This window comes from Ixodes scapularis, unplaced genomic scaffold (genome assembly GCF_016920785.2).
Source record: "Ixodes scapularis isolate PalLabHiFi unplaced genomic scaffold, ASM1692078v2 PGA_scaffold13__105_contigs__length_92229423, whole genome shotgun sequence".
Classification (NCBI taxonomy): Eukaryota; Metazoa; Arthropoda; class Arachnida; order Ixodida; family Ixodidae; genus Ixodes; species Ixodes scapularis.
The window spans coordinates 2,591,231-2,662,132 of NW_024609839.1; the positions used below are offsets into that span (position 1 = coordinate 2,591,231).

Consider the following 70,902-nt stretch of genomic DNA (forward strand, 5'->3'; position numbering starts at 1 on the left):
ATGAAAATCTTGGACAAAGAATGGAAATCTAAACAACAGTATTTGAGTTTATGTGGCCTTTTTGTCATGAAAGATGGTATAATATAGAAATATGGCTCGACTGTCCTAAAGGAATATAACACATGAAAACGACAAATTTATAAGTATTTTTGAAACAATAGTTTTCCTACGCTGACACGCCCACTTTCTTCTTTAAACATTTGCAATTTTTTTGTACTTCACCCAGGTTAAAAAGATTTGGCAGAAATATTCTCAACGTCAACAAAAATAAGCCCTGTAAATGTCATTTAAATCAGACAAGTGGTTCAAAAATACACTTTTTTGGGTAGTGTCCCGCCTTAGTTCGTTTTAAAATTCCTTTTCGTGCTTTTTTCAACAAGAGATTGATGTTGTCAGCAAAGCAACTCTCGTCGCGCAAAAACGTGGTTTTGTTTCACAGCATGACGGCATGTCTGGCACCCGGCACACTAGCGTCGGGGCGTTCGCACACGCCCGCGCCTGTCGTTGAAGAAGTTTAAAAAAGACGCGAGACGAGATTCCCGAGACGACGAGGCACGAAACGCGAGACGGCGGCAAAAACCATGCAAGACCGGATGGATGCAGGGCACTTTGTGTCGGGCGGCCGCTTGCGCCACATAGCTCACGCATGCTCAATTACGTTCTTAGTTTAGTTTCGGTTTTGAAAGGCGACCAAAATTAATCCTTTGGAGCAGGCTTGGCGCAGAACACCCGTATTTTGGCGAAATGTTGCAGGGTTAGCCCCTTGGCGCAGTTTGGCAGAGCAATCACATCACTGCGAATGTACACTTTCTATTAACTCAATTTAAAACTCTTGTCACCAGCATTTTACAACCAGTTCTAATTGAAAGCTGCAAGGTTTCCATATGTTATAAAAGATTATCCGGCGTAATTTTCTATAATCATGCCACGAAAAAAAAGTCAACCATTCTGTGGAATGCAATGGTTGTAAGTACAAGTTTTCCTTTTAATGTCACACACTTCAGAGGTACACGACGTTACGCTGCCATTAATTCCGTGCACTTATTTTTTTTTACCTTTTGTGATATGCATAGGTCAAAATGCGAGAGTTCGTAGCAAAAATAAATATGCCAATAATTCAGAACAAAATAAAAAAAAAACGTTTTAACATTTTGTACAGGTGCCTCGGGTTACAAGAATAATGTATATGCGCCTCCAAGTACTGTCATCACAAAGGCTACCTGCCCAACCGAACAAAAAAAATGTATGCACTTTTCAACCGTATTTATACGTATAATGCATGGCTCCCTCAAAAAAAAAAAGAAACAAAACAAAACTATATTTACTGGCCGACGAAATAAGTTTGAAGGGAGAGCACGTTTCTATTTTGCTTTTTCTTACTAAGGGCACCTGAAGGCAATGTAGTAATTCAAGCACAGTTTGCATTCGTCGGCTGGTAGCGGCTACAGGCTTCCTAAGCTCTTGCACGGTGCTTTGCCAATTCCATATGTGGCGCACTTCAAACAACTACCAAGTGCCTACTGTCACTTGACACGATACTGTACTCGCTGTGCAACATTGGTTCGCAAGGTTGCTTTCGTCAGCAGTAATAGTAGAGTAATAAAACGTGTGAACCTAGTTTGCTATTTATAATTCCGAGAATACTTGTCCGCCGTTGTGGGCACTAGCCTCCCGCCATCTTGAAGTTTTCTTTCGAGCGTCGGTGCAGAAGAAATAGAAACCTCGACGAAGGTGTGCAGCGAAATTCTGTGGCCACCGCAGTATATTTTTGTAATCATGGTGGTCGTGCATTGAGTTTCCTTATGTCGTGGCACGTGTATGATACACAAAAAGAAGGTTTGTACAACAAACAATAGTCGAGATGAGGCGGAAACTCTGAAAGAAAATACTCTTTGAAACAAGTGCACAACCACAACAAAACATTAGGATGTCGAGACATCTCAGAAAACAGACAATAAGAATCGCTCGGAATATTGCCATGTGCAGCTACATGCTCTCGGTATCGCAAAACTGAAGTCACCATTTTCCCGATGGTAAGGAAATACATGCCCACCCTCTATCACGAAACGACTCTCATCCTTGGCCTGTCAAAGTTCACCATTCATATTGCATTGCCTTTCTCTCTGCAAGAAAAAAACAACAAAAAAAGGAGAAGAAAAAATTTCCTGGCTAGGGACTTCTGATGCGTCGCAAGAACAAGGAGAATGTACAATACTCGAGGTCTTCAAACACGCTCTTCGTGGCATCCTTCTCTTACAGTTGGCTCGTATTCGTGAAAAGCGAACAATTGGCGCCGATTTGCAAAGCTCCGAGACACACAATGTCAAGTTTTGATGTGTGTACCCTTTCCTAACGTTTCTGAAACTGATTGCCCGGTTAAAAGGGTTTAGCTAAAACAATCCAAGCCGACGATCATGATCAATGGCACGCCATAAAGTTCTAAACTTTGTCGGCAGTCAACGAGGAAGCAGTCTCAAATGCCAGGTGCAGTCGTTACGGAGTTGATGACGCTAATTGTACGAGCACCCTTGTCAACAACATTTGCGTATTTTAGATCGGAGCGCCCGCTAACAACTTTATTCCTACTGCTTCCGAGTTTACGCTCAGACAGCTTGCAACTGCTGAGATCTGAAAAGGATTGATAGCATCGAACAAGCAACAGGTCTTTGACGCTGCTTCCAGCAAACTCCAGTTTGTTAAGTCTAAGCGCGTCCTACGTACGTTTAAACACGGTAAATTAAAGGTACCTGTGCAATTCTCTGCTGTTTTTTGTTTGCGACCTATCTCTGGTCGCACGTTTCTTTTAAACGACATATCAGATCTCTTGCGTCTGCACTTGGTACAGCAGTCTTGTGGTGTCGGCTAAGAACTCTTGCCTTGCGCCGTTTTCTTGTCTGTAAGACGGTCTCCAAAGAGACGCAGCAAATGCTCAGGGCGGGGCTGTCTTCGTTCCGCCGTGACAGAGATTCGCTGCGCTCTGGTCGTCCTCGAGAGCCCTCTTGCCGTCTCATTGGTCCGAGCGCTGCGGCAACACTTGAGAAAGGGGGACTGGCTCGTCGGCCTTTAGTCGGGCCGATGGATGGCCAACTTGGGGATGAATTCGATGAGCAGCAGCTGGTTTCAGAACCAGTGGTAAGGGACCCTCATAATTAGCAAACTTAACTATTTTTGTTTGTAAAAAAAAAGGGTAAGACAACAAGTCAAACAGTGAGCATAAGCAAAATTACATTGTTAATTTTGTCTTGCAAGAAAAGCCACTCTTTGAAAGTTGTGTACATTGATTGCAGAAACATTTCATCACGAAAACTGCAGCAATGGCTGTCGGCTACAGTTTGGCTTACTAAGAAAGCCAATAGCCGACACTGACCAATGGCTAACACAGTAAGAATGTGTAATGGCTAACACAGTAAGAATGTGTAAGCTTCAGACCATTTCATTCGTAATAAAAAGATTGATGCAATTGCCGTTAGACGAGAAGTATAAAAGGATGATTGAAGGCAAAATTTGCTTGCTTTGTGTCGGATCAAAAGCCACTCTTGGAAGTAGATGCAACCTAATTAAGGAAACATTTGGTCTAGAAGACGGCAACAACAGCTGCCGTTTTCTCGACCATCGCCACATTTGCCACCGGCCAATAGCGACATTCAGTGATCTCGTCAACTTTGCTGCCAACCTGCGCAACAAAAGTCTGAGAGAACGGAAGAAGTGTCTCTATGTCTTCACTTTCTCATTTATAAGCTTTTTCTTTGAGCACTGCAGAAGTTGTGCTAGCCTCGCAGCCGTAGCACGAACAAGCTGACGCAGAGTAGTTTCAATAACTGGAGCCCATTTTCGATCGGAGGGTACTTACGCATTCCATCATGCTGTTGGAACCGCACCGCTGCTTTCCAAGCTTCCAATGTAGACCGAGTTGAAACGAAGCAACACGCTCGTTAACCTTTGAATAATCTGCAAGAGTTGGAGCAACAGTCCTGTGCTCCCATGGGGGGTTTACGCCTAGGCTAAATAAATATGGCAGAAGCTCTTTTGGTGGAACTTTCACGGGCGGTTTTTTATAGATATGCAACTGAAACTTCACCGTTCCTTCGAAGTGGTCTTCTAGTCATACGATGGGTGGAATTCCCGGCAAGAGGGAGAGGCTTGTGTGATGACTCGGATTTCAGTATAAAGAGATTGTACTCTAGCATGAATCGCCTTGATATGATGATGACATGACATACTGATAATACATCATATCATCATATGATATGACGACTCAACAACCTGCTATTAGGTTGTGCAATTGCCGAAGGTGTATAGTGTGGATGCAAGACTGTCTGCAGCACTTACTTGCTGCAACGGAGCAAGCGTTTGCACAAAATTTCTCTACGTTTCTGAAAATCGGAGCAGTCAGCAGATGATGTTCCTGCTGTCATGACGAAACGAATGCAGTGTAGTGGACACCCCCCCCCCCCCCTTTTGAATATTAAAAGGTGGAAGAAACCAAAATGACAGAAAAATGTTCACACTGTGGTGTCTCTGGTTATAGGTCGGCATTTTTATGAACAAAACCCGCACACTTACTTCCTCACCAAGAACTTGGAGGCTAATTGTTTGCACAAAATTAACGAGGCAAAGATCTGATTTAGAAAAAGGAGCGAAACCGCCGGAATGTTGAGCGTCATGTTTACATGGTCAGAACCTTGGCACATATCACATTTTCTGCACTCCCTCTCTAAATCAGAGTGGCTAACTGTATGTGCTTGATGTGCAAAGCAGGCACGTCGAAGATGCGCGAGCCTTTCTATTAGAAGTCTACCCATTATCGAGTAAAGCCAGCACGAAGAAAGTGTGGCTCGGTTGACTACAGTGCAATCCACTTATAACAATAATGAAAAACCCCAAAATTCATTTGTCATAACTGATTATCGTTGTATCTGGACTAAAAGCTGGGCGTTTCTGGTCTTGAAACTCTAGAAACTGACCGTTATAAGCAGTACATCGTTATATCTGGTATCGTTAGAAGTGGATTGCACTGTACTACACAGATTCTCCTACCTATTGCCTTTGTTTGCTGAACAGGAATTTGATGTTCGTTTGATTACAGAACGCATTTTTGCAGCCGAACTCTTAGGAGAAAACCGTCGTGAAGAGCAGTCATGAAGAAGTGTCACGAAGGACTGTGACGTCACCTGACGCCATGGCAGGGTGATATCAAGACGGCGTCATTTTGTCACAGCTCGTAGCCTTTTGTGCCTCCCCAGTCCTTGTCGGCATAATCAAGCTATTCATTGTTTCACCTCAAGTGCAGACAGATCCGACACTTTGGGCTGACGTGACCGATAAGGCAGTGTCAGACGCGCACCGTCATGGTGCTTCTCTTGTTTATGTGTGCGTTCTATCATCGCTGAACCAATTGCAGACAGACTAGTTCATTTTGGGGTTTTAAAGCTGCTTGATTGGTCCCAACTACCTTGTAGCAGCTTTCAAGTATCCTCATGGGTGCTGCCAGAAAGTTTCACTCCCTTAACTGAAGTATTTTTTCTGCAATAAATTACTTCCGACATGCAGGTGCCACCTGAAGTGCGGGTTTCTGAACTTTCAAACACATTTATCTCAATTTCACTTTTCAGCATCAAACCTTGTTTCAGGAAAGCTACCATTTGATAATGAAATGATGAGTGGATCCAATTTTTGAAGTTTCTGTACTGAAACTTTTGTAAAGAACGTACTTTTCTATGAGCTTACTTTCTGCATTTTCATGGTCCTTTGTTATAAAAAACTGCAATAACTTAAACCGAATGCTGGTAAAGAATTTTTTTTTGATTTTCACATTTTTATTTTTGAATAGAAATGGTGTTTTGTCATTTCTTTACATAGCCGTGTGACAGAGATGTTATACTGCATGCTTGTTCAAAAGACCTGGCCATTATCATTCCCTCTTCGAAACGAGTTTTTCTGGGGGGGGGGGGGGGGGGGGGGGGGGAGTGCATGTTCATTTTATGTACATTTATGTAACTTTAAAAAAAAATACTTATACTTTCAAAATTTAACTTGTCATCCTCTTTACCAACTATCAATATGCTCTGCAAATTTTATACGAAAAAGACTAGCGATTAAAAGTTTGCTTTCCTGAGTAGTATCCACTCTTAAAAAAACACTAAACCTATGAAAAAAACTTTTTTTATTTGGAAGGACAGGACGTCTCAAAATAAATACATCTCTCAAAATAAATGCGTATAAAAAATTGTTTTTGTTTTGTTTTGTATAGGGTGATTTAAGGAGACGCTCTTTAAATGAGCCACAAAATTCGGTTTCTTAACCTATCACGCTACGACTTTGTGCAGCGTTTCCCACAGATGGTGCATTTTTTTTATAATATTTGCAAAGACCGAAATTACCTGAGAAAAAAGTAAAGAAAGAAAAAGTCTTAGCTCCTATGGAAGTGCAGCGAAGCCACCGGTCTTCAAACAACACGGCGCCGTTTCGCACTGGACACAAGAGGTGTCGCAACGGACGAGCATACGGCGCCCAGAGCCGGCGTTTTTAGCAGCCAATCTTTTCGACTTAAAAGCGGCGCGCATTCCGCTGTCGGCGACAGTCGCAAAAACAAAAACAGGCGCGGTAACAACAAAAAACTGCAGTTTCTCGTCTGCTAAAGCGCCGGCTCTCAGCGTCGTATGCTCGTTTGTTGGCGGCAGTTGGCGTCGCGACCGCTTGCGCCATCTCTTGTCTCCCGTGCGAAACGGCGCCATGTTGTTTGAAGACCGGTGGCTTCGCTGCATTTCCATAGGAGCTAAGCCTTTTTCTTTCTTTACTTTTTCCTCAAGTAAGTTCGCTCTTTGCAAGTTTTACAAAAAAATGCACCATCTGTGGGCAACGCTGCACAAAGTCGTAGCGTGATAGGTTAAGAAACCGAATTTTGTGGCTGATCAAGAGAGCCTGGCGTCTCCTTGAATCACCTTGTTGTATTGATGATGCAGTACAAATTTTTTGATATCCGGGCAATACCAAAACTGTAGTCTAGGACAGGTTTGTACGAAACTATTTATTGTTCATTCCAACTAAAGAAAGGTTTTGCTAATCTGGGGATAATGAAAATACATGAATATTACAAATATAGACTTACCATAAAATATGAACAAGAATATACCAAGAGTAAGGGATTTTTATTTGACTTGGCTTCCGTCAGAAAAAAACCGCAAACGCATACCCTTCGTCACCCTGACCATTGGATAATAAATAGACACATAGCGTATACTGACTACGGCCTTCAGACGATTAGAAGAAGCCTGCCTCAGAGTCTCAACACTTTCTCGCATTCCAATGTTGATATAGTATCTTTAACCCCACGTGAGATCCGTGAATATTTTCTTTGAAATAATGTCGTGTTAACTTTTTGTATTTTGGAATTCCATTTCCTTCATTGTTGTGTGTGGCTGATATCTAGTTGGCATTTTCGGCCCAGTGTTCGCTTTTCTTCCCTTTGTTTTCTTATTCCTGTTTTGCATTGGTGGACTTCTTTGCTTTGTACAATTTTCGACACCGCTGTGTTCCTCTGAGGGGGCTGGGGACCAGTCAAGCTTTTTGTAAGCTTTCTTCCCCAGCTTTCACCATATAGCTTACATGTCTATGGTAAATAAACTATTATTATTATAAAAAAAGTAGAGCGAGGGAAACGAGGGCTGGGGAGGAGGAGGCAGACGAACCGCAAAAGAAAGGAGGAAGTTTCCCCCTCCCCTCTCCAGCATACCGTCTGCTTGCTCCTCTCCCGCCTTCCTTTCCCTCGCCCCAACTTCTTGAGTTGAAATGGGCTACAGTGTTCGCTCTGAGGCAACTCGGAGGTCCAGCAAACTCGGAGCGGACACTAGTTGGTTACAAACGCTATCATCATCATCCCACACGGGTACAGTTTCGGTTTCGTCTGCAAACCAAAACGTTTGTATTGTAGCATAAATATTAGTAAAAAAAATGTTCTTTGTGACAGACAAATTTTGAGACATTCCTGTTCTCACCAGATAGGGTACTAGGTGCAACGTTTTTTAAAGTTGAAATGAAGTAGAATAGTGTAATTTCGTGTTTGACTTCAGCCCAATTTTAGAATGAGACAGCCCTCTAACGGTTGCCTGCAGAAATGCGATGGGCACAAAAACAGGACCGCATGGCGTTGAAGGCACACTTACCTTGTGGTAAAGGTGACTACTCTCCCAGTCCAGGACTTTCTCTATCGAATGCCGCGTCTGCAAATAAGATAGATTCCAGTTTTCTATCCCGTTCCGACACAGTCTTCGAAGGTCTGTAGCCGTCTATACACGTTCAAAAGTGTACATTGGCGCTTTAGTATTTGCAAGATGCAATCATAAATGTGACGTTGCAGCATCCAATTGTGTACAAGTTGTGGTCATACACCGAGCGTCTGTCAGCACCTGTTCTAGTGTGCTAACAAAAACAACAAAACAAATGTACAGCACGGGGCTTCAGAGTCTTCCCAAAATGATAAGCATGTAGTTCTTTCAGATTTGTTTTAAAAAATGTGGAAAAGACGACCGAAGGATACTTGATTTTTCTTGCCACGGGCACTAGTCGAAACTTGAAAGCTACAGAGGCCAGATTCACGAAGACTTTCTCAGGCTACGCAACTTAGCTATGTTCGCAAGTTACACACATCGTAAGAAGTGCGAAAGTTAATATTTACGCACTGAAGTTCTAGTCTTTTGGTGCCCTGCAAGCTCCCGATGCCAGCGAGAGCGTGGCTGTTGCTATGGCGATAGTCCTTTCGGCAACACAAACAACTAATCAGGGCTCAACCAATTATTGGTATTGGCTCAACCCGCTTCGGAGCACGTGGATTCTGAATTACAACAAGCGCAGGTGGACTTTCCGCCAATGCTTGTCTGGAGATTGTTTCCGCGCAGTGAAATGACGACGCTATGATTTACATGGGCCCCAATGTCGAGAGAGAATGCCGAAATAACTGCCTCGCTCGACTGCTGTAAACTCAATCACTACGAAGTCAACACAACTACCATCGTTGCTAAAAGAAAACGGCTTGCACTGTTCGTCTGCAAAAGCGGCGCACAGGAAAAAAAAAATTGCTGCAGCGTTTTTTCGCGGCTTCGGGGCTGTAGGAGCGAGCAGTCGTCCAAGAACATACATGTGAACTACAAAAGTGTCGGCAAGAGCCATGTCAATACCTATTTAATACACTGGGAGGGCACATGCGCCTGTTTGATCGAATCGCTGGAACAGCGCTGTTGGACTGCATCTCGGTCAGCGCTTCGGGACCAATCTTTTATTTATTTATTTATTTACTGAAATACCTTAAAGATCCACTGAAAATAAATGTTTTTAAACAGTCTAGTTGAAACACGCGTGTCAAAAAACTAACTTTGCGCAAAACCAAAATAAGTTTTCAGAGCAATATTGACGGTGTGAGACGCGATTTAGTAGGTAGTAACCTCCTTTCCACTTGTTTTCTCTCTCGGAATTTCGGGTGCATGGAGGAGAGGTGGATCGGCTTGGCCCTCACGTTGAGGTGGCGAGAGTGTATGACCGTTCCGTGACGTCATGGACATTCCACGCAGAATTTTAAATAAATCTCGAGCCTTCAATACTGCTCCAAAAATGTATTTTTTCACGTAAAATTTATTTTTTGAGACGCGTGTCCCAACCAAACTGTTCAAAAAAATTCTTTTTTTTTTTTGGTGGCCCTTTAAAGGTTTTCTCAACTGGATTACATAAAAGAAAAGGCACACACCTTACGAGGAAAAACTAACTAAAAACAACCAAAAGAATTGAAGCAAAAAGAAAAAGAATAAATAACTAAAGCAAGTCACACAGCCACCACTATTTTAAACAAGAAATGATAGAAGAGAAATCAGAACATTTCTAAATAAAAGAAATAAGAGTCTAAAAATATTTGAGGTTAGTTTTGGTGACAAAGGAATCGGGAAGGGCATTCCACCAAACAACATATTTTTGAAAAGAAAAAAAGGAAAGAAAAAGGAAGAGGTTTTTCAGGTGTAGTGATCAAGTTTGCACAAGTGGTGAACATGAGGCGATACATTGAGAAAGTGATTTTTGTGGGCCTTTGCGGCCCTTGGCCAAGACTCTCGGACGGACGGCGGCAAGGCGACGCCTGGAAGTAGTCGTTCTACCGCACACAAGTCTTCGTCGAAACCTGCCGTGACTGTGGTTTCCTCCGCACCGCCAGTCCAGGTGACGGACGAGGTAGCACCGAAAGACGCTGATGGATTTACGCCCGTCCAACGGAAGAAACACGTCAAGCCTCCTTCTGGAACCTGTGCAAGCAGTGAGCTGTCGTCAGTCCCTAGACGACCAAGGCTTAAGGCGCTTTTTGTTTCCCGCCTTAGTCCAGACACTTCGTGCGATGATGTAGGAGCAGCTCTTACTGCCCTTCTGGAAGGGAAACCTTTTACCGGCATCCAGTCGAAAACAAAACATGATAGTTACTCTTCGTTCCACATACCTGTGAATGAGGAAGACTTCAACAAAATCAATGTGGCGGACGTCTGGCCAATGGGCTCTCTTTTCAGACCATTTTTTGGAGCGGTACGGGGTAATGATGATTGTGACACGATTACGACGAATTAGATCACAGCCTAAATTGTCCACTCTTTTACCAAAATGTACGCGGGTTGCGCGCAAAAGCTAATATATTTTTTAACAACGTCGTTCTAAGTGATTTCGATATTATTTCGCTAACTGAAACTTGGTTGAACAGCTCCTTCGCAACAAATGATTACTTTCCCCCCGAATACACAGTCTTCTGCCGGGACAGAGATTATGAACATTTGAGTGTAAACTTCCGTGGCAGAGTCCTCATTGCAGTTAAAAATCACTTGCATGCGGTTCGCAGGTTCGATTTTGAGTCAGACTGCGAATCCGTTTGGATTGAAATAACTCTCCGTGATAACACTAGCCTTCTAATCGGCACACTTTATTTTCCTCCTAAATTTAATGCATCTATGCTTTCTGATCAGTTAGATAGTGTCACGGGTGGTGATTCGTGACCAATAAACGAGAAATAAACAGAAATAAATAAACGTTTAATGTGGCGAACTTGTGCCAAAAATGAAGAAGGAAACAGAAGAAAGCAGAGCGTCGCGGGCGTCGAAGTCGGCGTGTCAGCAGAATCGAGCGCTGGGGCGAGACTGACTCGACAAGGTCGCGGGCGGCCTCTTATCTAGAGTGCGTCGCTATCTCGAAGATTCGGCGAAAACGGTTCGAGCGTCGCGTGATCGGGGCGAGAATGAACACGCACTTTCTAGAAAACAAAAGCAGGATAAATGATAGAAGTTACGGGCGGTACATGAATAAACGGGAGCTTTCTGGAGGACCGCGACCGAGCGTTGCTCTCTCAGCCTTGCGCGCGGCAATATAGTGGCAGATAAGTTAGATGTAGACCGACACAGTATACTCATACTTGGTGATTTCAACATTCCTGATATAAATTGGAGTCCAGAACACTCAGCTCTGCCCACTCGTAATGCCTCGCCAAAGGCAAATATTATTTTGTCGTTTATAACTTTCAGGGACTGAACCAATGGAATAGTCTTAAAAACCATGCAGGAAAAATCCTAGATCTTGCTCTATCTAACTTTGCCATCGACAGCCTAGTGCGTGTCCTTAACCCATTGGTATCACCCGAAGTTTTGCACGTCCCATTTCTTGTCTCCCTTAAGCTTTTCGTGGGGAACGTGAAGCAAAAAACAAATCCTGACTCGTTCTCCTTTTCAAGAGGCGATTACTTTGGTCTATTTCAATATTTAGATAACGTAAACTGGGCACAGATATGCAACATGACTGATGTAAACTGCGCGGTAGCAGCGTTTACTAAACATATCGTATCTGCACTTGAGCGCTTCGTTCCTAAGAAACGTCCCCAAACAACTCGGTATCCTCACTGCTATTCTTTCGAGCTGCGATCAGCCTTAAGATCCAAATTTCATTATCATATGAAATATAAGGCTTCTGACTCAGCGTTTTGGTACGCCACGTTTTCCGAATCACGTGCGCAGGCAAAGTCGTTGTTGCAGCGCGATAAGAGAGTGCACCATGAGTCTGCAGAGCGCCGTTTATATCCTCACCCATTGCACTTCTGGAGGTCCGTCAAGAACCGTACAGCCACAACTGCATCGACAACAAACATCGCTGACTCATCTGGAATTCCGATTAGTGAACCCGAAGATGTAGCGAACGTTGTTGCGAGCTCTTTTGCCTCTGTATATTCTTGCAGCCGGAATGGTTTATCTGCGCCTGACGTTGGTGACAGTGGTAGCGACTGCCTATCAGTCCCATTATTTGAAATTGCTGACATTAAACTTGCAATCCAAAACTAAAACCTAAGTTATCGGTCGCATTTGACGGTATCCCGAGTTTTATTGTCAAAGGATGTTCTTCCATTTTCACACCCATTCTAACGCATATTTTTAACCTTTCTTTATCGACTTGCACTTTTTCTTCGATTTGGAAAAACGCGATAACCGTGCCGATGCATAAGAAAGGAAGAACAGATGACCTAAAAAGGTATAGACACATTTCATTATTATGTCCATTTGCAAAGGTTTACAAAATAGTACTTTCGGGAAATATTTCGAGCTTTTTTAAACATAAAATCCTGCCCTCACAACACGGTTTTGTGCGCGGAAGATCAGTATAATCAAACTTGGTGTCTTTTCTTAATTTCGTTTCGCCTATCGTGTGTCAGCAGGGTCAGGTTGACAGTGTATATTTTGACATGTCCAAGGCATTTGATTTGGTTGACCACTCGTTACTTTTACAAAAGCTGATATCGTACGGTATGAGTACTACACTATGCACATTGCTTCACAATTATTTGTCCGATAGATAGAACTTTGTACGTGTTCTCGGTCATCTTTCCCGGCCTTTTGTCACCCTGTCTGGTGTTCCCCAGGGGTCCATTCTTAAACCAATTCTTTTTAATGTTTTCATAAACGACCTTCGTTCATGTGTTCTACATTCAGAAATCCTGCAATACGCCGATGACATCAAGTTATTTAGGCAGATAGTATCTGTAGAGGACTGTGTGAAACTAATGGATGATGTAAAATCAGTGAGCGATTGGTGTAGTCTCAACAGGGTGACACTTAATCCCACTAAGACTGTTGTTATGTCATTTGCTAAGAAGCTAAGGCCTTTCATTTTTCTTACCAACTCGGCAATGCCCCCTTGCAAAGGGTGGATTGCACTCGTGATATTGGAGTTTATATAGACTCTTCTCTGTCATTTAATACATATGTCAATAACATTGTCAACGCGTCTTTTCGTACGTTAGGTGTCATATCCAGAATTACACGCGAGTTTTTCATGTGGGCCTGTATTACGCAGTTATACTTTTCATTATTAGGTCTAAGCTAGAGTTTTCGTCAGTTCTGTGGAATTCTATTGGTGGGTACGCACCAAGAGTCGATTGAAAATGTCCAGAAACGTTTTTTTTCGAATTGTTTACGACCGCTATGTTGGTTGCATTGTTTACTTTGAATATAGAAGACTTTTAGAGCGATAGAATTATTCTACTTTGAGTGCCAGACGACGCAACAGAGATCTCATATGTTTGTTCAAATGCCTTCACGGAGTCAATGATTGCCCTGACCTAACTTTATCGATAAATATTCATGTCCCGAGAAGATTTTTGCGAATTTCTCTTCCATTTTATGTTAATGAATTTTTCCGAACCTGCCCCATGACACGTATTCAGACCTTGTATAATACTTTCAATGATTCTTGCATTGACATTTTAATTCATCTTTTGCAGCGTTCAAGTTTTCTCTTACGAATCTATAACCATCTTTGTAGCGTTCAAGTTTTCTATTGTCAATTTGTAGAATTATTCTTTTTTTTTTGCTATATGTTAATTGTGCATCATTATAAAGGCTTCAAGCGTTTCATGAGCACGAAAAATAAACAAATGAATGAATGAATGAATAAATGAATCTCTCTACATTCTGTAGAATCAACGAAAGTTTCCCTTTTCAACAAGAGCGTTTGCCGTCGCTGCCTCTGAAAACAAGGCAATGACAAGGGGAAGAGACTGACTTCTGAGCTGAAAATCGAGGTCAGAAATTAAACTATTTATACGGGAAGGGTCGACAAGGGTCGCGCGAGCACATTCTATTCAGCAGACGGTCTTGGCCAGGGACAGTCGGAGCAACACAGCGTAGGAGTGCCTTGCTAGGCTTAGTGTGCCGAACTAGCCCTTGGCAGCTGCTTGAATGGCGAAATTGCTGCCGTTGTAGCTTTTTTCGGATATCTTCGGATCCAGCGTTCGTAAGATTGTTTCCTAAATCTGACCTCCGGTCTATAGCAGCTTCTACGATGCTTGCACTCATGGAGAAACAAAGCGTACAGTGAAATACCACTTGAAGAAACTTGAATTGAAAAAAACTATTCAGATGAACAAACTCAAATTCCCCAGCAAAGCCACACTGTGCATAAAGCATTTAATGAAGTGAACTTTCACCGATGTAAACTATTCTTTGAGGTGCCTTGAAATTTGTTTGAGTTGTATTTCACTGTATCTCCCGAGATTCGACATGGCGGGGATCGAAGCGGCATAGACCTTAGTTTTCATGGTGAAGTCGTGCAGGACTTTGAGGACTGTGTTGCGAGACTCAAAGATGGTGACACGTCTGTGCTGTTTTAGTGTTCCTACGTTGTTCCAAATTGACTGAACAAAGGAAAAGAGATGAAAAACAAAGAACTGCAGCCTGCACTAGAGCCTTGTTTCTCAGACCTGTAGAGAACATTTGATATGAGAAGCGATAGAAGCATCGCTATCTTCAAGCACTATTACTTCTCATTTTGGATAAGTGGCACCAAAAATAGAGAGGATCTGCACTCTGTAGGTGGCACAACCTGTTGCCCAATGAAAAAGGGTTCAGCCACATTTATCTACCTATGTTTTGGGCTCCTGTGAAACTGCGCCGAACAAATCTTTCCAGTATGCCTCTGCCCCTACAGGGTGCAGCCATAGGGATCAGCACATCGGCTTGCATTGCAAAAGTTCAAATTCTTGCATACCCGCAATTGGGACGCGAACATAGTCTCTCAAGATGTATGTCTGCTTTTTCCAAAGCTTAAGTCAGAGATGGTAATATATTAAAATTAAAGCACAAACGACGGCTGTGCATTTCCTATGGCATATACCGGATGTTTGTTGTCTGCACACTGGTTTTTGAGCTTTTCCACAGGTGGTCATTATTCATCATATATTGTTAAAAGTATTAATTAACGCGATTATCTCGCACATCGCCAGCCTCTACTATTGGCGCTTAGTGTTTTTGCGTATTGCGATCCATGCGCAATTTCTCGCATGCATGCTTGGAATTCGAATTTTGCAAGGCGTGCCAAATGTGTCGGTCCTTACTGCCCCACCCTGTGCATACACCCTCTCCCTTGCCTTGCTTTCCGCTGTCGTTCTTTTCGAAGGGCAACGTCTCGCACGACCAACGTGGTCAGAACCCGTCTTCGCGCATATTTAGCCTTTTTCGGCGATTCTCTTTTGAGCAATGGTAGTATGCAGCATAAATGCCAGCGCGTTTTGACGGGCGGATGCTATGTTGGGCTGCACTTCGTTTGAAGTTCACAGGCAACCTTCTAGACTGTGCTTGTTACTTGAAAAGGGTTCATTACTACAGTGGAATCTCGTTAATTCAAAGCCTCTATATTCAAACTCGTGGATAATTCAATCTAACATGCAGGTCCCGTCCCATGAGTTATAAGGGAGGAAACTCCCAGTAGTTCAAACTTTGCATTATTCAAAGAAAGTTTTGGTCCCCTTCGGGTTCAAATTATTGAGATTCCACCGTACTTCCTCCTAGCGCTTGGGCCAGATGCTCCCAAAGAGAACTTGGGGAAAAGATAAACGTTGGGGAGGGAGCTCAGTGTTCGAGAAGACGAACGACTCTCCCGTTTGCTCAAGCAGACGACGGGCCAGAGCGAGCATCCGAGGGTACAGCAACAACACAGGCAGCCGCAGAAAAGCCACTTGACGTTCACGGGTAGAGTCTTGCGCAGGACGCTGTTGATGCGCACCATGGTAGCTTTGAATTCTTCTGGAGCCACCTGCGGTAATTTTGCAGCTGGTTAAATTACAGCTACCAGAGCACGCCATCTCGCACGAGAAACAACTTTCGGCCCTACGTGTAAACGAGGAGGGCGCCATTTCCCATCGACTACTGTGGATGAAAAGTATGGGTCCGGCAACGGCATCTGCTCATAGCGCCCGTTTGTTTCGCCTGCTCAGTTAGAGCCACTTGGTTGCCTCGTATACTGCCCAACATATTTTTAATGCACATTCCTAAAACTCGTTACACACTTCACGAATGCAAACCTCTATACACGTGGACTACTTCCTGTGGCATATCAGAAGTGAAGAGCGCTCGTGCACGGCTCTGATGTTCGAGCGCCCATGGGCCGACAATTTTGACCGCATAGCCACAGCAAGGTGCCCTTGAGTACATACTCTGTTGCAGGTTAAGAAAAGCAAGACAAGCTTTGCCCAAAAAGCTCTCCAATCTTTCTACTTTAGCAGAGTGAATGCCAAAGAGGAGGTGAGTTCACCTGCCTACTCTCCAGTCTTTGATCTGCTAAAATCGAAAAAATGTAGGGCTTTGCAGGCAGAGCTTGTCTCGCTTTTCTTAACCTGCCATAGAGTGTACACCTGGTGGTCGGTTTGCCTTGCTGCATGCCCGACCCGGAGAAATAACACGGAGCAAAACGGTTTACACAACAAGAAACTACATTTAATTGGATGTGGACGGGACGATGAAGAATACTAACAGAAAACCAACGAGTACTGGTTGTGCTTCAGTCCAGCCAGCGACTCGCTGACGGTCATCACAGTCCCTGGGAGCAGTTAAGCCGCGGCACAAATTACATCGGTACGTCGAATCTAGCCGGAGCCCAACATCATGTAACCGCGCATGACGATTTCACTGCTTTATGTTCCCATTGCCGTGCTTTAGGATTCTGGGGCCGCCATATCGCTTATAGGTGATTTCTCTGCAAAGCATAGGAGACAAGCCTCCAGGAATGCAAAAACCCGTTTGCAGCTAGCTTCTGACACAGCGATAACAGTTGCAGGAGCCGTGAGGCTGCGGACTTTGTTTAATGGAAAGAAGCGGCGTCAGCGATTTCTTTATCTCCCAGGACTCGTGGCACCCGCGATCGTGAGCCAAGATTTCATTACAGGCGAAAGCATGACACTCGACTTTTCTGGAGGCGGATATCGGTCGGGACAGCAACCGGAACAGACTATGTGTTATTCCTCCGGGTCGGGCAGGCAGTAGGGCAAACCCAAACACAGCCTTTCCAAAACAAACGCTCCTGGGCTGCCGCCTTGCTGCTGATGATGAAAGCGTCTGGTGCGACTCTCGCATGCCCTAACAGTTTTTCTGCCACTCTCCTGGATTGTTGAAACCTGCTCAGTGCGATCCCCCACCTATGTTTTGCGGTTTCGCATAGAAAGATATCATGCCTGTCTTGGAAGTTTCTGCTTTATTTTCCTGGAGCATGCTGCATGCCCTTTCTCTGTTGTCTTCCCCCGTGAGAAATGAGGCTGGTAAGTGCACATCATTTCAGCGGTTCTGCTCGACTTTCACAAGAAACAAAGGAAGGAAAGAACATCGAACGGCCCACGACGCAATTCTGCAAACAAGGACAACTGTTCTTTCAAGTCCCAGAGATAATCTGCGTAGAGGTTTATCTTGGGGACTGGAGAGAACAGTTGTCTCTGTGCTTGGTGCTGGTATTGTGAAAAAAAAAAAGAAGAAGCTCTCCCCAAAACCAGGTCCTCTTGGATTACGGCCGCCTGTAGAGGTGCGACTGTCGTCGACACTGCTGTGCCGCGTTATTTCATACCGTGTGGTATGCGCCATATATTGTTTGAATGTTGACGCTTGCCAAGTTTGATGTCAGAGTCGTGCCGTGTAGATTGGTATCACATCATTCGTGCACGTCAAATAGGCGTGCCTTTCGGCCACCTTCTGTTAATGATTTTCGACAGCTTTGTCGACTGACACTGCCGAGCAGGCGGCGCCAGCAAAGCCCGTCGTAAAACAAAACAAACATACCAGTCACATTTGTTTAGTCGTGCAGGTACCCAACAAAAATAGCAACCAGCTTCCTTTTTTGTTTTAAGTGCGGCAGAATGCTTCTTCAATGTCTTAGGGAAAGTAAATACAGCATTAAACGCAAAACAAAACAGCGGGAAAAGGCGAGAGTTGAGCTGCCAGCTGTGTCTGAAGTTGCAGCTACGCAGCCTGCACCTATCGAGATCAACGGTCCACTCAGATAGGGTTAGCGGGGAGGCCGGTAAAAGACTAGCGCCAAACGCACTGAACAGGTTCACTGTGCTTGTTAAAGATTGTTTTCCTAGACAGGAACAATTATCTTTCAGTGATAGCAGGCAGTTACTATTAATTAAAACTAAAGTTATGAAAAACCTGGTGCAAGCCTCTATCAAGGTTGCATTCATAGACAATACAGAATGATTGTTTGCACACAGGAGCTTCTGGAAGCCAGCAACATGTATCACAGCCTATAATCAAGTTTGTCTGGCCATAAATGGGACCAAAGTATGTTAGCGAGAAAAAGCAATTTTACGACAATTGAGCCGGCGAAATTTCGTGACCCCTAATTGTGCGTCACCATATCACAGCCAGATTTGTGCTTAAATCTCAACCTTTGTTTCTTAAGACTCGCATATCTCTACAAGAGCGTCTCTCAAGATAACCACCACGGTTAAGGGTTGTCAGTGATTGGGAGCGGATTTCGAAGAAGGTATTTACCTTAGCAGATAGCGTTGGCGGGAATTCCGTGTCGAATTTATTTCTCAGGCCAAACCTGCAAGCACAAGAAAGCCACATTTCTAAACAAACTGCCTCCTCTTCAAAGATGTCTACTTTATAATGGGAACGGTCCCACGCGTGGACCGCATAACATGTTGAAGATAATGAAGATGTGATTGTTGTAACATGACAGCAGACCAGTCAAATGATGTGTGTACACCCCTCCACGCTTGGGTATACAAATATATTGTAAATCATAAAATAATTGAGCGAGGCACGGCGTCGCATTTAAAAGATACCGTAGTTTGCATCAAGGGTTTGAAAAGCACAGAGATACGGGGAAACGATCAACACTGGAAAACATACATAGGGACACTTGGAAATTGTCAGCTCAATGGTTTCTTTTTTTTTTTTTTTTTTTTTTTTTTAAACAGAAGGTACAACTGGTCACTGCTGCAGTGTGTTTCGCTTTGTCCCGTACCACGGCATCCTCTTACTCCGGGAGTAGTGCCAATGAAGAAGCTTATTTTGTGGATCAGGGTGTCTAGCAAATTATTATTTTGAAATTCCCTGACCATTTCAGGTTAAATTTCCTAACCACTGTAGAGGCGGTTAAATATATAAGAACATTACAACACAAGGCATTGAGCACTGAGCGCTGTGAGAGTCATTTTGCACGGGCTTAATCCAACTTGCATATTCCGAAATATTCCGGTTCGTCTAGTTCGGATTAAATGAGCACTTTCTTGCTGCCAGCACCGTCAGTAAAGAGGCCATTTTCGGAGACGCGATGAAAACACAACGCTCAACTACACACGTTAATAACCGAATGGCAGCATGGCCACCAGATGCACACTTTCGGATACTTTCGTTGTAAAGCTTGGGTTGGGGTGTGCGGCTTTTCCCATTTGTTAGTAACTCCAGTAGCCCTAGCTGGGTCTAGTCTAGTGTCGCACCCTCAATCCAGTCCAATGCTTGGACTGGATTTGTCGGCTGTTCTCTTTGCATCGGGTAGCACACGCTACATCGAGTGAGCAGCGCCTGCGCTCTGCTCTAAGCAGAATTTATGCCAATTTTTCTTCCACCAAGTCTGCAAGTCTTGGCTCAGGGCACTTGATGGCGTTTCCGGCTTATTTTTTCTGACTGGGCTCGTTTCTTGACAATGTCCCTGACACTTCCGGGTTGTGCCTCCACGTCACACCACTCCGGAACAGTCGACTAAAGGAACTTAGTGGAAATGAACGAATGCATAGCATCTAAAAGAGAAGTAATATTAAAAATCTTTATTGTCTCATGAGAGCCACACAAAGGCAACAGTCCAAACTATGGGGACAAGAACCACAGGGCGTCTGTTTCAAATGACCCTGCTCCAGCGTGCACAGTGCTGGGGCTGCGCACTGCAGGCTTTCAAGACGCCGAAGCGGTATCAAAAGTAGGAAGCCATCATTCTCATCTTGTCAGACTGCAACAACTGTGTTCATATGTGGTGATACAATATGCTAGGTGAGGACAACACTGTCATACAAATACAAATCGCACGCACACTCGCAGGCAGGAGATATTTTGCCAGTATGGAGAAGTGAACGGTAAAGGGGGAAATCATGGTCGAATCGAGAAAAGCAAAGACGGCTTTTACAAATAAACTATGCATCGCGGAAAGCTGAACCGTAGTCAGAATCCGATGCTAGCGGTGGCGATAAAATGTGAAAGTGTGAGCGCATGAAGTTATCTGGATCAAAAGACACAAAAAAAAGACTTCTCAATGAGCCGATATCTACTTGAGCCTAATATTCATCGAGCAGTAATTTGAGATTGTGGGTGCCTGTAGCCTTTATTTCAGTGAAAGAAACTGGGGGGCTATGTGCGACAAATATTTCGTTTCTCCTAAAAAGAAACGGAAGTGACGGAGCTGACAACATGGTGTCTGATTGGTTAGAAGCTCAAATGACTAAAGTTCCCTCTTTCGTCATTTGAGCCTCTAACCAATCAGACGCCATGATGCCAGTTCAGCCACTTCTGTTTTTTTTTATAGAAACGAAACATTTGTCGAACATAGCCCCCCTGGCCACTTTCATGCTGACAATTAGTTTCTTCACTGACATATTGCTGCAAGCACTGACAGTCTCAAATTTTAATTTGGTGAAAGTTTGGCTCAGGTAAACGTCGACCCATAGAATTTTTTTTTTCTGTAGTATGGCAACATTATGCGCTCAAACTTTCGCATTTTATCTTTACCGCAAGCGTCAGAATCTCACGGAGTTTCAGCCTTCTGCGAAGCGTACTTTACTTATGAGAGCTAAAAAGCCGGGTTTACCTTTCAGGATCGGACTTCGTAGATCAGCCGATCGATAATGAAAATAAAATTCCGGATCGACGAGCTGTTTAATGGTCGTGACGTGTGCGAGACGTGAAGAGGGACGGCGCGACACCACAAGAGACACGTGGGTGAGGCTGAATCGATGCTGGAAAAAGACCTCCCCTCCATTTCCCCACACACGCACGCCCTTACTATCTGGAAAAAGTTGCGGCACGCCAACCAAACACACTGGGCGATATCGTTCCTTTTGTTTGCCGTAACTACCACGAAAAATGCACAAACAAACGAAAAGCGCGTCGCTGGCAGCTCTCGCCGCCTGCCTCTGGGCAATTGGAGGGGATAAAAACCCAACGTGGTTTGTGTCGCTATTTATTTTCAAAGCGACCTGACGTTCAGAGACGCTGTCGGTCATACCGCGGAGGTATTTTCCTTCTTTCGTAAGCAAGCACCGAAGCATGGTTTAAAAATGGACCATGGAAGTGCTCGCTCGAGCACATGCATGCACGATGAGGGGTGAAGAACTCTTGCAGCGCGTGACGTTGAGGCACATGGAGTATGCGCTAGCTCGTCCGGAGGAGATAGACCGGTACTCACACTGTCATGTTTCCCGCGCCTCGTATGACCATCGGTTCGGGTACGAGGCTCACCAACGAATCTTCGTTGGCCCTCAGGTCTTCGTCGTCCTCTTCGTAGATCGCGTCGAGATCTGCCATGTTTGACTATGGCGACGCCGCCATCCGGCTTCAGGGTCACGGGCACGCACTCGTCGCTCTCCTGCTTCCGTCTGTGCGCGAGAAGTAACCGTGGTACGCCCTAATGTGACTTCAAGCGAGTCATGGCACCGCACGAGCCATAACAAAAGCGCTTAGGGTTCGTTCAGCTGTTGTGAGGATTTCTGCCAGTCTCTGTTACGCTCTCCCCTGTTCCTCTATGATAGCTTCTTGCTTCTCTCACAGGTGACGGCACTAAAAAACATGTTTAAATATAATAATAATATTGGCAGATGGCGCAAGAAGCCGTCTAATTAAAAATAAGATTGTTTTGTACATATATAAATGTTTCTGTCACGTGATTTGTTTGAGTGCGTTCTTTTACTTCATTCACGATTAAACAAATGCCAGAACGCTCGGCATGGCTGAAAACGATAAAAGTAGTAATAATGCATTAACGGTATAAAACAGAAAATTATTGTTCTCATCAGCTTATCATTGCAATGTTTTCTTCTTTCGGTCGGTTTATACCCTTTATATTAGAAATAAATTAACCAGCGCAACCCGTAACATTCGATACTAAATGACGTCACTGTTAAAATGAGACGGAAGGACTTGTGTACTCGAGCGCGTCCATATCACTGCTCTTGTCGCTGGTTTCTGCGATCTTTTAAGGCGGGGTGTGTTTCGTGTTATGTTTGTGCCTTGGAGCCGTTTTTCGCCCATCTTCACGTCCGTAAACGCCACCGGCTTTCCGCTGGACTTCTCAGCGATGCATCACGGCATGTCGTCCGAGAAGTTCGAATACCTCGAAGAGGACCTCAGGGCCCTCCTCGACGACATCAAGCGCAAGTTGGACGGGACCCGCAATCGCCTTCAAAGCGGCGAAAGCAAGAGAACCCATCTACGCGAAGTACAGCGTAAACTGGACCAGGCCAACGACGTCCTCCAAGAACTCCAGGACGAAGCCCACTCGGCGCCCAACCCGTACCGTATCCAGATGAACGCCAAGACCCGCAAGTACCGGGCTGAACTCGACGACGTCAACAAGGCGGTTGTCACACTGGCGACTAGCATCAACGCCAGCGGCACGAGGCAGGAACTCCTGAGCCCTTCAACCGTCATCGGTGACTTTGGGAACGATCCTCAGCGCAGTCGGCTGCTTCAGATGAACGAAACCTTGGGCAGGACCACCGATGCCCTCGTCCGAACGTTTCAAGTCGCTGCCGAGACCGATCAAGTCGGGGTTGCCGTAGCCGAAGAGCTGCGCATGCAGCGCGAGTCTCTGGTCCGGACCAAAGAGCGGCTCGAAGAGACCGATCAGAAATTGACGACGAGTCGCAAGATACAGCGCACCATGTACAGGCGCGTGATCACCAACAAACTCATTTTGATCTTGATCATCATCATGGAAATTATCATCTTCAGTGGCATCGTGTACTGGAAGTTCTTTATGAAAAAGTGATTTGGCGATGGTGAATCTGAAAGTCGTGTGTTGTTGCTTTGTTGTGTAGTGTTGTTTTGCCCAATAATTGTCAACGTTGAGAACCCGACGCTGCGCAGATTTTCCTAGTGTGATTTTGCGTCGCGGACGACGGGCAATGAAAGCATGTGCCCATATTTAGGGATCAATAATATATTCGATAAGGGCGTCAAACAAATAGCTACACATTTTGTGAACTTGTACGAGTTCCGTACTCCTATTCTTAAGAGGTATTTTTCGGCAATAATAAACGAGTAAAGCTATACGCACTCCGGAGTGCATTTTGGACGAAATGGGTATACGCACTCCGCGCAGAGCTCATGCCGCTCGGGCCACCCTTTTCGAACGGCGCGTGTATCGTTGGGGGCTCGTTAACACAGCCCCCCGCCTGCGTTCACGCCGCTTCGCGGCGACAGTATCGGCTGCTAATTAAAAAACTTAACCAGTACACGCCGCTTCGCGGAGTCCAGCCGGCAACCCAAGCCCCGCTGTCCCCGATCGCACCTCCGAAAAGGGAGACCCATACCATTTAGTTCTGCGAAGTTTCGTCGACAACATCATCGCAAAAAAGAAATGTTAATATCGTCAATGCCTCGACAAAACAAAATGTTTTGAGAAAGAAGAATAGGCAGATTGTGGATCGAACCCGCGTCCGCTTGCGTACAAAGCGGTCTCCTTCACCTCTATGCTACGCCATCGCCTAGAAAAAACGTTGCGGCCCTTCGTTTTATACGAGTTTAGCGGAGTGGGTATAGCCACTTCGACCGAAATGCACTCCAGAGTGCGTATAGCTTTATTCATAATAAACTAGACATTAAATCGTTATTTATGACTTGCTTGAAGCTCATTGGGACGCCGCAGAGAAACAGCGATTAATAATTAGAAAAAAAAAATGATTCATTTTTAAATCTTGCAGCACAGCGCACACAAATATCTATTATTTTTGGACCAGATTTTGTGTTTCCAAATAAAGGTTCGAAGTGGCGCTGGTGGCGCCGTGATCGCGAAGGCGCGCGCGGTCGCGCGAACTTGCGCGATCAAAAAACATAAAAATAAGCGACGTATGGGCTTCACGCGTGGCCTCACGTGACCCGAACCGGCGCATTTCATTGGTCCGTTTGTGCGGAACCAACCCGTTGCGGTGAATTTAGCGCTTTTTGACTCAGCAGCATCGCTGCATTTCTGTCAGTTGGGTTCTGACAGCGCGGTTGGCTCGGGCGTGGGAAACCAATCCACATTCGGACATCAATACGAAGACCGCACACCGGCTCTGGTCAGCCACGAATGTCACCGAAAGGAGCCCCCATGCAGCCGTGAGTCGGACCCACACCGAGAGACGCGAGATTTTCAAACTGACCCGTCTTTCTTTCTGCCCGTAAGCGCAAGCAGCGAGCCGACCGTTTTTTTTTAAACATGGCGAGGCGTCAAGCTCACGTTGCGTCCGTTGTCGACGCCGGCGACGAAAACTCCAGACCCTTCGGGGCTGCCCCTTCCAAGAGGTCCGAGAACCCCGACAGCAAGATGCAGACCCAGGCTTTGACCAAGAGGCCGGCGCTGACCAATTTGCAGCCCGATTTGGTGGTGGGCGGTGGCAAGCAGGCCGGGCCCACGAAGCGGGATTTGGTTCGACAGGTGCGTTTTTTCATGCCTTGTCGCTTTGTTCCAGTCGTTGACTCCCCCTTTTTTTATTGGTTTCCGGAGAACCTTGCTCATTTTTTATCTTTTATGTTGTCCTTGTTCATAGATCTTCCCGTTCATGAATATGCCTGTTCATTACGTTATCTCTGAACCATTTGTAAACCTAACGTGTTGTTCGTCGCTTCTCTGTTGTTCGCGAGATTTTGGGGGCGCCTTGGACCTGGGATCTTTGTCGTGAAAGCTTCGTTTGCTGTAATTCTGCTAGTGTTTTTCGCGGTAACTCCGGATTATCTTCGCAACATTTATTAAGCGTCCTCGTTTCGCTAGTTTGGTTGTGTGCCTTACGTGCGTTTTCAAAAAGATTTCGTAGATTTTTGTTTTTCTTACCGAGTAAATTTGTTAACAATCATGATACTCTGTATACTGGATAAAAATATCTCGGGTACTCCCGATTGCTGCAGGGGTGAACGTGCTAGGTCGACGCAGCAAGCGTGCTTACATATGCAGCTTGGATCGGCTTTTCCGAACGTTAGTGCTCAACGCCAGAATCTCAGTATTTTATTGTGAGAATATATATTTTAAAAGCTATGGGGATTGGCAAGTACAGTGCTAATCAGACTTGTCTATAACGCGCGAGCGTGCAGGTTTCTCCGGTGAGCGCTAGACTGCTGGCGTTCGCGGAAGCTAAGCTAGTCACGTTGCGCAACGTGGAACGGCCCGCCCGAGCGGTATCCTGCCCACTCTATCGCTTGATAAGCGATAAAAGTAAAGTGCTTTATAATCTGCGTTTTTTTTAATGACGACATTGTTGATATGCCTTCATGGTTCAGTTTGTTTAGTGTTCGAGCAATGGTACTTGCAAAAAGCGTGCGAGCATCCTTCCGCGTTCGCCGCCAGCTGATAGAGTGGGCAGGACACCCCTCGAGCGGGCCGTTCCATGTTGCGCCACGTGACTAGCTTAGTTTCCGCGAATGCCACCAGTCTAGCGCTCCCCGGAGAATCCGCACGCTCGCGCTTTATAGACAAGTGTGATTAGCACTGTACATGCATCATTTACAAGCCGGTAGTGTTTGGTGGGAACTGCCTTTCCATTGTGCTAACACTTCCATGCTCGTTTGCGTAAAATCATACCTGTTCCCTTTTTTTTAGATGGTTTTTTGGCAATGCAAAATTTGAGCAATCGTCAGCTTTCCGGTCATAGTGCTTTTCGCCGATATCTGTGACAGTAACTTTGGAATGGGTGGTTTTCTATGTCGACCATTTCTTAAACTTTTCGTCTTTTTTTTGATTTAAGACATACATACAACCACTCATGCAGCTTCTCAAGCAGAGTGTTTATCTATCGACATTGCCCAGTTTGTGAGGTTAAGACCCTTGCGGTTCACCTGGCCTCTTTTTGAATTCTGGTACATATGCGACGTTGTGCTCTCACTTAAAGGGAGAAACTGACTTTCTCCCTTGGCAAGAAACTGAGAGCCTGAAGACTTAAGTTTCCTGTTCCTAGTAACCCCCCCCCCCCTTTCTTTATAATGCTACGTGACCTTGTTAACCTAATGCTACAGAAGACTGCATGTGAGTAGTATGTTTACATCAACTAGAAATAAAGTAGTTTCCTCAATGTCAAAATGATGACATTTCTGGCTTGGTCAGAGTTCTCATGTGCCAAACACAAACAGTAAAAAGACTATAGTTAGCAAATGTAGATGGTGCAGTTTAGAGCCACTGCATTTTGCAAAAGTACTGTATACCATGGCGTCGAATTCAGCTGGAGAAATTTAGCTTTAGATTTCTTTAGGTAAGAAATCTTGTAGGCTGTCATTGGCCACCATCCTCAAGAAGCACTAAATGGCGTTTCTGAGATTGTCTGTTCTTGGTGAATACTCCTTCTACGAGAACTTAGCATCCCAGAAATTGGGAAATTATGCTTGTGCGATGTCTATTTCCCTGCTAAAAATGTGATCGAAGTTTGTGCCACCCCCCTTTTTGAGCGGCAAAATCTGGAGCACAGAATTCAGCGGAGGTGCTGGTGGCGCCTTTGCTTGCGATTGGCTGGCGCCTCTGCTGAATTATGTGCTCCAGATTGTTCTGCTCAGAAAGACGAGTGGCACGAATTTCGATAGCATTTTTAGTAGGGAAATGGACTTTGCAGGAGCATAATTTTTCGATTTCTGGGATGCTAAGTTATCGTAGAAGGAGTTATCACCAAGAACAGACAATCTCAGAAACGTCTCTAGTGCACCTTTAAATCCGGTGGGGAAAGGGGGATTATGCAAAATATTTACACACTCTAAACAACCTGCGATTTCTGACTGTTCATAACGTAATGTGGGCATTTGAGTGTTAAATGAACGAAAAGGTTCGCTAGGGCTACTGTTGAGTGGTCCACAGTCCGTGGGATGTTGGGTCTTTGTTTTCTGACAAAGTTTGCCTACTCCAATGGCGCAATGCGGGCATTTTGAAACCACCGATGGTGTTGAGATGCACGTGTTTCGCTGCTCTTGAAACATGGTCGCTCTCGCGATGCCCATGCTGAGTTTCTAAACCCGATGGATGCTCCCTAAGAGCAGCCATCGGGTCTTTGAAGTGCCAGTCTTCGAACACGTGCTTCATGCCTTCTGCGTGGCTGTGCACGCGTGCTGCAGGTGTACGAGTTGTCGAAGGTAAGGCAGTCGCGCTGGAGTCGGGACAACTGGAGCTTTTGATTGTTTACGACACGACTACAATCATTCCGTGTTGCGAGACACCGAGAAGTCGCATGCCCAGGTGATCCCTTGCGGCGCCCCCACCAAACGTGGCGGAACGGTAGCCCAGGAAAGTTAGCCACCGTTCCAGAACGGCTGCACCAATCTCTTCTCTGCCTCTTTTAAAATGCGTTCCGGATTAACGAAGGACGCCCGACTCTCCGCGTGGCTCTAAAGAGACTCCAGTCCGGGGTATACGATGCCCTTCTTCGGTCGCTTTGTCGATTGATTGAATCGACGGTGGCAACAACGTTCGAACGCAGCAATCCAACGCCCGGCGGTCGGCCAGACTGAGCTGCAGAGGATCCAGTTTGTGCCCTGCTCCACCGAGCTTCGAGATCTACGCAGAGTCGTCTGGCGCACGGGGGTCGCAAGTCGACGTCAAAGCGGCTGTCCCCGCCGTTGCTTCCGACGAGGACGACGAGAAGGCTCCGCATTCCGATGATCGGGGGGCGTCCGGCGATGTCTGCTCAGACTCTCCAGACTGTGGAATGGAGTGCGAGGCCGCGGGTGAGTCTGCCTTCGCGTCGCATACCGTCGGCGTTGCGGCTTTTTTCACAACTCCTACACATCGTTTCACTTATTGCGCTGTGGTTAGCCCCATTGGCTCATGTCATAGGGAGCTTCCGTATTAAAGCTGCCCTAAAGACGTTCCTGAGATCGTCTGTTCTTGGTGACAACTCATACTACGGGATCGTAGCACCAGAGAAATTAAAAAGTATGCTCGTGCGACGTCACATTTTCCTACTAAAAATGTGATTGAAGTTAGTGACATGCCCCTTTCTGAGTGGAAAACTCTGGAACACGGAATCCAGCGGAGGCAGCCGCGTGACGATGAGCGAGTGTCAGCCAGGCCGTGTGCCCGTTGTCACGGCTCCGCTGGATTCTGTGCTCCAGAGTTTTCCGCTCAGAAAGGGGCATGTCACTAACTTCAATCACATTTTTAGTAGGAAAATGGACGTCGCACGAGCCTACTTTTTAATTTCTGTGGTGCTAAGATCCTGTACAATGAGTTACCAACAAGAACAGGCGGGCGGATGCAGGAATCTCCTGAGGGGGGGGGGGGGGGTCAGGTGTTGGTCAGCGTACCATATGTTTTGGAACCCCCTTTTTCTTGTTTCACGCAATAAATTTTACATACTCAGAAATCAAGGGGGGGGGGGGGGGGGGTTCAGGGCATCCGGACCCCCCCCCCCCCTCTAAATCCGCCCTTGAAAACAGACGATCTCAGAACCGTCTTTAGTGCACCTTTAAAATAAAAACAGCCTTGTTACCTCACGTGTGCAGTTTTTACGCATTGACAAGTGCCAGAGAGCCTCCTACCTGATGCACACCTGTTCGGACATTTGCATAGAACGCGACAGACTAAGGCAGGCGAGGCTTACTCGAGGAGTTGCGGCGTAGTTGGTCACACTGAAATTCAAATGCCCGTATCGACCTTTACTCGACGGCTCCTGCGACTCGCTCGCCGCTCTGAAGATGGTGTAATGCGTGGGCGAAACAGGAGGCCGGGCGCTCCTGTCAAAACGTGTTGGGGGCGGCACTTTGGTTGCACCGACGAGCGGACCCCCCGCCGTCTTCCCCTCTTCCCAACCGGGGAACCCTGCAGACCGTGGACCCTGGGGCCCAGACTCCCCCATGGTCCTGGACGCGTCCCTGCACACCCTGGAGCCCATGTCCTACATGGAGATCCGGGACCTGGAGGCCAGCTCGGAGTACGCCCAGGACATCTACACCCACCTCAGGCAGCAGGAGGTGGGTGGGCTTCTTTTGTTCACGCCGCTGCTGATAAGTCTTGCAAAAGGACGTGTTGGGAGCATACATATGTATGAAGTAGACTTGCTCCATGCACGCACCATACCTCTTGTACGTTGTACGGGCAGTGTGACTGCGGCCTTGCGGGACGGTGCCGCTGCTTCGTTTTGGAAGGGCTTCGCCGCGGCTGGCGTGATAGAGCCGCCGAATGGGCCGGTTTCTCCACCGGGGTCGGTTTGCTAGTGAATCTGGGTATCTCTGCTGGAGGTTTTACTGTCGCATGACTGGCTTCGTGGGGACGAGGTGCCTACAAGAAAAACTCGACGTCTACTGTTTTCTGCTATGTTGTCGAGGCTAGCGTCTCTTGTGTTGTGCTGCAGCTCGGCACTGCTGCGAGAGTGCGCTGCTTTGTCCTGCATCTCGTTTTCACGCGCTCTCGTGGAAAGGAGACCGTGTAAACGCGTTGTAAACGCAAATGAGGTGTAGTTGAATGTAAGATGAAGGAACGCCGATTCAGTTGTACGACTTTCGTCTCCTTCTTCCTTTATTATCTCATTTCTGTTTTGTCTTTTTTTTTCTTTAGACGATATAGCGCTCGAGCGAATGGCTTTTACGGTGTGCGAGCACTGTGGAAGATGCGCCAGCCTCGACTCTGCAGGGCAGCATAGGTGGCTGTGAGATTGGCAAATGGCTGCCATAAATAGTATCACTAGTGAGAGATGGGCTAGTTGGTACGTCATTCCTTTTGACAGAAGTGCCACGAGACATGGACAGAAAGTAAGACGTAGCACAAGCCCCCTTTTGCCACAATTCTGTCCTCACTTAGATTATTCAAGTATGCTTTTGCACGGGCGAGAAGATGAAGAGGCTTGAAATGCGAGACTAATAGCATTTGTCTGCTTTAGGAGTGGCATGTGAAGTTATCTCTGGGAAAGATAGTCTTGGAGTGAGAGTAAAAAAAAAATGGGCAGGGGTCTGATGAGCGATATTGGCTGGAACGCTATTGCCTGTGTTACTAGTTGCATGCGGTTCAGGCAAAGGCAGCGCCAGGTGAGAAGGGGCAAGCACCAGGAAGGCTGGGGACGAGGAGAGAAAGCTCCTTTCCTCTCCAAGGTTCGTAGCGCTCTGCCTTTTTCCCCTCACCTTCCTAGTCCTCGCCCTTTCTCTTTTTGCCTGGCGTTGCCTTCGTCTGCACTGCACACAACTAGTGACATGGAGTACAGGTACTTTCCGTTCTAAGCCAATCACGTCGCCAGAAAATCTCGCTGGGAGAAATACCTGCATTCAGCAGCGAACCGCCCCGGGGAACATTCCACACTCGAGGAAACCCCAATCTGGAGATTGATGCAGTAAACTGGTCATCTACCAACCTGGGAACAGTGGAAGCCGTGAGTTGTCGGGGGAATTCAGCGATTCCGTAAAAGCCGGGGATTCTCCACCTCGATCGGCATCGGTCGGGGAAATTGTGCTTCCCTTTATCCGAGTGACTGCAAACAATGAGCGTCTTGTGCAGCACACATTGCTCACGACTCCGGTTGAAAACTAGTCTTGGTGGAACCCGAATTCTTGCCTCTCGAAACTCTGGCACCAAGACTAACTTGTCTGCTTGCACTTGCACCAGTGGGCTTGCCCAGAGGTTTATTTAACACTGGACATTTATTTTACAAAAAATGTCAGACTGATAAGGTAACAGGTTTTGTTTAGATGCCCCAGTGAGGAGGTTAAGGAGCCCCCGTTGGGCTCACAGGATATACAGGATGTGCAGGAAGTGTATGACTTGTAGTTAAGCATTGACAGAAGGCTTAGATCTGCTAAAATGGCACTTAAACCGAGGAAATGTTTCACTCGGGGGTGGGGACGTTCGAGGAAATTTGGGAGTTTGGAGAGTCTTGGAGGAACCCCCTACATCCCCCAGAAAGGCATTTTGGGAACCCAGAGTAGTGACACCGCATTCCCCGATTGTTTCGCAAAGCATAAGAGCAGTTGACCATAGCTACCACTCGAATTGGGACTTCGCGAACCTTGGATAGGGCGTCGAGAGGCTCGGGCAAATTCGTCTCGCTCAGTCGCGGAACCGCTTAAGCTGCTCCGCAACTTCAGACGAAACCTTGGTTAACCGTCAACGACGAGTTTGAGCATTTGAATGAAACTGTCCATCGTGCAGGCTTCCCACAAGTCCTTGAAAGTGTGGGAACTCTGAGCCGTCATTTTCAATGCCTCGTAAGTTGTTGAAAAAATATAAAAAATGTTGCGGCACTGTACGAAAACGTCAAAGGGTGCAGGACCTCAAGCACGCCTTCACCACGCGAGTCTCTCACGGCTTTCCTCTTCTCTCCCCGGCTGCCCGAAGGAGAAGCTGACCCCGAAGCCGACGTACATGAGCAAGCAGCCGGATATCACGTCCTCGATGCGCGCCATCCTCGTCGACTGGCTGGTGGACGTAGCCAAGGAGTATCGCCTGCACCCGGAGACGCTCTTCCTCGGCGTCTCCTACGTGGACCGCTTCCTCTCCGCCATGTCGGTGATCCGCAACAAGCTGCTGCTCGTCGGCACAGCCGCCCTCTACATCGCCGCGTGAGTGGACTTTTCGTGCGTGAGAGCGAAGGTGGTGACGTTACGCTCGTGCTCCGATCTTGATTACACCCAACACTGATGCATGTTCTTTCTTTTTTATGGTCAGGGCAGCTTTTATGGCACAAGCCCAATTTATGTGCCCCAAGCATCGGTGATTTGAAGTGCTGCGCCAAATTGCATTATGAATCCTGGTACTTCTTGTGCCAGAATGCCATTTTTGCGAAGAATTGTGCCTCACATGTGCCTAGATGGGCCTAAATCAGAAAAATATTAATGTTTTATTATTGGTAGGCTTTAATATTTGGGGAAGTAGAGGGAAAGAAAAATTTTACAAATACGAGTTTCACGGCGTCTCTACAGATCGTATAGTTTGCCTCGTCTTATGTCAGAGCACTGGCGAAGGCTGGAACACCCGCACCTAAAAACACTCGTACAACAAGTGGCAAGTCACGGGGCTATTCATTGCACTTGACTGATTTAGCCGATGAAAGCACGGGTACAATAAGATGATGAACGCCACGATGTCGCGCTTTGAAGCGGCAATTCCACTGGGCAGAGCCGTTGGTGCTGGGCATCGACTGCTCTGGCCGCTTGATGCATTGGCTGGTTAATCGCCGACGTCTAAATTTCCAGTCGATGTCGGAGACCGAGTCCCGAGAAACCTTTTTGCAAAATATTAAGATAGTTGATTGCAGCTACTCGTACTCCTGATAAGAGCACTCGGTTATCGTGTGTGCCACATGCCTCCGTGCCGTGGCACTTGCACCGCTTGCGTCAGCCTTCACTGCCTGTCATCAGTGTGCGCACGTCGAGCTTCACCGCTTTGCACCAGAGTGCTACGAGCAGCGGCTGTTGTGGGGCAGCGCCTGGCCTAACGCGATGGGCATGCAAATTGTGCTCCGATTTATTACAGGTTGGGCTTTGTCCTAATTGCAAATTAATCTCTTAAAAAAAAAAAGCAGAGAAGGGAGAAGGAAACAAGGGTCTATACCAGGGGTGGCCAAGCTGCGGCTCGCGAGCCACATGCGGCTATTCGCATGTTAAAGTGCGGCTCGCGGCTCCCTCTCCTACACCCCCCCCCCCCACACACACACACACACATACATACACACACATTTCCCGGAGACAGAAATAGAACGAGTTTTATATCGAAAGACAGAATGCGGTTTCGTAGTCTTATCTGCTTTTGACTCGGATACATTGAAAGTAGTTCGAGTTTCGTTTATTGCTCTCAACAAAAAGTGTGCCCTCCCCCCCCCCCCCCCCCCCCCCATCACGGCTCTTGGAAGTTTCGTGGTTTTGTTTGCAGCTTTTAGGCCGGGTCAGCCTGGCCACCCCTGTAAACAGCTTAATTTTGCGAGGACCTCATTTTTGCGAATCGCTTTTAATTCGCGAAAATCGGGTCCCGCAAACAATTCCGGTAAAATGTAAACACACATTGGAATCTATATTGCGATCATCCCACCGCATCGCGAAAATTGAAAACCGCAAAATATTCCAAAACTTCAGCTTTGACCTAAACCGCAAAATATTGAGCCCGCGATGAAACTCTTCGTTTACTGTATATACATTCGAATGAATACAGTAGGCACGGTAGTCCCCGTGCAGCTGTAGATCGAAAGAGCAGCAAACTGATCCACTCCGATTCCTATGCTGCTAAGAGCAGTGTCACTTTTAAAGCTCAAGTGTAGGCTTTTATAATATCTTTGGGTGGTTGTCTTTGCAGTTTAGGATATGTCTCTAGTTTGGTAGGTTCGTTAAACTTACGGGACAGATTTCTATTGGCAGACGTGTTAGTGGATATGCTGTTTCTCGCTTGTACTGTATTTGAAATGAATTATATTTACAGGCTTAACAAACTACCTAGTATAAAAGGGAGAGAGGATTTATTCCAGTGGACTGTGGCACTACGATTCACTTTTCAATCATATTTAGTACCCATTATGCATGAAACCTACTCTGACTAGAGCATTATTTAATACTATTCCTTTTACTCGATATTTGCTCTTATCACAAATGGTAATAAGTATTATGCTCGAGTGTCAGAGGAACCCTCTATCGCTATCATAAGTGAACTCGTTAAGATGCAATCTCGCTGTCGTCGAATATAGTTTGTCGGCAATTTCTAGATCTCGGCGTCCTCCTTGAAGTGCGAGGTTGACCTACAGATCTACCATTCTGTAACAAAGCAAGAGGACGATACCGAAACGGAAGTTGCCTAAACAAAAGGATTATGCGTCCACAAAAAGTGACACTACACAATAAAACATTGTTTTCGTCGCTTGCCCTTGCATGCTGCTACACGTTGAAAAAAAAAAAAAAAAAAAAAAGACTGCCCGGTTGAATGGGGCAGGCAGCAAACCCAGACACGATATGGAAGCGCACCCTGCTCTATTCGGGCGTGGCACTCGAAGCGTTAAAGCTCGTCCACGCAGTTCCATCGACTGCGTTGCGTTGCTCATTGGCTCATCGTAGGAGTCACCATAGCAACAGCTAACCGCAAGCAGTCTTAACGAGACTCAAGGGGCTGCAGTCGTGAGTAGGAGCCTTTAAGCCATTCGTGACTTATTCGGTACCTCCTCCTAGATGAGCTGCATTCGACGAACCCTTAGCAGAGTTGACACCATTTGTTGTGTTTGGGTTTTGCCAGACGGTGGCGTACGGAAGCTCTTCCGAACGAGCAGTTCTGGCACGACTAGCTCGTACGGCCAGAAGACTGCTCTCGTTTCTCTCTTACCCTTAGTAAATGCGCCATTTGTCTGTAGACCAATCGGTGCGTCTGACGCGGGCGCTGCAGGAAGTTTGAGGAGACCTACCCGCCGAAGGTGTCGGAGTTTGTCTTCATCACGGACGACACGTACACGAAGCAGCAGGTGCTCCGGATGGAACAGCTGGTGCTCAAGGTGCTTTCGTTCGACATGGCGGCCCCCACCATCTACTACTTCCTGCTCCGCTTCGCGAAAGTCGGCAAGGCCCCGGACACCGTCAAGCACCTGGCTCACGTGAGAGGCTTTCTTTGATTAGGTGCCGCCTTTGTAACCAAAGGCCGGTGCGCACTCTTGCGACCGCTTGCGACTTGATAAATTACGACCTTGCACGATATCCTAATGGGGAACTCGAATGGGTTCTAAGATTGTCTGTTTATGACGACGACTCAATATGCGGGCCCAAGTCATCCTAAAAAGACCCGAAATTACGCTCGTGGGTGACAGATTTTCGTATTAAAAATCTAACCGAAGACTGACACACACTTTTTTCTGCGCCTTAAAGCAGACACTGGGGGCTCCGTCGGTTGGCATTTTCACTAGAGCCTAGATTGAAGAGAGGATTCATTTTAAACCATGGGTAGCGTTTACAATTCAATGGTGAACACCTCCTGTGATAATCGGTTGCAGGCGCGCTGTGTTTGCGGGTGGCGAGGAGGAAAGGCGGAGACGTTTGCAGCCGATCGACGCTTATGTCACCTCCTTGCAGCTGGTTTTGCCAATGTGGCCCATAAACCACGTCACCCCGATCGGGCACCCAGTGATTTATTTCTTGTCGAAATATAGTGCTTGATGCACTTAAAGAGCACTATTACAGATATTTGTGATTTCACGCAACTCCCTCTTTTCATTGTTCCAATTTTACGGAGGGGGTGGAGACCGGAAGATGCCCCTCCCTCCCTACTTCCCGAAGAGGAAGTAGTCGTGGTGCATTTTTTGCTGGTAGTTTACTATGACATCTTGCCATCTAGAACTGGTCACTTTTATTGAACAATAGGCCATTAAAAACAAGCGTCTACGAAAAGCACGGGAGTGCCCCTTTAAGACAAGAAAATACTGGCACCACTTATGAGACAACTTTGGAACTCATTTCACTGCAGCGAAGGTTTTGCAGTATTTGCGGTGTTTAATTTATTGAAACGGTCGTTTATGACATTACCGTAAAGTTCCGAAAGAACGCCCACCCAAAATGAAGAGATTAATGGTGAAAAACAGGGGCGGGCTATCTTTGGGGACGCCATAGCAAAACTTTATCTAAAACTGGCTACAAACCACGTGATGCGGGAGCTTGTAAGGCAGATCGTGAACACCGCAAATTCGAGTGTCGCAATGCGATAAACAAGCAGGAATTCGCTACAAACTCCTGTGTCACGGGAAAGTATACCGCAGGTTGTGGACGCAGCAGATTCGCGTTTCACGGTGTTAAGGTCCCGCGGAAATCTGCCGAGAACTCTCAAGGGAACGAATGCCGCAAATCACGGACGTAGCAGATGGAAGTTTTATGGTGCGATAAACCCGCGGGAACCCGCTACAAGCCTGTCTGTCACGGGAAACAATATCGCGCGCGCAGATCAAGGACAAAGAGGCAGGAACCCGCTACGAACTCGCATGCTACGGGAACAAATCCCGCAGATTGTGAATGCAGCAGAATCGTATTTTACGATGCAATATAGATGTGGGACCAACTCAAGTGGAATCGAGGTCGCGCACGTACATCGCGGACAAAAACGCGGGAACCCGCTATAAAGTCGCGTGTCACACAAACTATAAACCGCTATAATCTCGCTGGTGCAACAAATTACGCGGTTGATGCGATTCCTGTCTGACATTGCGTGACGTCTGACAGGAATCGGGGATGGGCAATGTTTCGGAATTTTTATGTTGCAGATATTTACCCAGAAAAATGGGATGGGCGATCTCTCGGGGCGGGCGTTCTCATAGAACTTTACGGTAAGGTTTTCAAGCCAGTACGGAGAGAAAGTCAGCTTTTTGTAGAGGATTTGTGGTGACGTCAGAACGACGCCGGGCTCTGATTGGCTTTGATGGAAAGAATAGTGGCTAGGCCTTATGCTAGGTGCCTTGAGGTCTACCCACTATATTTCTGCATTAGCCAATAGGAAATCATCGTTCTCACATTATTGACACCCCTGCAAAGAAGCAAACCAACTTGCGCTCTGCATAGCAAAAGAATGATGTGAATAAAAAAATGGGAATGTTCAGAAATAGCAAGAGTTCCACAGCTGCCCGACAGATCGCGCCGGGGGTGCTCTTGCACGGTAAGGGACCGGAAGAGGTTGTGCTTTGCATAACGTGCTCTTCACATCAGTGTTTTGTGGACGCATTTTGCCGGTCTATGCAGTTGTCTGCTACGCATTTTATGACGTAGATTTTATGTAGATTTTGCCGGCAATGCCATGGAGCTGCGAAAAGCCATTTTCGTCGTTTAGGAATCGGAGGAGTGTAGCAGTTCAGCCATTTCAGGAGTGAGAATGGGCTCCGTGTCTCCACTCCTGGGAGTTGAAAGGCATAAACTAATTCCCCAGAATTTCGGCGGGGAAGAGAGTGCTTGTTCCACAACACTGGCCTAAAGGGGCATCTACCCGTTCCCTCAAGCGTGTTAATTATAAGGAGTTTGGAAGTGCCTACTGTGTGCTTTTAAACCAGTTGCCACTCGAGTATAGCGCGGTATTTCTTCCAGTATCTGTGCGAGCTGACGTTCCTGGAGGACGACCCGTACCTTCAGTACCTGCCCAGCATCGTTGCCGGTGCGTCCTTGTGCCTGGCAAACCACACACTCAACCGATACCCGTGGGTGAGTCTGACTTATCAATCGGTTAGCGTTCTTATTCCTTGTGGTGAACGGCAATGAGGATGTAGCTACAGAAGTAGCGGTGCTAACACTCCCCCACCACTTAAAGGAGCTGTGCAACGATTTTAACGTTAAAAGAGCTGGCATTTTCTGCTTTTGATATTGTTCACTGTGTCACAAAAGGCAGAAAACACACCGCCTTTCATCGAAATGTTCAGATTCCGCCGCGTAATAGCGATGCAAAACTCTGAATATTTCCCGACCTGCAGCCACGAGCGGCGGCCATGAGAAACAAGCGGCGTGACGTCACTTGGGTAGTTGTAAAAAAGATAGCAAGTTGTGCGAATACCTGCTCGATAAAAGGTAACTTTTCTATAAATCTTGTCGTTCCAAAATATATATAAATGCGTCAAAACCCTGGTATCATCGACCAGACTTCTATTATACGGAGTTTTAGTGGCGTTATCTATCCTAGGTCCACAAAACCGCGAATAGCCACCAGAAGCCGGAGCGGGAGGGGGACAGCGCCGGACGGGCAAGGACGGGTATGGCCGGACCCGGATGAGACTTTCCTCCTTTCACCGTATATTTCGCGGGGCGCCCGCCAGCACGTGGTAACGTGGTCGCGAGCGGATGAGTTCTCGCTGCTCGCTGATGGCTCTAAAGAGGGACCTTTTCCGAAACCCCGCGCCTACTCAAGTGACGTCACTGCGGACGTGACCCGGAAGACGATGTACGAGTTGAGAGGCGGCAAAAACCTGGATATTTTTCATTTTTTTAAAATAAAAACTAGGGTATCCAGTCAAAATCAGTTTTCTGTAGTTCACTGCGGAAGTGTCAGGCATCAACTTTCACAATTATTTAACCAAAGCCCTGAAATTGTTGCACAGCTCCTTTAAAGGAGCTGTGCAACGATTTTAACGTTGAAAAAATTGGCATTTTCTGCTTTTGATATTGTTCACTGTGTCACAAATGGCAGAAAACACACCTCCTTTCATCGCAATGTTGCGATTCCGCCGCGTAATAGCGAGGCAAAACTTGGAATATTTCCCGACCTGCAGCCACGAGCGGCGGCCATGAGAAACAAGCGGCGTGACGTCACTTGGGTCGTTGTAAGAAAGATAGCAAGTTGTGCGAATACCTGCTCGATAAAAGGTAACTCTTTTTACAAATCTTGTCGTTCCAACATATATATAAATGCGTCAACACTCTGGTATCATCGACAAAACTTTTATTATACGGAGTTTTAGTGGCGCCATCTATCCTAGGTCCACAAAACCGCGAACAGCCGCCAGAAGCCGGAGGGGGAGGGGGACAGCGCCGGACGGGCAAGGACGGGTGGTCACGCGGTCGGCAGCGGATGAGTTCTCGCTGCTCGCTGATGGCTCTAAAGAGAGAACTTTTCCGGAACTCCGCGCCTACTCTAGTGACGTCACTGTGCACGTGACCCGGAAGACGATGCACGAGTTGAGAGGCGGCGAAAACCTGGATCTTTTTCATTTTTTTAAGTAAAAACTAGGGTATCCAGGCAAAATCTGTTTTCTGTAGTTCACTGCAGAAGTGTCAGGCATCAACTTCCACAATTATTTAAGCAAAGCCCTGAAATTGTTGCACAGCTCCTTTAAAGGCAGACTTCCCGCTTTCCACTTTTGCTGTCCTCCTTTCCTATATGCTCTCCAGTTTTTACCTCGCCCCAACTTGGCTCTTCTCGCAGCTTAGGAGAGGGGAAAGCTAAGAGGATTGTCTTCCCTGCAGTAAACCGAGGTTGTACGTCGGCCTTTCAAGAGACAATGGCATCTCCGCAAAATTACTTCTATTTTTTGCCAGGCGGTTTAATATGGTGTCGGGAGACTACCAACCAGTTCAACGCGTGTTTCGTAAGTTACGAAAAATAACGAGTAATAGAGGTAGTACCGTCAGTAGCACAGCACGAAGAAGAAAGGTGTATGTTCACGGCGTAAGAAAAATGGGCAACGTTTTCAGTAAAATTTGTAGCACATTTCGCGTTTTGTTTTATATGAATTCAAGAAAACTTAGTTTGAAACTGTGGAATTTGATTTCCGCAGTTTCGAAGCCTGAATTTCTATGAAATTCAGGCTTGGAATTTAAATTTCAACTTTTGAACCTTTCAGTGTTCAATTTAATGTTCAACGTTCAAATTTTTCTAACTATCTATAAAAATATTTTGATGTCAAGCTTTATATTTTCGAATTATTCGAAACATTGAACCTTGGCAGAGTTATGTTGCAAACTGGAACTGGAACTTTGGGAGGTTCGTGGCATCCCTAAAAAACATTTGTAACGCTCTTGAGGGTAACTTTAATTGGTTCGTGCTTGTCGATGCGGACGTTCCCGTTGTAGGTCCTGCAACAGATGCTGCGATCGTAGACTTTGCGTGCTGCCGGGGCAACACAAAGTTACGTTGAAGAGGCACTCAGGAAACTCCGACGACTGCGGAGATGCGAAACACCTTATGGCTACTTCGAAACAAAGCGGAGTGTGGTGGCGGTGACGGTGTTCTTGCAATGCCTGGAGCAATTCGAGGAGAACTCGTGCCAGGATTAAATCATCTGCAAACTTCCGTTTAGTTATTCTTTTACTCGACAAATCGGCTGCAAGATGTTCATAACCAAGGTGGGTTTGATTAAATGTACGGTCAGAGTCTACCGTAGTCTTACCATCCACCTTCAAGGTGTTGGCACTATTTTTTTTTTCCTCTCTCGCTTTTATCGAATTACCACCATATCAAATTTTTTTTGCTGTCCCCTTGACTTTATTATAGCTAAGGATTACTGTAGTTTGAACGCCACGTGACCAGAGAAAAGAGTGAGCGCCACTGAAACCGGCTGTTTTTGGGCGGAGAGAAAACGAATTTCCAGCCAATATATTTCGAGGACACCTACGCACTTATGAGTTGTGGATGCGAAAGCATGAATGTCGACCTTCCGTTCCCTCAGTACGTCTGCGGCGTCATGGCGTGGACGGCCAGATTTTGCTTGGCGACAGCAGAGCACGCGCTCTCGTGAAGTGCCCGTGCCAAGCTGAGCTCGGCCGTGCACCTTTTCTTGAGTTTGCCCGGACGGGCTCTGCGGTCAGGCCCGCACTGCCGCACCTTGCCAAGTTGCTGCGTGCGCTGCGCCACCATGGAGAGGGCTTCTCTGGTGGCGTCCAGGGGAACTACGCCGCACGAGAGCCAATGGGAGCCTCGTTCCTTGGAACTATGACATGTGCCAGCCAATGGGCCATCAGATTTCTGCTACAGACGACATTGGGACGGGGGAAGGTGCCGTTTGGCGCGGCTTCAATGCTGGTGACAGTGGTTCGCTCCATGGGTCCAGTTAATGCATTCGCATTAAAATTGTGTTATGGGTGGTTCGGCTCTTGTAGGTCATGTTAAAATGAGAACCTCAGTGAGCATAGATACCCTGCCGCCTTCGTACAGTAGTTAGTTCTTCATTGTACTGAGAGCAAGACTGCCTTTTTAATGCTCTAGCTGTGACGTTCCATGCGAGTGTTTGTTTTGCATGTTGTGTTACTCACACTCTAGTTTAGGTGGGCGGTTCCTTGCCCACTTGACCGATTGCGCAGCGGGCAAGCGGCGCGCTTGTGACTTTTTATGCAGACCTTCATGAGCCATAGTTTGGGCCTAAAAGCCATTGAAGTCTGTTTTGCTTAAAGGGGTACTCCCACAACATTTTTCTTCAGCCACCCCAACTCAGTTCTTTGAATCGCCGGTCCTTTACCCCCTTTGGTACACGTTTTTGGATCGCAAGTCAAAATAATTATTGTGAAATGGGCAAATGAAGTTGATGTCAAACACAACATTGAAATATACCTGTGCTTTTCAGTTTCACATTACAGACGAGCAGGGAGTCTAAATACTGTATTCACACAATTGTGTGTGACCCCCCCCCCCCCCCTCCCTCCCTCCGTAAAAAACTTCCACAGCAGCAAAAAAGAAAGTTGATAGTTTAGAGGCACATTCTATGGCAAACATGTGAGAACGGCAGGGCGTCTCTCAACACCTCGGCCTCCAGCATACGTTCAATGCCTTCTGCCGTGCTTTGGTCGGTCACGCACACGCGAGGCGCACGAGATGCCGGAGAGTTATCAAAGCTGGAGGCGGAACAACTGAAGCTGCCCCCTGTCCTTCTTACTCTTTGTCTGCTACTAGACACTGATTCGTCGGTATCGTCCTAGAAATTCTCGCACTTAGCAAATGACCGCATCTTCCGCGCTTCTTCTGTGATCGCATCGCCCTTCACGGGCAGCAGCCGATCGCGCGCTTCTGCGACGTACGTTACAAGCTTGACCTCCAATTTTGGAAAGCATCTGGACCTATCCAGACTTTGGCCCTCGGAAGCCACTCAGTTTGTTGCCATGATTAAGCCCCTCTGCCGTTGCAGACGCTGCTGGAGCACCGCCCGTTTTGACGGGTCGAACTTGCGTCCAGCAGCGCTGTTTTCGGTCGCTTTCGTATGAAGTATGGGCCGTAAATGAGCACCGAAAACCAAAGCTGCCTGGATCACAAGTGTCGGTAGAAACTTGTTTGGCTTTCCAGCAAGCTTCCATGACCTCGACTTTCGATCAAACGATGTGCGACCGTGCATTTTGCGAAAAGCGGGGGAGTGAAGCTGTTCCATGGTCGTTCCGAAGGGGCTCTTGCGTCAAGTGCCGTCACCCTTGTGATTCAGGCGCGTCCGTTCACCGCCGAACATTCAGGCTGGTTTGCGAATGGAAATAAATAATACTTTTTTGTGCAATAATGAAGAGGAAAAGTTGTATAATGAACGTCCAGAATAGCGCAATGCTACAGGTTCAACCGGCTGAACTCGAGCATTAGTGTTCTTGATGTCACAGTGGATTCATTTTTGTCGGCTGTGGAATGCTTTGTTTCTGCGACTCGACCTACAATCGTGTAAATGCAGTACAGTATGCCAAGCATGTTTCATGCTGCAGCATGGGTGGTTGATCGCGCTTCCAGAACATTTATTCGATGCCATGAAACTGCTTGTAATCAGTGGGAACCTATTCTACATTCCACAAATGAACCCCTACCTGCCGTTGGCGTCACTTTTTCATTGTTGCCAGTAGAAACTTTCAGTCTCAAAGAAAACCGAGGACCAACATTGTATATTTAATAAATTGGTGGAAATGTTTTGGCCAGACAATTTGGTTAATTCGGCAGTGTTTGTTGTGTGGGGGCGGTGGTAGTCCCCAGGAAGAAGGAACAAGTTTAAAGATTAAGATAACTGTTTATTATGGAAAATAAATGTTTGTCTGAGTCAGTGGGACCGGCGGAAGAAACTGGAAAGAGAAGAACGTGGGCTTGGAGTACTTTGAGGCTATGGCAGTGGGCGAGGGCGAGGCTAGTTTATGGAGTGAGGGGTAAGGTTACAGCTGCGGCGAAGAAGTCTGCTGCCGGGGCTTGCGAGCAGAGTCGACTTGGCTGGTGTTTACATTTGGGCGACGGGTAGAACTGAGGGCAAGAAGAATGGACGGTGGTTTGAACGGTGAGGGCTCGTTGGCTCTAGAGAACTCGGGTTGCGGGGAGCAATTCGGAAGGAAAGAACTGAGCGGTGGTGGCAGAGGGGATGGAAGAATAACAGATGGCTACGGTTAACATATGCTCAGAATTAAGTCAATTTTGGGGCAAATCGGGGACTATGAGGAAAACGCAGGAGTGCCCCTTTAACTTCCGCAATCCATACGTCTTTTCCTCCTCATTGCGTGCAGTCCTCGGGCCTGGTCCTCTACTCTGGCTATAACGTGGAGGACTTCAAGGAGTGCATCCACAGCCTGCACAGCAGCTTCTGCAATGCTGGCACACAAGCACAGCAGGCCATCCAGAAGAAGTTCATGTCCTCCAAGTGAGTCTACTGCACTGCATGCCTTTTTGTTCTGTGCTCCCTTGTGAGCCCTCGAATTTCATTGTCAAGACTCCTGTGACAAAAATGACCATGTGGGGAACATCGATTTAAAACTTGAAATCTTGGCCTTGTCTGGCCGCTTGTTTCGAGAAAGCAGCAATGATTGACGGTACTACGGGCATAGTGTGAAACATCCTTTGCAAAAATGGGAAGATGTTGGTGAGAACATCGGAGGTGGCATTGTTGCTGTCATGCAGTATAATCACTGGTAGTACCATTGCGTTCAAAACGATGCGGTTCTACATCCTTTGGGAACTCCCAAGTCCCTTGTAGTTTTACAGGGAGCTGTTAAGGGCTAGTTTCCCCAGCTACCGTCATTTATGAGCAATGGCGGCAACCTTTCCAGCCTTTCCATTGTCATCCTTGAGGTACAGCTTTGCTGGTCTTCCTTCTTCACCAGTGTGGAAAGGCTGAGTTTTTTTAAAGTTTATTTAGGGGAACCCTTTTATGGTATTTGTGGCAGTGAAGAGGCATATTACTCGGTGTTCAAGCAAACTTAAAACCGCTGCACTCTGCTAGCCCCCTGATGCGAGATAACCAAATGCCACATTCTTCAATAACTCTATCGTTCCTTTGGCTTTTCGCAGCAGCTGTATGGTGATAGTGCCAGGCATTGCCATACATTTATTTATATCAAATTCGGGTGGTCAATCGTCGGCAATTTATTTTGCCAGAAAACTGGCAATAGCGTTTCCTACCTGCCAATTCTTCCGAATTTTTTGAGAAATGTATGAATTGGGACTAACTCTACAAGTTTACAAAGCCTTTGTTGATGTGTTTGGCGGCGCTCGTTGTTTCGACGTGTTGTGCCTCGCTGTCTTGGCCAGTTTCGTGGCAAGCAATGCGGCGTCTTTGTTACACGTATATTCATAGCATTTCCCTAGTCGCGTTGGCTTTGCAGCCGAATGGCGCACTCCAAGCCTCAAGAGAGGTACTTTCAGGTGTTCCTGAAATCCTATATGTTGGAATTCCCGTGCTTCGTGCCGTCCAAGAAGGGAGAGAAGTTTGCATTCTTTCACACGTGCACGTGTGATGTAAGCGTTTCGCGCGGTCGCAAGGCTGACATTAAGGTGCACATCGCTTCGCCTAAACATTAGGGATAAGTGCCTGCCTCTTACAACTTCCCCCGCGGCTGCGGGAGTTTTACGAATTTGAAAGTCCACAGGTCGGCAAGTATGGTGTTCGCATTGCCAGTTTCTGGCTGGTGCGCACAGTTCAGGTGGTGGTTCTCCTCCGGCAAGCACCGAAAACTTTCCGGCGCTTTTCCGCCCGAGCGGCCAGGCGAGCGGGCGTCAGACTGTGTCCGGTGTCGTCACCTCCAAAATGGGAGGGGTCAGCGAGAAAAACTGAGCAAAAGAACAATACAAATCCGAAGTCTCTATATGGCATATATGTGGCCCTGCGGATACGGAGAAAGGCATTGTGTACAAGATCCCCTGCCAGGACTGCAGCTCTTCGTACATTGGGGAGACCGGACGCAAGAAGATAACCAGGATGAAAGAACACCAACGTGACGTCAAGTATTTCACGAACGCCACCCGTCTCAAGACGGAGCTGGTCGACCACGCGTGGACCACAGGACACACCTTTGACTTCACAGCCGCGACGACCTTGGCGAAGGAGGATAGGTGGGGCCCACGCAAACTACTTGAGTCATGGTTCATTCGCGGAGATAAGACGGCGTGCAACAAGAACCGTGGCCCCCTCCCGGAAGCTTATATGGACCTTCCCGATAAATAGGACTGCGTTGACCGAAGCTCTCTCATTCCTGTGTATGTACTATCGTGGACACTGTTAGCTATAACACGGCAGCGGCGGCCGTCCCGTGCCCCCAGCGCCTCAGAGCAGGCGCCGTCCGCAACTCCGCGCATGCGCCGCGTGGCGGACTCGCTCTTCCCGCCTGCGAGCACACCCTCGCTTTTTCGTCTGCTAGGCACAGAGCAGACGACGCCACAGCGCTTGCGAATTTTCTCTGAAGACTGTTCAGCAAACCACCACGTAAGAGGTGTCCACGGTTGATTCCCTTACTCCGCTGGCTAAGGATAATCATCGCCAATAATTGTAATATGACGGTTTATGGGACAAACTTGCAGTTATACTCCGTTTCAATTTAGGTATAAGCGCAGCGGACGCTACGAGACGATCAGGCCAACCAAAAGCGACAAAAGCGATCTTCTTGCACCTTATTGTGTCCCCCGGTGATGCACTCCGTGACATTGCACCTTTGCCGCTATTTTATTGGCTGTGTCGTTTTGTAGCGTACGCTGCACTCGGACTTTAGGTGAAACGGAGTATAAGTCTATTTCTGTATCACACCTGCTGCGCTCATACTGGTTTGCGAACGCATATTGTGAAAGATGCATCGCGAAATCCTGTTTCTGAAAAAGGAAAAAAGAAAAAAAAAACGTAAACAGGGTTAATGCCCCAATGACTCTGCAATCTCCCCCAATCAAAATCGCCGGTTTAAGATGAGTTCGGGACCAGTTCGCTAGGGCCAGGGTACCAGCCGAGCAGCACTGTGGCATCGCCTGCTCTGCGCCTAGCAGATAACGCAGACGACAAAGCGAGGGTGTGCTCGCAAACGGGAAGAGCGAGTCCGCCACACGGCGCATGTGCGGAGTTTCGGACGGCGCCTGCTATGAGGCGCTGGGGGTACAGGACGGCCGCCGCTGCCGTGTTAAAGCTAACAGTGTCCACGATAGTACTGATGCCTCCCGCATGGGAGGCGAAACGTTTAATGAGGCTGTTTTTCTTGTTATGTGAAGTCGATGTTCTTATTTTAATCGTGGCAATTTGAGTTGGTTCAAGGTCGCAGACCAGCGCCAAAAAATAGACGGGGACAAAAAGTTGACGTAAATACTGGCCCCGAGTTGCACCAGTGTTTACGTCAGCTTCTTGTCCCTGTCTGTGAAGTCACTTGAGCAGCCAATACTCCAGCCAGTCCAAGCCATTGGGACACGGGTGACGCGGCAGCAGCCTCGCTATCGGTGTCTCGCGGTCAAGCGGCGAAGTAAACTGCCACCGTCTGGCGTTCGATGTTCAGTTGCTGAGGGTCACGTGGTGTACTGCCGGCACGTTTGTGGTTGCCGGTACCGTCGGCTCGGTCTTGCCGGCGACTGAGCACCCGAATTTGCCATTTGTGTGGACACTTGGAGAGAGTGCAGTGACATACAGTAGGTTCGCAACAGTTCAAGGATATGCCATACTTCTGGTTAGTTTGAACTAAATTTAAAAATTTGGGTTGTCTCACTCTGTTTAATGCAATTTTTTAATCAAATTTCATAAGCCATTTAATTATAACGGCGTTTTCATGCAATTCAGTATTTTTTGTTTTCTCGCTGCCCCCATTGAGTGTGCTTCTTTTCAAGCATCGGTGCCTTGCGGAGAACCAGCACCTGCGGAGCTTGTATCTGCGGGTGTTGCTTTTCCGCAGTGCTCCGGTGCTCGTTAAGAAGCACGCTCAATGGGGCTAAAGCAGGGGACACATGAGCAATGAAAGTGCAGCAGTTTCAATAGCAACATGCACGGACGCTGTGACGGGGCGCCGTGCCATAGCTGCGGCGTGCGCGCAAGTTGCCATGTAAATTGCGGTGCAGCGCCTGTTTTTACCGCTCGTGCGTCCCCTGCCTGATAGTCCACAACAGACACATTTTGTTTTAGATGAACAAACTTAATGTGTTTTAAGGTGTCACGTGCTGTCTAAACAGTCCACGATAAACATTTTTGAGGGGTCAAATAACTGGTGTTATGTTTCACCAATGTTTTATGCATGGCATACCTGCTTATGATTATAGGCCCATGTGGAGGAAATCATAAGATATTTGCATTGTATGTCTAGCCATTCATACACCAAATTGTAATGTTATCTTGCATCGTATTTAAATGAATTTCTGATAATTCGAGAGAAATTCGGCGCTTCCTGGAGCTTGAAATAATGATTCTACTCTAGCTTCCAAGGTGCCCGATTGTGTGATTGGCATGGCAGTGACTAGGAATGAAGATGCCTCTTTCCTTTTGGTAAATTGCCACTTCTCGTTGAACATTGTTTGCACCTGCTTCAAAAATGCATTGCTTGTGCATGTCATTGGAGTGTTCGGTCAGGCAGGGCCTGTTTATGCAGCAGACAACAAGCAAGGAACGTTTGAAAGAGAAGAAGACAGTTCAAACGATGAGGCGCCCGTTTGGACTTCAAGACTCGCTGAACGTAGTCCGCAGGTGGTCCGTACAGCTTAGCGGTTTGCCCACGTTCATGTTCTCGACTTCACGACTTCTCCTGGGCTAGCACAACTGCACAGTTTGTGTATGCTAGCTGGACACGTTCTTTGTCTGGTCTTTGTCAGCGTAGCTGAGCTAGTGTAAATAGGGCTTTATAAACAAACTGTTAAGGTTGGCTTGCACTGCTTACGGACGAGTGACACCTCTCGGGATCTGTTGCGACAAGTGAACACGCCAGTGCCGTCCTTTGAGTAGCCGCGGAATGCTTGCCGTTTGCATAAAGTTTCAGTTTTTGTTTTTATTCATGCATCATTTTTTTTTCACTTGGCTCGAAAATCTTTTAGAGGTGTTACGAACGACCATTTCCCATTGGTGGTAACGTACATTTGACGTTGCAAATACCACATAACCTTCGCTCTAGTGAATTGCAGTTCTGGAGCTGCCTCATTAATGGCGCCAGCGTGCCACTGCATCTAGCCGCCCCGTTCACCCGCTCTGTGTAGCTCGGTCGGTGTGGTGTCTGGCTGGGAATGGCTTGTTCCTTGTTCCATCCCCATTCGAGAGTAATCTTTCATTTGTTTTAATAACGGGCCTATACGCTTCATACAAGTTCAACCTACGTGGAACAGTCGACTGTTGGAGCAGTTCTAAAATGGAGTATAAACAGATTCTGCCTTAAAAATATGGAGCCCTACTTAGACCTACACCGTTTTGGTGCTGCCTGCCTTCCCAAATACTAGCACGCTTACCGCCGAATGCACAAATCTTGCTCCTATTTAGGTACCCCTTCACTTCCTCGAGGAAAGCGAGCGGGTGAATAAGCAGCCTAGGTTGCCTATTCGTCCTTGCGATTGGCCGGCGCCGGGACTCGCGCCTGCCTCGAGGAAGTGGAGGGGCACCTCGGTTGGGGCGAGGGTTGTGATTTCGGCGCTTAGTTCAGTGAACGTCCCTTGGATGTCCTAACGTTCTGGGGATTTCCTCCATAGAACATCCCCATAACATTAAGACGTCCTAAGGAATCGCAGAACAAAGTGTGCTGCTAGAGTTCTTGTCGCTCACACCGCCTTTTGTTTTTCCTCTACACCAGGTTTCACTACGTCGCGAATCAGAAGCCTGCGTCCACGCTGCCCTTCTAGCGGACGACTCCGCGTCACCACCACTGCCGCTCAAACTCAATACGAACAAGTTTTTTTAATTGCATGTGAGACAACGCATGCTGCACTGCATGTGCCGCTCAACCTCAACGCGAACAAGTTTTTTTAATTGCCTGTGGGACTGCATGTGTACATCGATGGTCGAAGTGTGCAATCTCATGTCTTGTGCGATTGTGAAAAGAATGAAAGTCGCCACTGCTGTTGCAAGATTTTAAATGAAACCCATTTTTTTACATTGGGGCGGGGAGGGGGGGGGGGGACTATGGGTGAAACTGTTGGCTTGGCTGCCAGGCGCAGTAACGAGCGAGTTAAGAATTATGCAACACGTTGCAGTTTTTCTACCACAGACCTGCAACACCTCGGAGCAGCATGGCGCATGTTTTTTGGCTCGCTTGAGATTGATCCTGCTGGCTCGTAGCCATGTCTGCAGTTTGCATTAAAATGAGCAAGTATAGAGCGCATCTCGCAGCTTTTACTCACCCCCAACTTCAGCTTTTAATTTCCATGGTCTGTCTCTGACATACTCATGTACAGTGCAGATATGATACGGATGCATCATTCAAAGAGACATTTCCACTGTGTATGAAAGGGTGGTATATTTATCCAATTGCCACATCCTTTCTTTTTTATTTTAAAAAACTGACTCCACTTTTAAGCCCTGTACATAAGTGTCGAACAAAGTATTCTTTTTAGGCCAGTATGTGTCCTGTCCAATAAATGTACTGAACCAGATTTCGTTGGTCTGCATTGGTTTGTTTTGAATGAATGCGATTGGTTCAGGAAAGTGTGCAAGTCTGTGGTTTTCGCGAGGCTTAAAAAAATAGGTATGCTTTTAGCTCTCAATTCGGGCGAAGATGTTTGTACTCTGACATGGGGCTAAACTACCACTGTGCCGGAAACACGTCTGCGGCGGGATATGCAAAATGTTTCCGGGCAACGTATACTCCGGTGACCTGAACTAAACAAAACTAGTGACTCGGTTTGCGATCGGCCCGAATGCTTCAACCCGAGTGAAAATGCCATTTTTGATTCTGGCGTGTTTTAAGCTAAGATGTTCATGGGGATAGGGGAGTGGAGGAGACGAGATGTAATGCAAAACTGTAAAAAAAAGTAACCATGAAAGAAAGTGTCATTTGAAGTCCCAAGCAAATTATGCGGAAACCCCTCTTGCCTCCTATTTAGTATAGTCATCTGCAAGGGGCTCATGAGCAGGACTCTTCGCCCTCTCGGTCTCTCAAAGAAATTGGTATTTGTGGGTCGTAACTCCATTGAGACTTGTTATTGACTTGCCACCCTTCGGGCATGCATCTAGTGTACATCTTTCCCCGTTTTCGAAAAACATTTCAATATAATGCCTTGAAGTAGTAACGTGTGTTGTGGTCACTCGTAGGCTGGATCGCGTATTGGGAGCCAGACGGTGACAGCACCTGCAGCGATTGCTTGACACTAGGCAAAACCTTGAAGCTTGTCTGATGTGTCTTGTAGAGCAACTTTAAGGTTTTCCAGGAATGATAAGACAGAATCTGCCGGTGTGAGTAACTCTTCAGAAAATTACACAAACAACATGCCAATCTCTGTCATCTGCTCAACCTTTCCAAATCTTAGTCCTGCTTCAGATAACTCGATAGTGTATCATTGATCGTGTGCAGAGCAACAAGAACATAGTTTGATGGATGTCGGCGGTATTTATCAGATAGCGCCGGGTGCACTGCAAATGACTAGTGCCTTGTCATGCGAGGTACTATCGTGGACAATATGAGCTGAAACAGCGCTCCGGCCTGTGCACGGTACTACCTGCGTCGCCTGTCGCATCGCTCCCCAAACACGCGCCGCACCCTGAGGTTGAGATAAATTCTCACTCCGCTCACTGCGCCGCTGCGCTCTTCCGGCCGTCTGCTAAATAAAATATTCGCCAATAGAACCACCATCACGATGCGTGTGCCGTACAGCCCAGTGTTTCCAGCTAACATGCATTTCAGTGTCTTTCAAGAAAGCGCCGAATTGTAAAATGCATTGTCACGCTCGTATCTCCTAGAGAGCGCTGCCTGACGGAGCTGCCTTGGCCGCCAAAAGGTGCCGATCTGAATATCATCGAACACGTTTGGAGGCGCATCAAGGTAGCCATGTCACTGCGTCCCCTCTACCGCGCCACTGCCGACGAATTGTGGGAAGCGGTAAGGCGTGAATGGGCTTCGGGCCGAGCCAGACTCCGAGGCCGCTCTGCATGATTCTTTAGCAGAGATGATAAGAGCCGTGGTCGCGGGTTAAGGGAGAATGACGCGGAATTTTCTCTCGTAAGTTTTACTGCGCCTCGGGACCCCCTCAACTGGACTGCTACCGGTTGGAGCAAAGCTTGATGCTACGGTTGCGACACACTGGTGCCGTTAACCGGCGCACATTTAACTTCCCCGCCGACTATTAATCTTTTGTGTCTGACATTGTCCTCTGCGAATATTCTTGCGATGAAGTTTCAGGCTACTTCTCAGGACAAATATACGACTCACACTTTATTAGAACTAGGAATTTATAAATGAAACAATGGTGTCTTGTCATCAACTTTTCTAGCTTGAAAGAAATACGTGGGCCCGGTAATAATGAAATAATATTTTTGAGCATTTCCATACCAATAAAGGTTACAAAACTGTCGCATTAACATGTTACCGTTGTTTTTAAACAGCTGTGCTCAATGAAAAAGAAGGAAATACATCGGAGCCGGCCTTAATCCGATAAAAAGATTTTAGTTAATATTTTACGATGTCCTACTTTGTAGATGCACTTAATCAAATACAAACAACCTGCAACGTAATTTCAGGGGACTTTGAAAAACGATAATCGCAGCTGAAATTTAAGACAGCGCAACATTTTTTCTTTCCCAGTCAACGTTTTTTCTACTTAATTTTTAACAGGTATTACGACGGATGGACTGAGACAACCCAACCACCTTTTCAATGTAGGCTGTTTCCTCCGGCATCCTGGTAGAGTGTAGTTGGGAGGGCACTTGGTGGGAGACATAATGTTACTACAATTTAGTTTGGCTTAAGGGGGCGCACCGCCGGAAAATTGCAAATTTTGAGGAAAAAAAATTTCTTTTCCTATTTTTCTGTATAGTGGTTCCAGAACTGGAAATTTTGATAGCAATGTCTGAAGTATTTACGGAGAAATAAATAAAACATTTTTGGTAAGCCGACGATGTAAAATCATGTTTGTGAAATTTCCCTGTTTTCTATTTTCAAACTGCAGTAGCTTTGCACCGGTATACCCTCGAATGACGATCATACCCTTGTTAGAAAGAGATTTTCTTCAACATCAGTACATTAAATATCTTTGTTTGAGAGTAAACTCTATTCGGGCACGAACACCATAGAAGTTCAGCTTTCACGTGGAAGAGGCTATACATATGACTAAGGATCGAAAAGCCTGCCCTGATTGAAGTCAAAACTGACTAAAGCCAGCCTTTTGTTTATAGAAAGTCTCGTGGGTTTGTCTGTTTTGTATTTCGATGATGCATGGCCCGCCCATTTTTGCTGATGTTGGTTTGTGTATTGCAAGCATACCGAATTCCTCACTCCTTTCACAATCAAAGTCCACACGCTGACAACAAAATGACACTCGGAGAAAGCATTGTCAGCTCGGGCTCACTCAGCAAAACCGTGCAGGAGATTGGGTGAACGCGGAAGGCACCACAATGCACTTAGTGCCTTTGAGTTGCCACCACCACCAGCAAAATCAAATGTAGTGGTGTGGAAACTTCAAACAGGTTTTTCGCAGTTCCACTTTTTTGCAGCAACTTTCGTTTTAGAAAATCTGTTATTTCAACGAATCACCGAACGTATTCTCCGCTGTGGATGTTTCGGAGCTGAAATATAGTGAGGAATGCGGCTAGATGTTTATTTTTCTATTTAAATGAAGTTTCTATTGCCAAAAAGTAGTCTTAATGAGGAGAAAGTGCCCCGTTATGTGGAATGCTTTTCAAATTGACATTTTGCATAGAAAAAAGACGGATTTTACGGTAACATATAGACAGCCGCACCCGCCATGTGTTGCAGGGGGGAAGAGGGAAAGGGAAATCGGTTATTTTTTTAGGGAACCGTTTTTGCACATCCGATACGGTACGATGGGCCCTCCGGTACGAACTGCGCATGCGCCTGTCTTCTGCGATTTTACCGTAATGCGCTGTTGGAACCGTAAGGCACGACCGGCACGGCCAATGGCCGACATGGACAGTCTCGCTTGGTTAGCAAAACGGCTCTTTCGCTGGCGGAGGGAGCGTGCCGTGGCTCCAAACATGAAGAAAATAACTCGTGGCAGTGCCTGGCAGAAGCGCCATGTGTGACAGCAAATCAATAAAGTTTGAGTCAGCGAATAAGAAGAAGAACAAAAACCAAAACGCAATTCGACTTCTTTAATTGAAATCAATTAGTGTTTAGTGTAGATAAGAGTCGTCTGCTCGGTAACTCAGTGGATTGGAGCGCCGATTTGTTGAACTCGTAGTGGAGCGACAGTGGAGAGTTCGAATCCCACTGGCCCAAACAGCTTTTTTTTTTTTTTTTTTTTTTTACATTTCTTTTTTTACAGACATTGGATGTGCATTTCGAGCACTTGTCACCCGTTTTTTACAGCTGCTGTTATGACTGAGGATTTTCTGTAGTGGCAAGAGTGAGCAACAGCCTTCTGCATCATGGCTCTGGATACCTTTTAGTTTAAACATGCTGCATGAATTAAAAATTTCTGTACAAATGCTAATCACATATATCCTATAAAACGAGCCCTTTGAATATTGGGTGATAGTTTTAATAGGTGCACAGCAGTAAAGTTACAGGTTTTGCTTTATATTTTCTTCGTGGTCGTACCGTACACGGCGCAACGATCGGTACGCGGGCGTACCACCGTGATCGTCTGCTCTCTGTACCGTAAGAGAGCAACATGAGCGCCGCATCTACCTCCGTCCCTCCGCCTCCTCCTAGCAAGCGGTTTACAGCAGAATACATCTTTCGACTTCGGGAGCTGCTAGGCGCTACTCCTTTTTCACTCCAGCCCTTTGGAATGACGCAGCTTTTGAAAAAGAACTTCTCGTGAGGAGCGAAGGAACGGATTGACCTCCTCGTAAATAAAAACAGAGATTTGAGACGTACTATAAGATACGTCGTTCCAAAAATATACACACTGTATGGAAAGAAAAACAGAAATCATTACATTCCTTCCTTAGTTAACGAACTCCCAGAGTACCTCATGAATATGGAATCCACTAGGGTACTAAAAAGGAAACTAAGGAATTGGTGTCAACCATTTAAGCTGTAGATATCGTAGCCTAGCCGTTGGATATGTTTCGTACTTTTATTTCATGGTTGCGTGAATAGACTTGGCTATAAACACCTATATTTATGCCCTAAAGTTTTCCTTTTTGTATTTTTTTGTGCTGCTAATTTTAGGTTTCTTTCCTTTCTTTTTTTGGGCTGCAGAGTGTTTTCTTTTTTTTTTTTGTAACAACATGTATTCTAGCTGGTCGCCTGGCCCACATAAAAGCAAAATGCTGCTTTTGTGGGCCAGCTCTTTATTTTGTATGACTTGATCTGAAAATAAAAATTGAATTAACTTGAAAATTGAATTGAATTATCTTTGTACAAGAAGACTGACCGTATCAACTTGAGAAAGTGTGTATATTTTGGTTATTTTTGTATTTTTTTCGAGATTTAATATTTCTAGTTTTATTTGTCCATAGCTTTCTTAGTACTCGATCCTGCATTGGGCCTCGAGGGAAAGAGACAGGATCGCTAGCAGACGACTTCGAATGTCGATGATAAGCGCGCGCGAGCGTGTTCTTGAGCCAAATCGAGTTTGCTTTCGGCACCGTTTCAGCATATCAGGACGTGGTTGGTGTAAACATCATATTTGGCTGATGTAATACAGCAAAGCTTGCCCGCTGAGAACGCAGGATTTATTAGAAAACAAGCTACCATGTACGGTCGAGGCATTATTTTATTCCCCAAGTATATAAATCTGGTAAACTGAAAAAAAAAATACGCTGGCACATCATCCCTGGTATCACAACTTTTTTGTATATTCAAAAGCAACGCCAGGTTGAACGTCCTATGCCTTGCCGCCAACAAGCGGCTTCTCTTAGTGTATCGGTGCTCGGTGGCACCCGAAAGAAATGCGACTGACTCCGTGTCACGGCACACCAAAAAGAATGTTTATTCCCTCGTGCCCCTGCACAAGTCACGGGCCCCACGGCACGCGCGTGCGTGCCTCGCTTATAGAAAGCGGGAAGTTCAAAAGAGACTCACGCCACACTTAGTGCGCAGACAGTCGTACAAAATCACTTTTTCTAAATTGCTTTCGCTGTATAGAGCCAACTCCAAGTCATGGTCAAAAAGATCGAGCGCCATTGTTGTCGGAAAGCTCGTCTGCTTCTTTAGCAGACGAACATTTTAGAACTTCGCTCTGCTAGGGGCGACACGCCGTGGTGCGCCAGGTTTTGTATTACGGAAGCGCATTCATTCCAGTAAAAAAACGAGACGAACTATAAGTAGGTATACAATATTTTAGGTTCTCTATATATTTAGGGTGCCATCTTTATTTACTTGAGTTTCTGCGATTTGTACAAACACACGCAAATTTGTCTTTTCTCGATGAGGCGGATGCAGGTTTCCGTTGCCAGGGGGCGCGACCTGGACCGATCGTCTGCTATCGTCTGCAAATACGGTTCCCCCAAAGCCGTTTTAGGGCACACGATCGGTCCACACGCCCGATCCAAGGTATCGATCGTTTTTGTTTATCGATCGTATTTTGTTCCGGTTCCCTAAAACTCTCTATTAACGGTGTTATTAACGGTGTTAGTAACGTTGTTGAACTTCACAGTCCCGAACCTCAGGTTCTGCTGCTCGACGTTCACGAACCAACGCGGTTTCCCGTTCTCGAAGGTCGGGTTCCGCCGCTCGCTTCGTACGTTTACGTTTAACTTCACGGTCCCGAACCTCAGGCTCTGCTGCTCGACGTTCTCGAACCGCCGCTGCTTCACGTTGTCGTAGTTCAGCATCCGCCGCTCGACGTTGACGAATGGACGCCGCTTCTCGTTGCCGTAGTTCACGGTCTGCCGCTCGCTTCAAGCGTTTCCGCTCAGCGTCGCGTGCCCTTCGCTGCGCAGCTTTGTCTTCAGTGGACGTAGCGATGCTGTTAGTTTGTGGGGTGGTGCTGACGCTTGCTTGCGCCAACCCACTAGCTGACGGGACTGTTGCTTCCATCACACTTCATCGGAAGAACGGAGTCAAGTCAACAGCGCTGAACTGAACGCGCGCAGCGCCCTACCGCTGCTTATATTCACACTTGAAGGAAAGGAGACTAGAGGAGGAGAGTTGCGCATGCGCGCGCGGTGTGAGTAGAAGCGAACGCACGAGAAGTGCACGCAGCTGGTAGAGAGAGAGAGCGGAGAGAGTAACGCGCAGCTGTTGGAGAGAGGGAAGGAGGAGAGTTGCGCATGCGTAGTGTGAGTGCGGACTACGACGCCGCGGGACATAGACCCGAGCAAGCGATGCTCCGCATCTAAAAAATCCAGTCATCACCCCAGGGAGGGAGCGCACACGACCAAGAGATGGGGCCTGTCGTCCCACACTGCTGGTGCTGCTCTCGTGTGTGTGTGTGTTCGTGTGCGTGTGCGTGTGCACGCGCGCACACGCGCGTGTGTGCGTGTGTGTGTGTGTGTGGGGGGTGGGTCTTTTGATCCTCCCACCCGTCGTTTTTTTTTTGCCGTCACCGCAATCTCGAATGGCTTTTTTTTTTTTTCTTTTTTTTTGTGTTTGCTTGATACTACGGCATTTGCGTGGATTCGCGAAACAAGACCTGATACGGTTTGAGTAAGGTGTGTGGCAACTACAGGTTTTCCCGCTCTTTTTAATCCAAGCGACGACCAATTTAATCCTGGGGTCACTCAATTTAATCCAAGCGCCATACAATTTAATCCAAGCGCCACACAATTTCATCCCGGGGTAAGTCAATTTAATCCACAATATATATATATATATATATATATGCACTTATTGTGTTCAGTGGTCGTGTTTCGCTTACACATTTGGTAACTTAGAACAATTGTTTATACAATTTGAAATTTTGAGGGGCAATTGAGAATTTGATCACTAATCTGATTACTTTGAGTTACTAGTCCCACTATTGACGAGGCTAAATTAATATGTTGGTTACTCTTTTTAGAGCGCAGCTCTTAGGCACCCGTTTCCGGCTTAAGCGGCGTCGGCGTCGCCGTCGCTGTTGGCGTAACCACGCGGTGAATGATGGATGAATTCCCCCGCTAAATTTATCGGAAAAATTTCCCAGCTAAATCTAGCGGAAAGCTTTCCCTGCTAAATCTAGCGAAAAATTTTCCCAGCGAGATTTAGCGAAAAATTTGCCCCGCTGTCTAGTGGAAAAATTTCCCCGCTGTCTAGCGGAAAATTTTCCCCGCTAAATCTGCTGTAAAACGTTTCCCGCTATATTTAGCGGAAATTTTTTCCCGCTAAACCTAGTGGAAAGTTTTCCCCGCTAAATCTAGCGGAATATTTTCCCAGCTAGATTTAGCGAAAAATTTGCCCCGCAAAGCCTAGCGGAAAAGTTTCCCCGCTAAATCTAGTGTAAAATTTTTCCCACTAAATTTAGCGGAAACTTTTTTCCCGCTAAATCTAGCATAAAGTTTTCCCCGCTAAATCTAGCGGAAAATTTTCCCAGCTAGATTTAGCGAAAAATTTGCCCCGCAAAGTCTAGCCGAAAAGTTTGCCGCTAAATCTAGTGGAAAATTTTTCCCGCTAAGCCTAGCGGAAAATGTTCCCCGCTAAATCTAACGGAAAAATTTTCCAGCCAGTTTTAACGGACACTTTTCCCCGCTAAGTCTAGCAGAAAATTTTCCCCGCTAAATCTAGTGTAAAATTTTTCCACTACATTTAGCGGAAAACTTTTTCCCGCTATATCTAGCAGAAAGTTGTCCCCGCTAAATCTAGCGGAAAATGTTCCTCACTAAATCTAGCAGAAAATTTTCGCAGCTAGATTTAGCGAAAATGCCCCGCAAAGTCTAGCAGAAAAGTTTCCCCGTTAAATCTAGTGGTAAATTTCCCCGCTAAATCTAGCGGGAAAATTTCCCAGCTAGATTTAGCGGAAACTTTTCGCCGCGAAGTCTAGCGGAAAAGCTTTCTCGCTTAATCTGGTGGAAAATTTTTCCGCTAAATCTAGCGGAAAATTTTCCCCGCTAAATTTAGCGGAATATTTTCCCTGCTAAATCTAGCGGAAATTGTTTTCCGCTAAGTCTAGTGGAACATTTTCCCCGCTAAATCTAGCAGGAAAGTTTTCCCCGTTAAATATACCGGAAAATTTTCCTCGCTAAATTTAGCGAAAAAATTTCCCGGCTAAATCTAGTGGAATATTTTCCACGCTAAATCTAGCGGAAAAGTTTCCCCGCTAAGTTTAGCGGAAAAGTTTCCCCGCTAAATCTAGCGGAAAAGTTTCCCCGCTAAATTTAGCGGAAAATTTTCCCCACTAAATATAGCTTAAAAGTTTCCCCACTAAAATCTAGAGGAATATTTTCCCCGCTAAATTTAGTGGAAAATTTGTGGGGTTCAGGAAAAATGTCCGTCGATGCAAATTAACAAACTGATCTTTATAACCGCAATAAAACTGAAAATGATCATCAAAAGGGGGCTCCGCTGAGACGCCCTGCTGCACCGTGGAACGCTGCCAGTCTCGTGCTGTTCTGTTCGAGCCCGGAGCTCGGTCCCATCGGTGCTGCTCGTGTTGCACGCTTAAAACGTCAATAGGGAGTTTTCGTAGGCCGCGTTTCCCCCTCCGCTAATTCCTCCACAACGGAGAAGCCGCTACTGCGCCGGCGCGCCGATGGCCTTGACTGTAGAGTTCCGGCTAGCGTAGCTGGTTGCGGAGAGCCGTGGCGGGACACCAGAAACGATCTACGAAAATACCCTATTAGCTCCAGACGTTGCGTGAGCCACCACAATAAGTGGTGGCTCACGCAACGCTTTGGCACTACAAATTTTCTCCACTAAATCTAGCGTGAACTTTTTCCGCTAAATTTAGCGGGGAAACTTTTACGCTAGATATCGCGGGGAAAAATTTCCGCTAAGCTTAGCGGGGCCAATTTTCGGCTAAATCTAGCTGGGATGATTTTCCGCGAGATTCAGCGGAAAAAATTTTCCGCTAAATTTAGCCGGACAAATGTTCTGCTAGATTTAGCAGGGAAAACATTCCGCTAGATTTAGCGGGGAAGCTTTTCCGCTAGAGTTTGCGGGGCAAATTTTCCGATAAATCTAGCTGGGAAAATTTTCCGCCAGATTTAGCGGGGGAAATTTTCTGCTAAATATAGCGGGGAATATTTTCCGCTAGATAGAGTGGGGAAAATTTTTCCACTAAATTTAGCGGGGAAAATGTTCCGCTAGATTTAGCAGAAAAATTTCGCGCTGAATTTAGCGGGAACAATTTTCCGCTAGATTTAGCAAGGAAACTTTTCCGCTAGACATTGCGGGGCAAATTTTCCGATAAATCTAGCTGGGAAAATTTTCCGATAGATTTAGCGGTGAAAATTTCCAGCTGAATATAGCGGTGAACATTTTCCGCTAGATTTAGGGGGAAAATTTTCCGCTAGACTTAGCGGGACAAATTTTCCGCTAAATCCAGCTGGGAAGATTTTCCGCTAAATTTAGCGGGGTAAATTTTCTGTTAAATATAGCGGGGAAAATTTTCCGCTAAATTTAGCGGGGAAAATGTTCCGCTAGATTTAGCAGTAAAAATGTACCGCTAGATTTAGCAGGGAAAATTTTCTGCTAGATTTAGCGAGGAAATTTTCCGCTAAATTTAGCGGGGGAATTTGCCCATCATGCGCCGCGTGGTTACGCCGACGGCGTCGGCGACGCCGACGCCGCTTAGGCCAGAAACGGGTGCCTATGAGCTGCGCTGTAGAAAGAGTAACCAACATATCAATTAAGCCTCGTCAATAGTGGCACTAGTAACTCAAAGTAATCAGATTAGTGAACAAATAATTAATTGCTCCCCCAAAAATTCATATTGTATAAGCAATTATTCTAAGTTACCAAATGTGTAAGCAAAACACGACCACTGAACAGAATAAGTGCATATATATATTGCGGATTAAATTGAGTGACCCCAGGATTAAATTGTGTGGCGCTTGGATTAAATTGTATGGCGCTTGGATTAGATTGAGTGACCCCGGGATTAAATTGGTCGTCGCTCGGATTAAAATGAGCGGGAAAAGCTTTAGTCAACAATGGCGCTGGCCGATGACCTCTGTCCCGACAGAGTGAGACTCGAAGTTGGTGTTCAAATGTTTTTGTGATGGATCTTGTGGGACGTTTGGATACGATCGACAGGTGAGAAACAACTTATTTTCGGGCATTCTTGGTCATGTAAGACGCAAGTAAAGTGCTGCAGTCGATTTTTTTTAATCTCGTGATAGAATGGAATTTGGTTCTTCGTCGTTATCCGTTCGCTATTGCGTCGGCATCTGTAAAATTCTAGTTTTTACTGGAAGGTAAATAACAAGTTTGCGATTATTGAAAGTGCGTTGTTTGTGTGTTTATTTATACTAAGGTTATTTTGTTGCCGTTACCGCGTTTATACTAGAATCTTAGCTGTATTAAAGGAGCAGTGCAACAATTTTCAGACTTTGGCCAATTAACTGCGGAAATTAATCTACGTCACCTATGGAACGAGAAACCGAAAGCCGCATTTTCTTGCGAGCGCTAGTTCTTATTTGAAAAAAATGAAAAAAAATCGAGGGTCGAAGTGCCGGTCAACTCTCCACGCCGACTTTCGAGTGACGTCTCTGGGGGTTCACGTGGTTTCCCCTTGGGCCCTCTCTTCAGAGACCCCAGCCGCTTCCTCCACGACTGTCGACTTTCAGAGGATTAGCCTCGTCGAAGGTCGCGGCGAGCGATGGACACAAAGGACGCCACGGGGCTGACGGCGAGTGTAGCAGCGGAGGGGGACAGGGTTGGCTGACTTCCGCGTATCCCCCGAGACGCCGTAATTTTAGTTCCCGCCACCGGCGGCTGCAGATCGGCGAATGAGTCGTTTTTTGCCTAGCGATTACGCAGCAGAATAGCCGTTTTTGGGGGAAAGGTGACCCGTTTTTGGTCACTTGGGCTTGTACCAACAATATAAAAAATACAAACTAGCAATTCTTTCAACATTAAAACCGTTGCGCTGCCCCTTTAAGGTAGTAGTAATATTCTATACAAAATAGGTTATATTTTGTTCTTAGGCAGCTCGAGCCCATAGGGAGAAGTAAATTAGTTGACTGTAAATAGTAAGTTTAGTACCCCTGCCACACGGAAAAGTTAATATATTTTGATTAAATAATACGGGATTTAATCAGCTCAGTACTTTGAGCGATTATTTGAGCGTCGCAAGCTGATTAGTCGACCCCATATTGTCATTCGATCGAAATTTCATTAATTTTAATTCAGTGACTGCACGCGATAACATCGCTTACATGATCGTAAGTGACACTTGTCGAGCCGTGTCCGCGTTGGCTATGTCTACCTGATATTTAAATGATCTGTACTGCTGTGTCGAATCACTGCGTGTCTCGCCATCTTGTCGAAATATTTCTGTATAAAATATGCATTGCTACAGCAATAATTGCATCAATCGATATTTTCTACTTATAACAATCACATGTTTCTACAGATGTCTTTTGCGCATGCCTCGTGCCATTTCGCATCGATTATTTAGCGGCGTAGTGTTTTGCCCAGAGCTGGCAGTAATGCAATTACTGTAATGAAATTACAGTAATTTAATTACTTGTTCCAGTAATTAGTAATGTAATTCATTACTTTTTGTAGCAGGTAATTTAGTAATGTAATGAATTACTCCAGCGACGGTAATTGTAATTAGATTACCTAATTACTTTTTCGCACCAGGCATATTTTTTGTGTCCACAATACACAAGAGCGCTTTTCTTTTTATTTTACTTTTTCTTTTGCGTCTATACCTTTCCAAAAAACGCTCTTTGGCTGCCGCTATGTTGCTCATGCTAATGCGGCTGGTGCGACTCTCACGCCCGCTATTAGCTAGACATTTTCTGCCACTCTCTTGAACTGTGAAAACCCGCTCAGCGCGATTCTCTACCCATGTTTTGCGGTTTTGCATTCGACGTTTTCTGGCCCCTCTTGAGAGTTTCCGCTTACTTTTTCTGATGCATGCTGCGTACCCTCTCTGTGTTATCTTCCACTGTGAGAAATAGGGCTGGTAAGTGGCTTCCATTCGAGCTTTTCTGCTCGACATTCTCGGGAAACGAAGGAGGGGAAGTAGGTCGAACTAAGGCCCCTGGTGGAAGGGCCCTCGACGCGATTTTGCGAACAATGACATTTGTTCTCCCCCCTCCCAGAGATAATCCACGTAGGGTCCTCAGTCATCTCCAAAAATAGTTGTCCGGGTTGGGGTGGGAAACGCATCAGTCGCGTGCGTTCCTCTGTCCATCGGTAAACATGCAACAGAGAGTTCTAGCTGTGTGCCATGAACTGTGTAAATAATGTAAATAAAGTTATCTGTAAAAGGAAGTTATCAATAGCTCCTTTATATTTAAGAGGATACAAAAGTAATGCGAAAGTAATGTCATTACTTTTAAAAGTAATTTGTAATGGTAATTAATTACTTTCTGGCTGTGGTAATTTGTAATGTAATTTAATTACATTTCAGCAATTTTCAGCAAAGTAATTAGTAATGTAATTTAATTACAAAATATGAGTAATTTGGCCAGCTCTGGTTTTGCCCGTGTAATAAAGTGTCTTCTTTAGACCCGCTGCAACGTGCAGCTTTCATTCTAGCTAATAAGACACGCGTGTGTGACTAAAAGCGCGTTACGACGGTCGATCCACGCGCGTTGCCTTCGCTTCGACGCGCGCCCCAGATGGCCTTCCGTTGCGACGTCACGAGAAGAGCGCTATGGCCTTCTTTCTAGGGGTGTTTGCTCGACGCGGTGGCGGTAAAGTGAACGAGAGGAAGGCCATTAGAAAACCACTTACGTTGCCAGCATAGGTTTTGCAACGAAGAAGTTGCTGCCATATACGGCGAAATGAGTGTTACTTTTTGTTTTCGTTTGGGAAAGAGAATGTATTGTTGTGTCACGTAAGTGCTCTTGCATAAAACAAAATAAATTTAATTATTTGTGTCTTCTTTACTTGGTTCGAAACCCTAAAAACGGGCTTGTGACAACTTATTGTTTCCGTCATTTTGGAGCACGGAAGGCTGTCTGCTTTCGATTTCCGAGACCGTGATCCCCGTGAGCCCAGCACAAACCTTGAACGTTCCAGCTCTTCGTTATGACGCGGTGTTGCAGAGAGCAGGGTAAAGTACAGGTACGCGAATCACCGAAGCAAACGCACTGTTATCGTAAAACTTGGATTGTGATTCCGCCCTTGTAGATCATCTTATTCGTTTTGCTGGAGAGACGCAAACGACGGGCATAACAAAATCGTTTGCATATTCCGCATACCTCGCAAAAGCACTTCCCCAGTCACCTTGCGAAAAGCGCGAAACCCGGAGTCCTCACCGTCCTGACTTCCCAGTCTTTTACATGCTTTAGAGCGGTTCGTACCTGCTAATAGGCATGTCTACTGAAACTGCAACTTGAAACTGTAGGGGCAGTGCGAGAGAAAAAAGACAAAGTTGGAAAAGCCCTCTCGCTCTCCTCAAGTGTGCAAGCACGTCGCTGTGCAAACGCAGTCCAACAACACGAAACATAAAAACGGCAGGTCTAGGACAACAATCCGGAGTCCATTGTTCAATTAAAACGACGTAATCTTGTCGAAAACGTCCGCAGCTTTTTACTCACTGTATGCGTCGGAAATATTCCATATTTTGAAACGGAACGAAAGAAGATTTACTTTTAAAGACGCTCACTGCGTCCCCTCGGACCAGCTAGACCGGATCAGCTGACGACGACGGGACTGAACCCGTTGAACCTTAACCCCCACAACAACCAACTTGCGCTCCGTGTTATACCCGTACCACACGGGTAACTCGAATGCCATATACAACGAATGACATTCGTGTGATCAACGAATCGGCTCGCGGTCTGTCGCGCGTGGAACGCCCTACACTCGGAGTGTCGCGCGCTGATTGGCTGATCGTCCAAATGTCATTCGTTGTAAATGGCATTCGAGTTGCCCGTGTGGCACAGGTAATTGGTGTGGGTTTCGACTTCCAAGCTCCGCACCACACACCACGAACGTTTCAGCTCTTCGTCGCATCGCCGTGTTGCACCAAACAGAACGACATCGCCGAAGTCAACGCAGCACCATCGTGAACCTTGGCTTGTGGTTGCGCACTCGTTGACCCGGTGATTCCCTTCGCTTTCAAAGCACACACGACGATTACGAATGATACTTTCTGTCTTACCGGAACATCACAGGGACACTTCTCCGGTCACGTCTTCGCTACATGTGCTCGCAAACAGCAGAGCTTCTCGCGTCCCGTCGAACCAAGAACAATACCGGCACTATGTTGAACGTGCGTTGTTGCCAGGTTTTCTCCGACCAAACAAAAACTACGAAAGCAAACCGGCTCTAGCTTCCAGCGTACATCGGCACTGTGCCGTGGCCAGATCTTTTCTGTCAGCTCTAACTTAAAGATGACCTACAGATGCAGCGACACTGGTGCCAAATTTTCTCATGGCGGCCAGCATGGACAGTCGTAAATTCTGAGGAGGCTGTAGGGGAAGCGGCGGCTACTCCCCCCCCCCCCCCCCTAACCTGTGTTAATGGCTATACCCCTTGTAACGGGCGGTAGCTTGTGCCACCTAGGCTAAGTCTAAAAGGTCGGAAACATGATTCCTCCCGCGCTTTTAAGACCAAGTTTCTCCACATAACTATCACCAGGCAGTGAGGGATATCACCATGATGACCTCTGGGGGATCGGGGAAAAAATGAAAGACGTTTACAACACCCTATAACAAGGAATTAGGACGCAGCTCTTGAGGAGGAGGAGGAAAGGGTACTGACTAGATGCAAATGACTCCCGAGATGCATCTTGGCGCCGCAATATGGCTGCTTTGACCTCCTTATCCCAACAACTTTTTGGTTTGTGTCTTTGTTTTTGCTTTCCTCTTTGTTTCATTTTGTGCTTCTCTAATTCTCTTTTAAATATTCCTATTAGATCATCATATGTCCGTTCGCTTTCAGGTTGTTTTGATACTATGTTGTCAATGCTTTTAGATATTTTTTGTGCTCGAGCTTCACTTAGTTTCGGCTTACCCGCTCGTTCCCGAGCTTGTTGTTTCTTTTTCGGATGCGCAAAATTTAGTCTTAATTCTCTTGTGGTCACCCCCTAGCTTGTTTCACCTTCCTCATCTATTTCCGTACTTCCTAGCTTAGGCTGTCATACAGGTTGTGTGACATAGTCTATTGTTGAGTGTGAGCTGTTTCGTTCCCACGTTATTTTTCGTCGCATTTTACTTGTGCATTCACTAACACTAGGTCCAGGGCATCGCAGATATATTATAGGAACTTTCCGATTGCATCTGTGAATTCGTCAAACTCTTCTAAATGGGCATTCATTTCTCCTATGATGATTATTTCCTGATTAAGGCCAATTTCCTTGATGTCCCGATCGATATACATGTGAAGGGTTCTGTATTTCCCTCTCTTGAGTCATTTCCTGCTTTCAGGTAAGCAAACCCCAGAGGACTGTTCAGGCCTGTTACTCTACCTTTCAACCATAATTGTTCTCTGGAGCCTTTCCTCTCTCTTTCCCAGTCCTGTTCTTTAACAACCGTGCCTAGATCTTCGCCTTTGCGTTCGCCTCCCCTCCGGTTGCATACCATCCAGGAGTAGCCTGGTATATGTACGATGGTTCCTCCTCATCTCTAAAGTGCGTTTCTGCTACCCCATACACTGTGAAATTTTTAGCCTCAAATTGGTCACCAATCTCCTCCCACTTTATTCTGTTTTATACCTCCCTGCATGTTTATGAACCCTATATTGAGCCAATTTTTTCTTCTACTTCTACGGGGCTTCCTCCTGCTCTCTCTGCTGCTCCTGCAGTACTCACACCCAGGAACTTCTCCCGACTCTGCTGGCGGCACATGTTCTCCCGCTATGTTGCCATTGAGCCAAGGATGCTTTGTGCCTCTAGCTCTACGGTTTTTCTGTTTCCTAACCCTACATTTTTTTTTGTTTCATCAGCTCCCCAGTCCCGGCCTCTAGGCTTCGTCCCTTAGGATCCTGTGTGTATTAAAACAAATACCTCGCTCTGCATCCGATCCTTCGACCCACCCTCCTTTCGGTGTGCTCACGGCAGTCAATACCGCCTGCTACACATGAACCAACAGACGCTGGCTGGTACACCTCTCTGTTTATATCCATTACCTCGCACCCCAGCTCTCGCCCCAGTTTCCTTATGACCACATTTGCCTGGACTACCTTCCTCTCCGTTTTTACACTCTGCCCCTGAATCTCCGGAATCGTGCACATAACGATTTGGACCCCTTCAGCCGTCGCCCTCAGTTTCCGCACCCCGGCTTCGATTTCTCTCCCCAGGTTCTGTTCTCTTCCCTGCAAAACATTGTTCAGCCCAGCATGTACCACCAGAAGGTTCTGCTCGTCCATGCTGTCCCATAAGTTCGTCTTCGACCCATTAATAACCTTCCCGATGCAGGCACTTGGGTACGCCTGCCCTATCACCCTCCCATCTTCCTCTACTTTCCAACCGAGACCTGCCTTGAACTTGTTCACGTTTGAACTTCCCACTACAACGACCCTCTTTTCCTCACCTGGGCCCGCTCCCAGTCGACCCCCCCCCCCCCCCCCCTTCAACCCGCCAACTGCCCTGTCTGGTTCACCGCGTTCGTCTCCCTTCTATTCTTCTAACTGTTTGCGTCAGCGCCCCCGCATAGCTTTGTATAACGCTGCCGTCGTCGTCCCCACCCCCGTCGCCCGCGCTGGTGACAGACCGCGCCTTGTCATCTCGCTTCTCAGCCTCTCCGCCATTACCGTTCAGGGCGACCGTCTCTGTCCGACTGCCCTCTACGTTCTTCAGCCTCTCCTCCAGCACCTGTCGCTCGTCTCTTTCCCTTCTCGGTTCGTTCTCCAGTTCTACAACCCGTATTACCATTGTCGTGCTCTCGGTTTCCATCCTGTCTAGGACGCGCCTGTAAGACGCACAGCCTGCATAGAAAGTCTCCTGCCTCAGCGCTCTCGAACCTAGTTTCCGACATATTAACCCAGATCGGACAATTCCCGCACTGTACCTGAACGTCCTTCTTCGCCCTCTTCCCTATTTCTGGAGCCCAACCCAATTCGGCACAAAACTCAAACACGTGGCACACCACATGGTCTGCCGCTCAAATCTAGCCGATTTCCCCCCTTTTTACGCTATATCTACTCGATAAATGAAATGGACAAACCTTTATGCCGCTCTCCCCAAGTGCCTATTCGAAACAGCGCCGCTGTCCATCCCGTAACCATTCAAACAAAGCCACGTCGCCTCGTCATGTGGTCCCGTAATAAACTCCCGTGCCTGCAAAAAAAAAAAAAAAAAAACTGAAAGGCTATTCTATTCTTTGCCCCTACTGCTACCAAAAACGACACGCAAACCTTTACATGGAGAGCAGTGTGTCGCGGGTCTGGCCATCGTTGCCTGGAGTGGTCCACTCGACAAAAGTCCGAACGTTTCGCGGGAGGTGCTGCTGCCGGAGGTTCTGGTAGCCAGGACAATCCCTCAGCATGTGCTTGACGGTCGGGCTGGCTCCCGTTGTACACGTCGAACACGATACAGCCGGCGCAACCTCTTCGTCCGAGTCTGTTCAGGTAGCGACGGTTAGATGCAGTCTTAGGTAGTAACGCGTTACTGTAACCTCGCTACTTTTTTGGTAACTTGTAACTGTAACGAGTTACTTTTTTAAAAATGTAACTTGTTACTGTAGTTCCATTACTTTTTTCTGAGGTAACGATTAAAGTAACGACGTTACTTTGCTCGTTACTTTCCAGTTTTGTTATAAATAACATATGATTGAACGAGTAGAATCTAGCTATTCTTGCACTTTCAAAATTGCCTGTTCCGACATTTTGAGTGTCAAGTTGGCCATGCACAAACTTGTGAATACGTTATTTCTCGTGAGTCACGAACCGAAAATAGCCACGTGTTGATGTGATAAAAAAACTCTAGTTATCTTTACGCACGCGCGTGTACTTTATAACTGAACACTTACATCTTAGTATTTTGAAGCACTATCTATGCGCGGTTGTTCGTTTTTCTGCGCAAACGCTTTTTAATCGGGTGAATCGACCGTGAAACAGCAATACACACGAAGGGCACTGCGCATGTTTCGTATTTTGATTCGCGCCACTACTCCGACCTGGTGTCAACAGTCGAGGCAAAATTTACTGCTGTTTGCGCGGGGTTCGCTCGTTGCTCTGGTTGCGCGGGGTCTATTCCGCAAGGGCAGGGACCTGTTCACCATCAAACGAGGGAAACGTTCAGATACTAATTTCCAGAAGCAACTGCTGCTTTGATACAATCTGAAGTAAAAAGTGTACTTTTTTACTTTTATTAAAAAAATCTTGGTGAGGGTATTTCCTCAGTTTTTCGTGTTATAGAAAAGTAACTGTAAAGTAACGTCGTTACTTTTTAAAAGTAACTGTAACTGTAACGAGTTACTCTTATGATGCGGTAACTGTAACGGTAACTTCGCTACATTTTCCTGAAAGTAGCTGTAACTTTAACGAGTTACTTTTTAAAAGTGACTTACCCAAGACCAGTTAGATGTCAGTCTTTCCGGTGAGTCCGTCATTTTGGCTGTCCTCGGTTAGCGCGTTCCTGCCCGGGCCTTTTGGATTATAACCTGAGCTCCACGTGGCAAGCTTGGCGGCAGCGTGCGACCGTTCGCCGGAACTTGCTCCCTAAGGGTGCGTCTACGTTTTTGCTTCGCTGCACTAATGCGGACGGTCGGATCGAGGTCGCCGGGTGCGGGCGGGAAGGGCATGGAGCGCCGGGACGGAGCGGTTGTCCTCCTTCTCGCTCGCCAGAGCATGCACGGCTCCCGGTAACCAGTCCACCCTCACCTCCACATCGTGGTCTGAGGAGCACTGAGCTCATAGTTTTGATGTCGCGGGCAGGTGTGCCCATCTTGGGAGTGTTGCGAACGCGCCTAATCGCCTCTCTGCTGTCGGTGTAGACAATCACACGTTCTCCCGCCTGGCGTAGTCCTTCACGCGTCACTTCGCGCACCTTGTGGACCGCACACAGTGCCGCAGACAGTTACAGTTGGCCTGAGTCATGGGTCATATTGATGTATACATCTGCTCTCGTCTACTGGTGAGATCACTGCCAGCTTGCCACTTCGAATAGTGACATCCAATCCTGCGTCAGTAAGCACTGTGTTTTTGGTCCGGTTGGTACGGGAGGCCGTCGCTTTGCGTTCTGCCTCGTGGTTCGCAGTAGTCCCTTCAAAGAAGAATTATTCAACATCTCCCTGGATTAGTTGGTTGGAAGCACTACCATCACATCCTTGCGCCTGTCATCATGTCTCTATATGTCGTCGCTTGAGGGATTGGCGAATCTCGCCGCGGGCACAAAAACATTACAGAAAGTTAGTCCAGTTACTGCGACAGCTTTACAAAGCTCTCGTGTGACAAAATAGCGGCCGCAGCTCCAACTGATTTTCGACACGGCTCGTTTTTCTTGCTTAGCGCTAATTTCTTATAAGTTTCGTGGTGTTCTGCGAGATAATCTTCCGATTTAGACAGCGTCACTTCAAGGCATTTGAATTTCGTACCAACAGGGAGCGCAGTGTTCTGGGTGTTAAGTGTCTCGAGGCGTTCGCTTTGCCTGGAAACGAGCACCACAGCCGGTTTGCTGACACTGAATTGCAGTTGGAGCCGTTTAGCTTCCGCTTCACAGGCGATCAGCAGCACCCTCATGTCTAACACATTGTCGAACATCAGAAAAAGATCGTCACCGTAAGCAAGCCAAGGGAGCCGCTGTTTAATCACATACCCGTGCTGAATATCCTGTCAAGGGAAGCCAACGCGAGTTTTTTCCAACGATTTCTCCATGCCGAATCTATATAGCACCTAGAACACGGGAGACAATAGGCAACCCTGAGGGAGTTCCCTGCGCACCGGAACGTCTGCGGGTGATACCCTGCAGTCACGAAGTCGCTGAAGAATTTGGCTCAGCCAGGCTTCCGGCATGTCAAGCTGCTGGCGACTCCCATATTACAAGGAATGATCGACACTGTCGTGCGACTTAGACACGTTTAAAAAGCAACGTAATAAATTTCGTTTTCCACCCGCACGATATAGCTGAACTGCGTCAGGGTATACGAGTTGTCATCCGACCGACGATATCTGCGGATGCCGTCTTGCAGGTCTGTGAGAACCCCAGCGCCCTCACCCAGCCCAATATGAGGTGCGTTAAATGAATATAGGCAGACATCCTATGGGCAGGGGCCGTGATAGTGCAACACCTCGTAGATAACAAGACCCAAGTGCTGCATGAGATGGCGTCATAAGAGAAGGTCAACGCTGGGACTGGAAACGAGTACTGCGTCAGCGGATCGGCTTCAAGTCAAGTTTGAGCCGAACGTTGACGCAATCGTCATGTCCAATCTGTGACCAGCGTTGACCTTCTCCGAAGACGCCATCTCATTCGGCACTACGACGCTTTGTTATCTAGGAGGTGTCGGACAGTGAGGGGGCGATAATCACACAAGTGTTGTTTGCTGTAGCCTTTCTTAGGAACGGGTGTGACTCATGTTGAATAAACCTGAGACTGGGCAGAAATGAATTTGGGGGAGATTGTAGAATTATGTTTGTAAATCTGCATGAAGGCCGTCCATAGTACTACCTTGTGTGTTGGAGGGGTGGCGTTTGGACTGCTTAGAGGTTGTCCCTTTTTGTTGATGGTGGCTGTTGGAGGGTTTGGCGTTGGAACTGCTTAGAGGTTGACCTTTTGTGTTGGTGGTGGCTGATTGTGGGCTATATAAGGAGGCGG

The 70,902-nt window shown here is 46.7% G+C and overlaps 3 protein-coding genes across 3 annotated transcripts; 2 read left to right on the plus strand and 1 right to left on the minus strand.

Annotated features, from left to right (window-relative positions):
* Positions 1-3,063: 3,063 nt before the first annotated feature.
* Positions 3,064-21,891, minus strand: LOC115326643 (cysteine-rich hydrophobic domain-containing protein 2-like). The gene is made up of 7 exons (XM_040217297.1): positions 21,724-21,891; positions 18,813-18,867; positions 15,924-16,086; positions 10,160-10,168; positions 8,163-8,203; positions 3,851-3,928; positions 3,064-3,114 (listed from the first exon to the last, which is right to left on the minus strand). Exons 1-7 carry the CDS (start codon positions 21,840-21,842, stop codon positions 3,064-3,066), a joined length of 516 nt encoding a protein of 171 aa, XP_040073231.1. The 5' UTR covers positions 21,843-21,891.
* Positions 21,892-22,585: 694 nt separating this feature from the next.
* On the plus strand, positions 22,586-23,483 carry LOC120845763 (vesicle transport through interaction with t-SNAREs homolog 1B-like). Its single transcript, XM_040217296.2, has one exon. It carries the CDS (start codon positions 22,612-22,614, stop codon positions 23,302-23,304), a length of 693 nt encoding a protein of 230 aa, XP_040073230.1. The 5' UTR covers positions 22,586-22,611; the 3' UTR covers positions 23,305-23,483.
* Positions 23,484-24,542: 1,059 nt separating this feature from the next.
* Positions 24,543-48,916, plus strand: LOC120845762 (G2/mitotic-specific cyclin-A-like). The gene is made up of 8 exons (XM_040503454.2): positions 24,543-24,954; positions 27,965-28,211; positions 29,311-29,456; positions 31,807-32,030; positions 34,828-35,032; positions 37,494-37,607; positions 43,341-43,474; positions 48,837-48,916. Exons 1-8 carry the CDS (start codon positions 24,736-24,738, stop codon positions 48,883-48,885), a joined length of 1,338 nt encoding a protein of 445 aa, XP_040359388.1. The 5' UTR covers positions 24,543-24,735; the 3' UTR covers positions 48,886-48,916.
* The last annotated feature ends 21,986 nt before the right edge of the window (positions 48,917-70,902 follow it).

Excerpts from the sequence above, each read along its gene's own strand:
- LOC115326643 (XM_040217297.1), bottom strand. The coding sequence starts at position 21,842 with ATGGCAGATCTCGACGCGATCTACGAAGAGGACGACGAAGACCTGAGG. Across the intron at positions 18,868-21,723 it reads GGCGCGGGAAACATGACAGT|GTTTGGCCTGAGAAATAAAT; the intron begins GTGAGTACCGGT and ends TTGTGCTTGCAG. Across the intron at positions 3,929-8,162 it reads GTAGTCACCTTTACCACAAG|CGTGTTGCTTCGTTTCAACT; the intron begins GTAAGTGTGCCT and ends AAGGTTAACGAG.
- LOC120845763 (XM_040217296.2), top strand. The coding sequence starts at position 22,612 with ATGCATCACGGCATGTCGTCCGAGAAGTTCGAATACCTCGAAGAGGAC.
- LOC120845762 (XM_040503454.2), top strand. The coding sequence starts at position 24,736 with ATGGCGAGGCGTCAAGCTCACGTTGCGTCCGTTGTCGACGCCGGCGAC. Across the intron at positions 32,031-34,827 it reads GCCGCCCTCTACATCGCCGC|GAAGTTTGAGGAGACCTACC; the intron begins GTGAGTGGACTT and ends CGGGCGCTGCAG. Across the intron at positions 37,608-43,340 it reads CACTCAACCGATACCCGTGG|TCCTCGGGCCTGGTCCTCTA; the intron begins GTGAGTCTGACT and ends CATTGCGTGCAG.